This window comes from Periplaneta americana, chromosome 9 (genome assembly GCF_040183065.1).
Source record: "Periplaneta americana isolate PAMFEO1 chromosome 9, P.americana_PAMFEO1_priV1, whole genome shotgun sequence".
Classification (NCBI taxonomy): domain Eukaryota; kingdom Metazoa; phylum Arthropoda; class Insecta; order Blattodea; family Blattidae; genus Periplaneta; species Periplaneta americana.
In genome coordinates this window covers 108784357-108856445 of record NC_091125.1, presented here as the reverse complement: position 1 = coordinate 108856445, position 72089 = coordinate 108784357, and positions in this window count along the sequence as shown.

The following is a 72089-nucleotide window of genomic DNA, read 5'->3' as shown; positions in this document are numbered from 1 at the left end:
ACACAAAGCAGGTTTTAAATCTGATTACTTAGGATATACCTTAAGGCAATGAACCTTCGGGTTCCTTAAAAGCCATTTGTAAGTAAGTAAGTAAGGATATACCTTAAGCTGTACGTTATACCAGGATATAAAATAAAAATAGCCACATTCCAATGCATCAAGAACTTCACGTAATAAGCAAGAAAAGATACCCAAATCAAATTGCACAAAATTATGGCAATCCCAACGTTATTATATGGATCAGAGGCCTAGGCTATGAAGAAATTTCATATACAGAAAATACAGTATTCAGAAATGAAATTTCTAATGACATTACTAAGAGTAGTCTAACGCTACAGAGAGCGAAACAAGAAATTAAACGAAGATATAACAAAAAATACGCAATTAACGAACTAAACCCAAAAATAGAGCAATATGCAACATAGTGGACACTGTATGTACTACAGGTGAACAACATTTTACCAAAGACGAATTCTATACTACACGCCAGCTGGCAGGAGACATTTGGGAAGAACGTTGAAAAATGGGCAGACGGTAAATTACTGATACAAATTTGGAATCAGGAATATAATATACAGTATAAACTAGAGACGAACAAAACTAACTGCCGCTCTAGCTCGGTGTGTTCGTTTCATTTGTCTTTCGAGTCTCGTCTCGTCATTCTCGAAATAGCATTTGGTCGGCGTGGAAAGATTTCGTAACTTTGAATAACATACATAATTAAAATAAATAACATTATAAATGTTTAAATGAGGCAAAAAGACAAAACAGAACAATATCTTAGTTGTAAAAGTGCTCTGGTTCTATTAGATATATGATTATATAGAATATATATATATATATATATATATATATATATATATATATATAGAGAGAGAGAGAGAGAGAGAGAGAGAGAGAGAGAAACAATTCTCAAATAAATTTGCATTTCTAAGAAACGTAAAACATAACGTTAATATCTTTTTACTTGAGATTGCACACTTGACCTCAAATATATGAAAAGAAAATTCCTAGTCTTTTAATAAGGGCCTAGCAATTAAATAAAGACTGGGAAACGGATTATCATACACTTAAAGATATAGATGATATTTCTAAGAGGCTACTCTATTGTTTATACATATATAACAGTTGTCAAAGTAGATAAAAGTTCAGTCAGGTATAAAAACTGGTGATTTAAGGCTGCTTAACGTTCGGGACTTCGGGAGTGATCAATCTCGACGTCTCGAAACACTCACAAGCAGTCTTTACGTCAATGACGCGACGTATACAACATTGTCGTGCGGATTTTCGGCTTTGCAGGCGCTGTTAGTCTTGCTTTCTCGAGGACCGATATCCTGAGAATTCAGATATAATGCGGTTGAAGGTATGTAGCCTATGTCTACGAAGCAAAAGTGACCGATTCATAGGATCCCTGTAATTATTGTGTGAAACGTTTATGATTTCGATTGGCTGTTAATATGATATTTAAATTTTTAAGTAATTATTCCTTATTTATAAGAATTCTTAATATAACTGAGAGTGAAATAATTTGAATGAAATTTTGTGTTGTATTTCAATGATTATTTTTCTTTTATTTCTTTATTAAATATACACATATATATTTATATATCTGTACAAGTACATTTACAATGGAATTACTGTGTTTGTGTGCGAATTGGTTTTTGGATAGCCGTTAGTATATGTCTATGAAAAGAAAAATAAATATTAAGTATATTTATCCTTCTATCATATTAGTGCAAGAGTTTGATCCAATGCTAAACAAATAACTTCAAATGTTAAAATTTCCATAACATTTTATCCAATTGACACTCGAGCATAAACATTTCACGTTAAAATCGTTGTTATTTATCAGAGAATATATTTTTGTGGATTATATTTATTCTTAACTGTTTAAGAGATTATAAAATGATGGTAATAATAATTTATTTACATGTTAACCAAACAAATATATACGAAATGAAAGGTTAGCAGGTAGAATACTATTATCACACTAACTTTGAGTTACATTTCAGCAATTAGGTATTACTTATAGACCTACTCAGACAGGTGGGGCGCCAAGAGCAATTTCTCGATTTTGCTGATTCAAGTAGCTACTGTAGACCTACTTTGTGAAAATTTTGAAATCAATTAATGCTGGACCGCAATACTTTCTCCTTTTGTACTTCGAATAATGACAAAAAAATTATATAAAAGAGGGACTACCACCAACAATAAATTTAACTTTGAAACAATCAAGTACTGAAGCTGTGATTTATCTAAATCAAATTCCCTTTCTGATGCATTCAATATTAAACACACACGCACAGTTCATTTTGAAGTGTCATAAATTATCTGGGGCATTGTTTCCTCTTGTAGGCTATACAGGCGGCAGGAAATTATTTTGATAATATTTCACTTGGCAGAAAATGCCCGAAGACGCCGTGGCACGAAGCTGGCAGCAGACAGCTCAATGTAATTACTACCGCGCCAGTAACCTGTAATTCCTGTTGGTTTGACGCGGTAATGGTTTTCCAATTGCCATCCCCAACAATAATCTAGAAATCAATAATTTTCGCATCGCGCTGTTCCATTCAACAATGAAGATATTTTTTCTTCCTTTATTATCTTCTCCAGCCACCTATCGTCAAAAATTCGTACTATAAAAGCGATAAGCGTACTGACAACCAGCAATTTTCCCGTCAGCCCAATAATAGTAGTGTGTATGTGTGTGTGTGGGGCGATATAAACACGCGACTGCCAGGTCCGGCTCAGACAGAACAGGTTCTACGTCAGAAAACGAAATGAAGATCCAGCCAGTACTTAACAAATTTAAAAGCGTTCATTAATTATTTTCCTAAAGAATATAAGCATAGAAAATGACACACACACTGTCGAGCACGAGAATTAAAACAAAAAAGTCCGAGAGAAATGGGAATAAATTAGACAGCGCCCCAAGTAAACGCTAATGAAGGCTTGATACGCATCATTCCATGGCCCCCGTGCAGTACTGAACCTTATCTCTCGCCACGGCCCCCTCTATTATATTCCCGTCTCTGCTCGCTGCTCCTTATCTCTCTGCCCGCCAGAGAGCGCTGGCGTCGCTCCCTCGACGACTCATTATCACTACGACTTGCTGCTCCGCATCCCTATCTCGCCATCTCCGTTCTCCGAGTTTGCTCGCTATCTGGTCATCGCATGACGTCATTCAAGGCCCCGTACGGGGTTCGAGTCCACGCCGGTGCTACAACATTGTCGAGCGGCCTGTACCCTGACCCGCAGCAGTGCTTGGTACGGTGTTATCGCGCCTCCAGCATCTCCTCTCTCACATTTGGCAACACTGGAGGGATCTGACTGGTATCGCGGCCTGCCAAATGGAGCTCTCCGCTCCGCTGCTGAGAGCCTTATCGAATAAGGCCAATCTATTCCCCCTCCCCTCCCGCCTAACAATCCCTTTTTACTGCATTAATAAGTCCTTCCTCCTCCTATACCTTCGTTATCGCGATGGCCTTAAACAGAAAACTCATAAAATCGCTACAAAAGCTCCAACACATTCTGCCGTCGTTACCTGGATCATCGTCGTCATCGTCATCATCACCATCCCGGATCTCGTTACTTCCCGATCCCTGCCCGCTCGCCATATGGACAGTGGGGTCCACTGCCAAGCGCCAGTCTATGAAGTGATTAGCGTGTGTACTCACCTGGAACAAGAACAAACAAAAGCAACCCGTCAATAAAACAGAAACAGCGACGTCCAATCAACACACTCAACTGGAGCGAAGTAACAGAGCTATAGGAAACAAATATCGCAGGCGTCCATGACCTTCTGCGATCAGAGCACGCTTTAGCTGTCGACACACGGCGGGCCACGACAACTCCAGTCTTGGCATGGGATAGCATCTTCTACTTACCACGCTGTATATTGTTCTTCGGAACACAGCACAGTAACAGACGATGGACTTACTTCTATCGGGTCCGAGCGGCCCCTGGTGATCCCGATATTCACAGCGGAATTGTGGTAGAGTGCGCCAGTCCCCTCCTAACACTTAAACCTAAGGACAACACAAACACCAAGGCCGTATATACCAAAGAACAATTCCTAACCAAGCAAAATCCTTTGGAAGAGTCGGGTATCGAACCCGAAACAACCTGGTTAGGAGTCAGCGCTGCTAACCACTAGACCAAGAGGCTGACCACATTAATGCTGTAGTTAGGCCCAAGTTAAAATACACATTCAGAACAGCTATACCTAATACTGTAAATGTTTTCTTTCTTTCATTCCTATTGACTTACAATCCAATGCAGTGTAGGGGAGGGTATGTAGGCCTAGCTATCTATGGACCAGCACTTGATAGATATACATTGCGGGCCTTCCTGGTCGTGTGGTCAGCACGGCGCAAGGCTACCGCTGAGACAACACACACGACAGTATGGCAAGGGACAAACATCCATTCCCGTTAGGTATAAATATCTTCCATTGTCCACACCGGGAATCAAACCAGAGACTGCTTCTTGGGTGGGAAGCAAACACGTTATCCACATTGATAACCACGACGGTGGACTATGCTTAACAGCTATGTTCAAAGAGAAAAAATTATAACAGCTGTATAGAGAGAAAATTAGCTCGTAAAAGATTCTACATAGAGTGAAGAACAGACGGACAGGAAAATTATATGTTGCAAATCACTTTATGAAGGGTACTCAAAAATGTCTTTCAAAATATGCAGCGTATAATATTTACTTGCCTACGGTATAACACGTTCAACGAGAAAGTGAAAGAAAAAATTATAACTTGCAAATCAATAGCTAAACGAACACAATTGATTCAAATTCGATGTTTTTCTTAGTGCCCTAAACAGACTGCGACCTAACCCGTGGAAGCAGAACTGGATGTAGTAGTAGTAGTAGTAGTGGTAGCAGTAGCAGTAGTAGTAATAGAGTAGTAGTAGTAGTAGTAGTAGTAGTAGTAGTAGTAGTAGTAGTTAGTGTCATGAGAGAGGCAACGAAGACATTACAGACTTCGTCTTATTTCATATGAAAAACTAATCGCAAGGTCTAAACAAAAATCCTTAAGCGGTTAGAACATGAAGGGATGAGAGTGGAGGACAGTGAATATTTTTATAACAAGGTGAAATAAACACGACACGCCTTCTTCTGCAGAGAGAACATCGGAGAATATCGAACTTCGCCATATTCGACAAATTTGAACCGAACATAATGCCTGTAATTCTCGGCGCTAGTAGTAGTAGTAGTAGTAGTAGTAATAGCAGGCCTAATAATTGTTCCCATTTATAGCCCGTATACACCAGAAAAGTAGACCCTAATACTGCCGTAGCCACGACAGTTATAGGGCCGTGTTCATAGACATTTTTAGCGCGAGCTTTAGGTGGATTATCAGCGTTTTTCGTATTCATAAACCAATGTTAGCGATAGGATATGATTTGAATTCTGTACAAGTAACCAGTGGATAGCCGGGGCTAGCTTAGTACGCTCGTAGCGCGTGCTGCGAAATGTCTATGAATACCACCCAAAGGCTCTTACTTTATTTCCGAAAAAAAATAATAAAGAATAAACATCTCGGAAGTCCTTTGATGAAAGTCTCAATGAAGCCTAGACCCTTGCAGACGATCCTTTACTTTCCCCAAGATCGATACCATATCCTCCAAATCCGAAGCCAGTTGCTCTACCAATCGATAAAGATTGCCTCCTTGACGATAATAGACGCTACATAATTTCGATTACAAATATTCGACCTAAATTGCAAAGTGATCCGTCCACTTTCTCAGATCTCAGGACACTTCACTATACAAAAAGGTTTCAGTAGTGAGAAATTTACTACAAAGAACACACAAACAAATGAAACTAACCTTAAATGTACTGGATAAAATACACGAGTACAGTAGAGGAGGCAAGACCTGTCCTGTGTCCGTATCATGTGCCGCAGTGATATCACCAATGGGTATGAACGGAGAAGATATCTGTAGTGCTCGGGAAAAATGACACAAGTCAGTCTCCACAAACCTTTTTTGATAATTTATTGACAACTTACGGAACATCTGTTCGCTTGGAAAAAAATACATAGGTATTCCTCCCATTACAATAATTCATACAGAAAAAAATCAAATCGACATAAACCAGTGTAAGTTGTCAATAAATTATCAAAAAAAGGGTTGTGAAAACTGACATGTCACTTTTCCCAAGCACTGCAGATATGTTTCAGGGTAGATTCATATAATATTAACTATCACGAAACACACTCTCTTTCTGATGGCTCATTCTTCCCCCTCTCGCACAGCTCACATGCCAGGTCTCGCCTCTTCAGCTATAGGGGAAACTCTGATAATTCCGCAGTAGTGCACATATGATTTTACTGCGGCTTTACAGTAGCGCGAACGTAAGTTTTGAGAGGCTGTCAACAGGAGCCATGTCCTCTACAGTGCAACAGAAAAAAATCAAGCATATTGACCGACACCTCTGTCAGCAATACAGTGAAACATCGAAAATTGGCTGTGAAGATAGTGAGCTACACAGCTGTGAAGAAAGTGAGCATTGTTACATATAAATTGTTCCTTTTATATTACTTTCATAATGTATTTCATAATTATTTACGACTGCGGAATTAGCCAAGTCCTATTGCGGATTTATCTGCACTGTTGCGAAATTACCCGAGTTGTTCTTTTTCAATGTATGTACAACTAAATATATTTGCATTTTAATAGGTCTCTTTATCTCATTTGGTAATGAAAGATTTCGTCGAGGTCTACATACCTTGATAATATTTTTCAATAAACACTTTGATAAAAGTATGATAGACTTACTTCTTAATATTGCGGAATTACCCGAGTCTCCACTATCCCTGAAAATAGGTAAATGCTACACCTACTGATGGATCAGATCAGTATGCACATCACGGCGACAGGACGATTTTGTCCTACTTACGGATGATAGTGAATGACAGCCTTACTTAAGCGCCCCCTCGTCTGATAACTATTAAGTTACGTACATGTGCGGCTTTTCCCTTCATAATTCTGTAATGTTCTTCCATATGCAATGGCGAAAATAGGAATGAGACAAGTGACCATCAGGCTTAGAGCTCACACATACACTTTCAGCCATTTCCCTTGCAAGGATGCGTTTTCGCGTACCTTCTAAGTTTTCCGCCTTCCATTTCTCCCAATTATTAATTCATGGAAGGAGAAACGGGAATATCCCGAGAAAACAACTACAAATTCTACTGGACTTACCGGTGTTTCGACACGCGTTTCCTGCATGACTGTCCTACTATCTACTATTCTACAAACGGTGCAAAGGAAGCTCATGTTTTTGTAATGACTGTTAATTCACGATTAAATTTCGCATCAAGCTTGAAAACCTGGTTGTTTCCACGTGGAACGATGCTCGATTAGAATTGTGTACCCTCCCCTTCCACATGGTACACATATCTGTTCATTATTCACTCATTATCACCGATATCATACATGCTAAATGCTCGGTGCTTGATGAAGAGTCCTTTAATAAGCCATCAATCTGTCAGGCAAAGTGAGTCGTAACTCCGGTTATGTGCATATGCTGAAAATTGCGGGTTGCATTTCCGATACTCACAAAAACATCTGCAACACTTACGTGTCAACAAAACAGGGGAGAATTGACCACGTGTCAGAATTGCGATTTTGAAATATTCCATAATCGGATCAGATTCATTCCTGTTAAAAATATTAATAATTACCTTCATCTTCTTCCGGGGATTGAATGTGTTTGAATGTTCTGATCCTTTCTATCTTCAGACGATTTATTCTCAAGACTTAAGATTTAGAACACACATTAGACATTAAAGTAGCGGAACAATTAAATTAAGCAAGACCACCTTTTAAGAAAACATAGCACAAATACCAAACGAGATACTCATTAATATGGTAAAAATAATACGTATAGGGTAAACGTTGGTAATTTCGTGATGATTTCATGAAAATTAATTTGAAATGCAAATGTATAAATATATACTTATTCAGATTTTTTCATCTAAAAGACGATAATTTGCTGTACTAATCTGGAGATATAAAAGATTGGACACGTTCTTGAACAAGTGCCAGAAACCACTTTTACAACTTAAGCTAAAAAGTTGGTTATTTTGTGATAACCTTGTTAATTTCGTGATATTACATTGATAATTTCGTGAGAGATAGAAGAATTGTGGAAAAATTCATTAAAGTCAAATGAAATTCTCATTTATTGTTACAAGACTTCAAACATAGTATTCCGTCTAATATTCATAGCAAGAAAACATAGAAATACATATCAACACATAATGAGAATGAAATCAAAGTAAAAATTGTCGTGCAATAGCAGAACATCCTGCTTCTCCCTATGTCGTCGAACACGACTCAGTCGAGCTTGAAATTTCTTGAGAGTTGCAACATACGCGTCAGAATTAATGGTGGTTCCGTGTGGCATGATGTCCACAAGCAAGAGTCCTTCTGAATCGAAAAACATAGTAGCCATAACTTTTCCTGCCGAAGGTGCACTTTTGAATTTCTATTTATTTGGTGAATTTGCATGATGCCACTCCATAGTCTGCCTCTGTCTCCGGTCCAAAATGGTGGAGCCATGTTTCATCTTCTGTCACAATTCTTGCAAGTAAGTCATCTACCAATTATCATTGACACTTAGCATGACAACAAATCAAATAGAAGCTACACTGAACATATTGAGTCTCCCTTTTCTTTTTTGTTATCACATGTTATCTTCAGATTTCTAAAATCCGTATTGTAACACAATTTTTAAAATAGTATAAAATTTAACGCTTAATGCTCAACAAAATTTCGCCTCAAACAGCTAAGATTTCTATAAGTAAAGCTAATCCTATAGGGCGACTACTGCAGTAATGGCTGTATCTAAAATTCCAAAAATATTTCCTAAAATTTCATGAAGATACGATAATTCTTTGTACCATATAACATATGGTTACCTTTAGTAATAAGCCTGTAATGTAATTACAAACATCCGCAAAATTTGTACGCCTGAGAAGTCGACGCTAACTTGCTCTCTCCAAACATAAAAGCTCACTGAAGCAGCTACAATAGTCACACAAAGCGTTGCTGTATGTTTCTGGAAACTGGACAACATATGCAACCCCTTGGCGGAAATTTGAATCTCTTAACACCATTGGTTAGTTCACGAAAAAGCAAAGAAAAAGTATCACGAAATAACCACTGCCACGAAATTAGCAATGTTTACCCTACTGATAATCACATAATAATATCGAAAGAGACTTATTTCGATACCTACATATTTGAAGTGTATATCGTAACTTGAATGAGATGACGCATCCAAAAAAGAATACAAGGTGATGAAGGAATAAAATAGAAAGATAACAAAGAGAAGGAAGGGCGAGAGTAGAAAGAAAAAACATAAAAAAGATATGGATAAAAGGAAAATATGACAAAAAATTTTAAGAGAAGACAGAAAAAGTGATAGGAAATCCATATGATCCCTGTAAATGCGTGAAACGTTTATGCTGTGGGTTGTATTTATTTTTTATATAAAATGGCTCCTATTTTGAAAGACTGTGAATATGTTGTTGTTTAGTCAACTGTCCGAAGTCAGGTCTGGACCTCACAAGTGACACCAAAAAGGCATTAGGCAACTAGGCCAGAAGATAATGGGATAGGGTGCCAGTTCCTTTCCCCCTCCATTGGATACATCGCTGATTATCTAATATTACATCGAATATGAGCCGTTCAGAGCGAAAATGGTGTAAGTTAAAATTTGGTAATGAGGTTTAAAGTAAAAATTCTAAAAAGTACAGCGCAAAGTAGCAATTAATATGGCCTTCTTGCTATCCACTGACTACTAATAGTTTAAATAAATTTAATATTAATTGCTACTTTGCGCTGTATTTTACAGAACGTTTACTTTAACCCTCATTACCCATTTTTGACTTACACCCTTCTGCTCTGAACGGCTCATATAATTGAGAGTGAAATAAATCTATAGAATCTGTTGAATTAATAATTATTATTTTAGTTTGTAAGGCAGAAAACCGTTAATTATTTTTTAAAAACGCTTGCAACTACCGAGGTTATATCAGCGTCCCCGGTGTGCCGGAATTTTGTTCCACAGGAGTTCTTTTATACGTCAGTAAATCTACTGACATTAACCTCTCTCATTTAAGAACATATAAATTCCATTGATCTGGGGAGACATCGAACCCGCAATATCGGGCACAGAAGATCAGCACTTTAACGACTGTGCCACTCAGGCCGACTGAATGAATTAATTTACTTATCGAGATTGGGTGATTTCGCAGATTTTTGTGAATATCCATAATCCGTAATGCCGAAGCACGGCATTAATATTTAATTCTGAGGCATTGCAATATTGAAAAAATTGAAACATTTAAATCCTAACATCCATGTACTGTGGGTTCCTGTCACCATTGCATGGTGCGTCCTCAGGTTGTGGATAGAGGGATGGCCTCAGATATGGAGGGTAGCTGCCAATATATTGAACAAGCAGTCGCGGACAGCCGATGAGGGGTGGTCCTCCAGCTTGGGGGTTGGGCGACAATCCATTAAGAGCCAAATCCGAACAGCGTATTGAACTCACGTCCACATGCCTCAGAAGAGTGAACGTTCATCAAACCATTACAGGGATACAGCAGTTATACCTGGTTTTCGAAACCGGATTTCGTCATCTATCGTAGCTTCCCAAATTTACCACGATGTTGGGTGGGCGCCGGTCCCATACACTGGTTGAAATTTAATGAGAAAATTCCTTCCCCACGAGGACTTGAACCAGCGTTCATTCCGTAACGTGAGTCGGCAATCAATCCTGGACGTCTAATATTAACGGTATTTCTTCGTAATATAATTAATATATCCCAAGATCATAGATAAGCCAGTCCACACCTGTGGAGTAACGGTCAGCGTCTCTGGCCGTGAAACCAGGTGGCCCGGGTTCGAATCCCGGTCGGGGCAAGTTACCTGGTTGAGGTTTTTTCCGGGGTTTTCCCTCAGCCCAATACGAGCAAATGCTGGGTAACTTTAGGTGCTGGACCCCGGACTCATTTCACCGCCATTATCACCTTCATTTCAGTCAGACGCTAAATAACCTAGATGTTGATACAGCGTCGTAAAATAACCCAATAAAATAAAAAATAGATAAGCCAAACGAAAGATAAAGAACATACACCTAGCCTCTGTATGAGGAAGATACAGCGCTATTTCCCAGGAATCGAACTAAATTCCACTAGATTTGCAGCAAAAAACACTATCACTTGAATCACAGAGCATGACTTTATTCAGAAGTCGAATGGCGTTTATTGACACTTTAGAATATAATAGGCAAAATATTTGCCACTTTCATGTAAGACTGAACTCTGAACTTAACGCATCAGCATCGTTCATCTGTTTGATATCTCAAGCTTCATTTGGAGACCTAGCAGGCAAGCAAGCATAGTACGTGAAGCTGATGATCTACAATTTTATACAACTTTTTAACTTTTGCGAGGAGCAATAAAGAAGAACATGACCGCCACGGAAGTGCTGATTGGATCGCTGACGATAAAAACGTAAAGTTATACCTGAGCACGAGGTATTTGGTGCAGATAAGGCTAATGTTCCGTTGAAATGCTCTCATGACTAAGCTTTTCAATTCGACTGCGGTTCAAATTTGTTCGCATGAACACATAACTTGCATTTGAAGCTGGAAGTTTTCATAATGCTTGAAAGTTCAATTTCCATTCTAGGCACTCTTACCAAAAACGACAAAATACGCAAAATAAATAAGAGGTAGAATTACTGAATTACGTTATGATCATTGCGCTCGTATCAATTTGTTTATGGAGCCAGTTAGGCTGAACAGGTATCTTTACAAATTAGCTACAGACTCTTAAAACATTCCACATCTACCGATTACAAAATCCATTGCTTGCTATCTTTTTCATAGATATTCGACTACACCTCTTTCGTTGATATTCTTACTGATTCCTCCCTCGAGATTTACCTAGTTTCTTTCTCCCTTTTGATTTACTCATGAAAACGTTGCTTTTAACTTACCTAGCCCTGTGGAGGGTAGGGCCAAAGATGTTTTGTCCTACGATCACAATTTTCATTCTTTATATCTACTGAACTTCATCAAAGGGAAGAGCAAGATGGAATAAGATAACTCTTGAGTGTGTTTTTACAGCATGGAGAAATAACGGATACGGAATCAGACAGGACCCTAACATTTAACAAGCCGAAAGACCAATACCGTATGTTAGCAAGTGATGAAAATTTTCCGAAAATTTTTAAGTCGAACAAATTTTCCCCTTATTATACTATAATCAGTAACATGAACTGCTGCCACGAGGTCAAAAGGAAGCTTTTAATAGAAAAAGGGGCATATTATGCGGACCTCTGGAAAAAGAACTAAGGAAGAGACTAGTGAAGTGCTTTGTGTGGAGTGTGGAGTGGAGCAGGAACATGGACTTTACGACGAAGTGAAAGAAGCGAACAAAAGCATTTTAAATGTGGATATGGAAAAGGATGGAGCGTGTGAAATGGACAGAACAAGAAATGGGGCTGTGCTAGTAAAAGTGAGTAACGAAAGAATAATGTTGAAACTAATCAGGAAGAGAAAAAGGAATTGGTTGAGTCACTGGTTGAAAAGAAATTGCCTACTAAAGAATGCAGTGGAAGGAATGGCGAACGGGAGAAGAATTCAGGGCAGAAGAAGATATCAGATGATAGACGACATTAAGGTGTATGGATCATATACGGAGACTAAGAGGAAGGCATAAAACGATAAAGATTGGAGAAAGCTGGGTTTGCAGTGAAAGACCTACCATTTGGCAGAACACTGTATGTATGTACGTATGTATGTATGTATGTATGTATGTATGTATGTATGTATGTATGTATGTGTAGATTTTCGGAAGGCAAAGAGCACTAAATGGTACTGCGGGCAGTCTAACATTGCAGGCGTTTAAAAGCTGTATTCGTTCGAAAAACATACTAGCTCTAAATACTATTGTGGTCCGTATATTTTTGATCTTGCAAGAATTACGAACCAACTACAGACATTCAAAGAGTAGCAAGATTCCTTTTTCATGAAGTCAACATTACACAAGACCACAGCCTAAGATTTCAGAGAACAAACACAAGAAGAGGGTAACGTAATACAGTAAAATTTCTCTTAACGGACTTTTGAAATTCCCCTGTACAATTACATGCGCTATTATGGAAAATATCTTCTCAATAGCGGGCATTCACTATAAGAGACATAGGCAGCTATATAAATATATATATATATATATATATATATATATATATATATATATATATGCCTATTGCTTTCTTAAAAATGATATATTTATTTACAATTGCATTACCAAAGAAAGGTAGCTTGTATTTACATAGATTATTTGTCGAGTCGAGTTATACGTAGACCTACCGTAAACAAAAGACAAATAGAGCGGCGACACCAATATTATATCGGATTAGGGGTGGAAAGTTGCTGTGAAAATGGTGGCCGGCGGAGAGACGGAATCGCATGTCTGGCATGTAAGTTTTTTGGTATGTAGGACTACATACTAACAGGAAGCAAATTTTCGTAAGATCAAATGTCAGTGAAGGTATAGGTTTGATTAGTTCAGGCTTTTAATATACCTTGCATATAAGCATTTTGGTCCGTTATTGAGGACTTCACTGTGCTGCTAATGCTACTACTACTACTACTACTACTACTACTACTACTACTACTACTACTACCACTACCACTCCTACTACTACTACTTTCAAGCACTGTTTTATTTGGCTCTTTTCGTTCCGCCAATTGTGAGGATTAGAACTAGATATTCACAAATATATTCACTGAACCACTGTTATAATTCGTACTGCAGTAAGTACTTCTATAAGGAGACAGTGGTTTGCTAGTTTTAAGAATTTTAATTATCTGAGTTAAAAAAAAAAATACATAATATTGCCGAACTTCGAACCGAATCTACAAAATATAGGCGCCCATTACAAGAAAATCATAATTTAATCCGTTATATTATACACTGAAATTTGTAATATCTGTGTAACACATACGGTATATTGGCTTCGTATTTATATTTTTATGAACAGTAATCTCACTAGAGGTTTTGATTTATCTAGTGAAAATTAAAACTCGAGTGGGATTTAATTGACTATTACATGATTAGAAGACAATATATAAATATTAGAAGAAATAAATACTCTCATACAATGAAATATTAATTGACTTACTAAAATTCTATTTCACTAATGTTAGCTTCAGCAAAAATGTTTGAACGGAGACTCCATTTTCAGTTGACTGTCTATGCGGTAAAGAAATGACGATCGCAAAGCATGTTTTATAGTACCGTAAAGAATTTGCAGTTTGAAATGTTAGCAAACAAAGAAACAAATGATAGGGAGGTGATAAAAACAAAGTAGCATATACGAAGATTAGGAGAAATAAAGTACTCTAATACAATAAAATAGATATTAATTGACTTAATAAAATTCTATTTCACTAATGTTCCCTTCACCAAAATATTTGAACGAACCCGCCATTTTCAGTCGGCTATCTATGCGGGAAACAAACGACGATCGCAAAGCATGTTTTATAGTACCTTAAAGAATTTGCACTTTTAAATGTTGGCAAACAAAGAAATAAATGCTAGGGAAGTAATGAAAACAAATGTTAGGGAAGTGATAAAATTGTGCGATAAGCAGCCATGATTGGTTGAAAGACGTCCTTTCGTACAGTTTTATTGGTCAAAAGTAGTATGACGTAGTAAAAGTGTAATAGTCTATATAATTTCGTTTCAATACAAGTAATATTTCGTAAGTAAAACAGCAAAAATTAAATAAAATAAACGCACAAAAATGTTGCATTCACGACCTTTTCAGATGAATCAGACGCAGTCAGTCAGTCCAACTAAGAATAAGAAGTCTTGACGGTCATGGAAGACCACCTATCAACCAGAGTGGGCCATGACGGCGTCGCGTCGTCGATATCAGAGGCCACGTCAGTAAGTTGCTTTGTTCCCCTAGCCAAACAAAAAGCTAAGGAAGAAGAAAAAAACACAACAGTTTCCTTTTCTTGTAGTACGTAGCGCTGTTATCTGCGTACTGTACATGTAGCGTTATCTGGCCGGCATCTAGCGAGCGCAGGATACACGCCGGCCGGCAGCCCGAGATATCGCGACATACAGTCCCACGCAAAAACCACGCCTCGGCGACGACTAACCGTGTGGTAAATTCCAGACCTCGGGTTAGTCAGGTCAGGAACTTCCAGTATAAGCTCAAAGGTGTATCAATATGATCGCATTGATTTGTCAAATCATCTATTCTGTTAAGGTGAATTCTGTAATAGCAATAGTAGCAGTAGAAATAGTGGTCGTAGAAGTAGTAATAGAGATATAAGAAGAAATAATTTAAATAGTAGTGGTAGTAGTAACAGTAACAGTAGTAGAAACATAAGTATTTGCAACAGTAGTAATGGTAATGATAGTTGTAATAATAATAGTAGTGTAAAAGTAGTAGTAGTATTAGTAGTAGTAGTAACATTAACATACATAGTAGGTGAAATAATACAAGTAGTAATAGAGTAGTGGTGATAGTAGTAGTAACAGTAGCAGCAGTAATAGCAGAAATAATAGTAGAAACGTAGTAGTAGTGGTAGTTGTAGTAACAGTAGAAATAGTAGAAGTAGCAATAATAAAGATAGGCTAAGTAGAAATAGGAGAAAAGTAATAACAGTGGTAGTAGTAACAATAGCATTTGTAGCAATAGTAGTAGTAGTGGTGGTAATACACTATCTACCAAAAAGTAATTGGGCACTGTTTTTGCCGCTTTAGAAACTCGTGGTACCACCTCTTGTTGCTATAACAGGAGCCACCCCGTCAGGCATGCTCTCCACTAGTTTGGGTAGGATATCCACTGGAATGCATCGCCATTCCTCTTGCAACATGGCACTCAGTTGGACAATGGAAGTTGGCCCCATGTTTCGGCAGCTACTATGCAGTGGTATGCAGACAATAATGTTCACCGGTTGGATTGGCCTGCACAGAGTCCTGATCTCAAACCCATTGAGCACCTTTGGGACGAACTGGACCGGCGATTGAGGTCTCGGGAGATGCGGCCAACTTCCATTGTCCAACTGAGTGCCATGTTGCAAGAGGTTTGGCGACGCATTCCAGTGGATATCCTACACAAACTAGTGGAGAGCATGCCTGACAGGGTGGCTGCTGTTATAGCAACAAGAGGTTCTAAAAGGGCAAAAACAGTGCCCAATTACTTTTTGGTAGATAGTGTAGTAGTGATATTGTAGTTTGTATTTAAAAATCAAGATACCATACATAATATCTGTTATCAGGCAGTACATCTCACTTGACGATATGTGTCAGAGGAAAAACAATTATTGTATTCATATGAAGTCTGATTAGTGTAATATGTAGCTAATCGGCGATGTATGCAATGGAGGGGGAAAAGAACTGGCCATATTACCCCATTATCTCCTGGCCTAGTTGCCTCATAAGTGGTGCCATATTGATGTCACTTGCGAGGTTGAGATCTGTCTTCGGTCAGTTGACTGAAGAACAACCAGAGTATATATATCTGAGAATTTTTGTGTCAATTAACTGGTGTTATTTACATAAATTGATGTTATATTGATAGCAAATGTATTGAAGAATAATAAAATGACACTTCAGGACAAAATATATGGAACATGTTACCTTAGTTATCGGAACTTTCAAATAAAATATAATAAAGCATACATTTGTGTTTGTTTTATTTAGTACCAAGAGGTATTCATACCGTGAATATAGTTAATCTTGGGCTTTCGTTATAAACAAAATAAAAGTTAGTTGCCACAGAAGAGTATATGTCGTTAGATAAAGAGTTACTCCATGTTTGGTGATAAAAACTTTAACCTATGTCTATTCTATATTGTGAAATTTTAAGAAAATTACATCAGCTGAGAAATACAATTTTATGAAATTTAGTATCAGTCGGTAATAAAATACCTATTTCTGAAAAAGTTATTCGGGAAGGAAATTTTCCTCTGGTGTCGCACTAAGGACATTGATCCCTCCACCACTTCGAAGGATAAATCTTCAATTTTTATATTTCCATTTCGTACAATATTCTGGTCACGGGCCATATCATATACTTCGTCTTTTCGGGATTTACTTCCAAACCTATCGCTTTACTTGCTTCAATTAAAATTTCGTGTTTTCCTTAATCGTTTGTGGATTTTCTCCTAGCATATTCACGTCATTCGCATAGACAAGAAGCTGATGTAACCCGTTCAATTCCAAACCCTCTCCGTTATCCTGAACTTTCCTAATGGCATATTCTAGAGCGAAGTTAAAAAGTAAAGGTGATAGTGCATGTCTTTGCTTTAGCCCGCAGTGAATTGGGAAAGCATCCGACAGAAACTGGCCTATACGGACTCTATTACTAACATTAACTGATTCACTAACCTATCATTAAAGAAAAATAGGTGATGTCTAAATAAGGAGGGGAGAAGAAGGAGAAGAATTTCATCAAAACTTTGCTATGCAATAACCGACGGATATGAAGTAAAAAATTTATACCAATATTTTACTATTAACTGACATAACTTCACTACATACAAACTTCTCCACGAGATATTCTATTTTATGAAGGAAATCTCATTCGGGCAACGTGTTGTGTTAAACCACCCAAACACTTACAGAACAAAGTTAATAATCATCTGCAATATGGTCGCTATGAGTAATGAAGAAGGAAAATAGTAATCTGTAACTGTACGTAAATTTTTAATTATTTATTTCGAAGTACTCCATACGTATGTACATCATTTTCTGAGCTATACCATAAAATGTATTTAATGCCGTCACCAAACAGACGATTTACACAAGTGAAGTTAATTTCCTTACCTGTAAGTTGTGATACCTTTCCATAAAATTAAATAAAATGTTTTCATATTCTCAGAATAAACTTTGTGGGTCGTAAAGTTTTTCCCACAACTTCCAACTTAATTCTTGTTCAAATTACGCTCTGACCAAACTGCATCTAGTAATATATTATAAAGCACGCACTCTGAATAATACAAATGTGTCAGAAAAGGGAATAACGTAACCCTCGAGCGAATTACTATGATTTAATGTGTTCGTAGATAGAGGCAGTGCATGTAGGAACTGTGTACTTTGTAGTTCATCTTTTCTCCGTAGCAAAACTTTGAAATCTACAGTCAAAGCTTTCAGGTAACAACTTTCTCCGATAATCGATAATAGTTCTTTCCAAGGACACTTTCTCGATAATCGACGAAGTTACGTTTGAATGAATTTCTTACTAACAACAATTTCAAAATGTGTTGATTACTATGGTGGATGACAATTTCTTTGGTTAAACAATTTTCTTCCACAATCAATTATAGTTTTATCCACCTAACAACTTTATCCGATAATCGATTACAGTAAGTTGCTTTAGATTGTTATCTTCTTTCACTTTGAAAGTCTGGTTTTCCACAATAACAGAGAGTTTTCTTTCGCTGTTGATTATCGATGTTTTGGATTGACAAATCTACTCAACAGTTGCTACAAGTCTGGCCACCGTAATGGATGATTGTTCCTGTCGGTAATTGAAGACCTCCCTCGAATAAGGGTGTAACCAACAAATCTATATATGGTAGATATTTCAGAAGAAAAGAAAAGAAATTCAGAAGCACATTTCGTTAGCCCATATTTTCTAGCAGAATCATTTCACTAATCAAGGATATAAATTTATTCAGCTGTTTACTGTTATAAATGAATGCTTCAAAATTATTTTTTCTACCAAAGTCACATATTTCATTAATTTGATATTCTGAGGGAGGTCTTCAATTATTGTTACTTATCCATAACAATTTCCTAACAATTTCCTTCGATAATCGATGATAATTGTTTTTTGTTGACAAACGTCTTTGATTATCGGTGATCGTTGTTTTGTCTGACAATTTATTTTTTCTTAATAGCAGTGGTATTTTCTCCCTACTAAAGCTTTCATTCGATAATTTATGGTAGGTTTAGAGTAACAACTTCTTAGGCAATAAATATTAGATTTTTGGACCCAAAAAGTTTTACAGTAGCAACCACAGGATTCATTGATCATGTTAATTGACTACAAATGCTTCCAAATTACAAAATGAAGTGTAACGATTAGTCTATCATTAATATTCGAGTTCGACCAATCGCTTTTCTCGTGAAAGCAACTTGGTGTTTTATTGACTACAAATACGTTACCGGATAAATTTTTTCATTCATATAGCCTACTGAGAACAGCAACAGAAAATCACAATTCAATTATTTGTCTGCAATAGTCGATATACTTTTATATACAAACACAGGCCTACGCTACAACCTTCATCAGGAATCCAGCATTTACAAAGACTTTTACCTCAAAGAGTGAAGGTTTTGTTCCTTTCGACCAACCACAATAATAAAATTTTGTACATAAATTCACTTCCGTGGGAAGTTTATACATAAACAAAAGAAGCCCATAATTACTTTCTAAAATCGCAACAGGAACCATTTCTTAGTTTTAATTCAGTAGAGCGTCGAAAATTCGAACCCGAATCCTCAATTTTTTTCGGCCCTCTCGACTCTGGTCGGCCGTCGGCTACCAAATTTTGAACGATGACGAAATTCTGACTGCTGTAACGGATAGTAAAGCACCTGTAGATGAAGATGACGACGTAGCTGAAAACCAGGATGAAGGAAGGCCTAGGCTTACTCACGCTGAAGCTTTCAATGCTCTAGAGACGAGTATAAATTGGCTGGATAAAATGCTTGAATTTACGGTAACACAGGTTATCTGTCTACGACAAGTTAGAGACTTGGTTGCAAAGAAACGAAGCTCAGTAAAAATAATAAAAAAAAAAGATCAAAGACCTTTTAAAAATCTATCTAGTGTTGTTTCTAGTACAGTCTGTAGGTCTACTGAAATCTTTAAAATTAATATAGGCTACCGTAGTATGTAGTTAAAATTATTTTTGTGTCGTCTTTGCTCTATGTTCGAAAATTCGAACGAATCGATACTCCGAAGAGGGCTGAACATCAATTAGTTCGGATTATCGACGCTCTACTGTTTCTTAATAATAATAATAATAATAATAATAATAATAATACCTGCAGTATGAGTAAATAAAGTATTCTATTCACATTAATACTACTACTACTACTACTACTTATAATAATAATAATAATAATAATAATAATAATAATAATAATAATAATAATAATAATAATAATAAAGACGTCATTGTCCTCAGTGGTCTAGTGTTTACCTTGTTTATCATTAAATCAAAGGTTCACTAGTTTATAACCGACCGAGAATGATGGATTTTTAAAAGCAGTACAAATTTATTCTTAATACAGTATGATATGGTTTACTTTACAAAGGAACTAAAGCTGGCAGACCTATGTCGTAGATTTACAGCATGTAAAGTAACACTGTCCCTGAATGAAATGGCTGCAGCTAAATTTACCGCCAGACCTCGTCCACGTAAAATTCAACTCTGGAAGTAGGATGATGGAACTGTATGAATGCTCTAACTACACGTGCTAGTCTTCCATTCAGGTGGCCCTTGTTCGATTCCCAGCTAGGTCGTAATGGAATTTGTGGTGGACAGAGCAGATGTTGCAGACGTTTTTTCTTTGGGTACTCCCGTTTCTATCATTCCACCAACATTCTCCATTTTCCCCTCATTTCATCTATCATCTGCAATAGTTAAAAGTAGGCTGGAGTGAAGCCTTGGAGGTAGTACAGGTACCTGATGAAGATACTGGAAGGGAGTGGGGCTCCGGACCCTGGAGCTTATCTCGTCTGAGAATGGAGTTTAGCTCCGTCAGGGCAGTGGAAGGATGGTCCACGTATAAGCATCGGACTCACAAATACCACCAGGCCACCTGTCGGATTCGGATAATCGCTTACATAGGGCGCACAATGGGCCAAAACAAACCTATGGTCCGTCCCAGGTATCTGTGGAGGGCTAGGGCCAATGACTGCTTGCAGGAGGGGATAATTTCTATCTGAACTCTACTCTACCTTCTACTACGAGCATCTTACCCTTTAGCGGCCTCGAGCTGATGCTGACCGCAATACACTCCGGCACAGATAGACTCCGCCCCCATATGCACGAAGTTACTCCACAGAATTCTGGGACGGACCATAAGTGCAAGGATCCATCCCGGGCCTGATCCTCGAAAAAACAAACCCAACTTCCATCATCCATCCATCCACTATCAATAATCGAAATATTCGAACTACAATAATGTTCTTTTCTTTCTCATTCTGTTTCATCTTCTTTTTTCCTACCGATTTACAAAACAATGCGGTGTTGGGAAGGGCACATAGCTGACAGACACACATTGCGAACCTCTCTGGTCATGTGGTCAGTACGACGCAGTGCCACCGCTGAGACAACACAGGATAACACGTAACAAGGATCAGACATCCAATCCCATGCAAGAAAGGTACTGGTAAATCATTTCTATTGCCAGGAATCGATCTACGGACAGCTTGGTTGGGAAACGAAAGCATTATTCACATAACCACCACGGAGGGCTCTAGCTGTAATAATCGATAGGCTAAACTTAATTATAATTTAAAAAGTCACTGAAATAGAATAATAATTACTCTTTTATATATTGCAATAATATTCAGGCTAGCTGATGAGGCTAGATAATGTTAACCCTTAATTTGGCAAAACTTCATTTCTCACACTAGTTTATTAAACCTTGTCGGACCGTAAAGAAAACAGCTATCGCAATGTCCATATTTTTATGTGTTGTACAATATTATAGTATTGTGAAATTTTAATTTTCCTACTAATTTTTTTCTATTGTTCTATTAAAATTATAGCATAGCCTACTAGTGGCTTGTGCAGCAAATGCTGCGAACTAAGTTCATTAGACGTTCAAATAAACATTTTTCAGATTTATTTTCAATGAAGAATACCAGACATTCGGAAAGTTATTTGCTTCCATAACAATGAAAGATACTCTCTCTCGAGCCAATACTGAAGAGAACCACGCATATAAATATCTACACCACACCGCCATTAAATATATGAAAAAGACCCAACCCCACATTATTAATAATTATAAAAATATTTGATTTTTAATAATATTATTATCTTACGTAAGTTTTATAGCTTTCATTAACATAAGTTATACTATATATACTATATAGCCGCCACTCAGTAAAATATAGAAATCAAAATCTAATTTAAGTTATTCTCTACATCTACTTATATAACCCCAAAACGTTTCACTTTCATATCATCAATATAGCATTAATGTGTATAATTAATGAAAAATAGTCACATCATGGCATTAACTACAATAATATTTCATTTCTAATGGTAATAATGTCATCAAACCACCTCAAGTTTTGTAGTTTTTAATATCCAATACACACCTGTACCCAGAAAATTACACACCACAGAATCGAACCTGTAAATTATTTTTAGTAAGTTAAGTTTTTAATAACCAATTTAATTTGAGCTCTAAATATGTCCGCATTCTTGCAGGTCATGGCCTTCGTGTAATATTGTTTACTGTAGTATGTGTTTTGTTTTATTCTGAAATGCAATACGGCCGACTTGATGCTCGCTTCGCTGCTCCTTTACAAAAAAGCGAAGGGAATATCAAGTCGGCCGTGAATGCCATTAGCCAGTTCTCAAAACTGACGACAGATGGATTTTGGAAAATAGGAAAATGTTTAAAAATTGACATTTCACTGAAAACTACTATTTTTCCGAAAAACTTTGAGTTCCAAGCTTCAAAATGAGGGGTCATCGTTTTCCCGTAATTTCCATTACGAGTTCAAATTATATATATAGATAGCCTATTAACCTTTGTATTCTATAGGATAGGCTACATTGTCAATTTAAGGGTTAATAAAACCATATATATTAAATTAATTTTCATCATTTTACTAGCTATCTCAAATATTAAATTAATTATAATTCATTGAATTAAATTAGCTCATAAATTAAGTTACTACTTTACCTTATAGATTTATCTAAATTTAAATAAATGTGTAGTGAAGAATATTGCTGGAGAACCTTTTAAGTGTAGTGTAAATATTTGTAATTTAAATTTATGTATTGTATTGATTAAGGCTGGTTGAGTGGAAGAGAAGGCCTTATGGCCTTAACTCTGCCAGCGAAAATAAAACATTATTATTATTATTATTATTATTATTATTATTATTATTATCCTGGGAAGACATGTCGGATTGGTTGACTAGTGAATTTAGAAATGCAATCAGTTTTTTCTGTGTTTAATAGGCAAAAGTACAGTACACACAAGTTACGTATATTTATTCCAGCAAGAGAAACAATTACACTGTATTAGCCATCCATATCTAGAACTGTAATAGGCAGTTCCTGTCCATTAGATTGGCAAGAGTAATCCGTAATTTATTCACCTATCAGTAGATTATCTGTTTATTCTGGCGAGGAATGGGAATCGTTACATCGTTTAATTGCCTATAACGATCTACCAGGTAATTATTCACATATATTCATATCTAGGAACACTTATTTTAATTAGTGACAGTAACTAATGACACTGTATTTGCATATGTAAGGATCAGGGACAGAAATCCGTATTTGCATTAGTTTTATTTACCGTCATTTATCTACAATTTCTTTTCAAATAATCAGGCCAAGAACAGGACCTCGAATACCGTTATAGATTAGTTGCGGTAATCGATAACATACATTTGCGTATATCCTGGTGAAGGTCTCGATCGAATTGGCCGTCTTTCCTATAGATAACTGGGTGTTTATCTTCCTTTCTTAGGAAATCGTTGTAAGATAATCTGAATTGCCGCATGCGACGGTCTTACGCCATTTTGATCACATGACAAGGGAATTCCACTAATTATATCTAACATCTCTTGAAACCAACAGGGCATTTATGAAATCGCTTGAATTGCGTGAAATATCTTTATTCTTGTTATGTAACTTTTAGGTTAGGTGAGGCTGGATTGAAGCAATAAATAAGTACCACAGGCAAGATGAGTACACTCTATCTAAGAATTAGATACCGGTAACAAATCGAGACTGATCGTGTATAATGACGCAATGAAATAAGGGGATATGGAAGGGGAAATAATTAAAATGCACGCGACAGCCTGTTCTCGCATGGAAATTTAGAGCTCTAAGAAGAATCCATGTGATCTCCAAGCCTGTTTGCAGCTTGTCTCACTCCGTTGTTCGCTCCGCTAAATGAAATGAAGAGAATTTTGCTTTGCTGTTTATTTAATTCATCTGCTATATAATAACAATAGTAAACAAATGAAACTGAAGTTGTGAAAATAAAATAATCTGTATGACTTTTGAATAACTCTACATTTTCCATAAGTTCTTGTGAAGTAAGAGCTAATTTCATACAACTTTTTTTTAAGAGAGCATTTTTTCATGTAAGTTACCTCATTATCACATTTTTTTAAATCCAACTCTGGTTTTTATGAAATTATTTATTCTTTCCTGTCTTCCTTATTTTAAGATAATAGGCCTAAAACCTAAAGATATTTAATCTTCTTTTTATAAGTATATTCTCAATAATATCAATAGTAATTAGAGATAGATTTTCACAATCACGATAAATGCGAAATGTGCTCAAATGCTGTCAAACTAAGCAATTTTATGGTGTGTGGATAAGCTTCAGGGCTTCTACCGCGTTGTCTTGGTGTTATTGGCTGACGTTTCGACCGCTGTGTTGTGGCCATCTTCAGAGCAGTTGTTAGATAAGGAAATAGTCTGCCAGTACTTATATATATATATTATACTTATATATATATATATATATATATATATATATATATATATATATATATATATAACAATCTATCTAAAGACTCCGCACATAAAGATACTTAGATTTTTTCAAATAGTTTGGTCACCTCTCCATGTTAGCTTTTACGGTATGAATAGCACAGGAATGTGACATACTAACACCACAGTCTAGTAAATACAGTCACGAAGCTCAATACGTAGGGGATATGCATCTCATGGCAGTTGAACTTTAGTTGCTAGCCACTAGGATCGCGGCTATCACGCAGTGTATTTCGTGGCTGTATGTTTCTTTGTTGTTACTTGTACTGTTATCTCGAGTTTTCAACTAATCTGTCTGGTGTTGGTGTTAGAATATTATCTGCCTATGCGATGTCTTTAGGTTCAGTGTTCATTCACAAAGAAGTTGTATGTAGTAGCTGCTGATTGTGATTGAGTAATAAGATGGGTCGGGATAAAATCACATCATATCTTTTGCCACATATCCACCGTAATTTTTATGTTCCCTTATTTAATAAATTATTTTCAAGAATTTCAACTGGAAAAATCTAATAGGCTACATTGATGTCTACCATCAAACATCCCATAAAAATGATTTACCCAAAAACGCTACAAAATGCTAAATTATAACATTAAAAGTAATATAAAATGATAAATCTAATTCTAAAGTGCTAGATTTATTTTAAGTTCCTAAAATCGACCGTCTCTAATAATGACAATTTTAAAATATTTTATAATTTTTAATTAATATTAATGAACAGAATTGTGCCAATGGACGCTTATGGATAGCGCTAAGATATTTATGTCGTATTATTAAAATATGCAGTGCTATACATAAATACAAATCATAGCTGTATGGTCTAAGGCGTCGTGAAATGTGATGTGGAATGAGAACTGATTACCGATTCAAGTCTTCAGAGGAGAACAAATTTTCTCATGGAATTCTGACCGGTACCCACCCAGCGTCGTGATGAATTTGGGAAGCTACAGCTATAACGGCTAGGAGGGGAGGATCATCATGCTCATCACACGTTAACCCCATACAAGTTGGACATTCGGTCGGCAGTCGCACCATGAAATTAAAAAAATATATATGCAGAAATTGTTACATAAATTAATGAAAAAATTAACAGAACACCGGTACTTAATATAATTATCTATAAATTTCATTCAGAGAGAATTACTTCATTCAGTTTAATTATATAATTCGTTCATCCAATTGTGCGTTTTGACCACTTATTTTTCTTTATTTAATTTTTTTACTTTTACATTTAAAATAAAGAAGCTAAGGAAATGGCTGTCTCTTGTTACTACTAAACGATATTAATTTAACAAGAGAAAACGAAAGAACCAAACTGTTATGAAACAACTAAGAATTAAAATCTATTAAATATACGCGTTGTAAAGGAACAAATTTTATTATGTAGATTTATCTCTTTTCTATCAAGAATATGTGGAAATTTTACATAATTTAACAGTAGCAATACTGATGCTAATAATTAGTCTACCTATAAATTACTTTCAGAGAGAATTACTTAATTTAGTTTAATTATTTAATCGTTCGTCTATCCAATTGTGTGTTTTGACGAAATTCATTTTCCTTTATTTCCTTTCTTCCTTCCTTTAAAATAATGACGCTAAGGAAATGAATGTCTCTTTCCAACGCTAAAAGGTGTTAATTTCACAAGAGAAAATGTAAGAAACAAACTGTTATGAAACAATTTATAATTAAAACCTACTAAATACACGTACTAAAATAAGAATCAATTTTACTACGACGGTTTCTCTTCTTATTCGCTCTTCGCTGCAATTTCAATCTTTCGTATAATGTGGGATTTCAACCTTTCGTATAATATGGGGCGAGCTATTTTCAACGTGTGATAAAACTTTATGGAGTGAATGATGTAACTTAAGTAGGTACTGTATTTGAACAACCTAATGGCTTATTTATACTCTTATATTTTATTTATTTACACAATTGAATTTATATTTTAAAACCCAGATCCTTCAGGTGACCTCCTCAATTTGCAATGCACTGCTGAAGTCGCTTCTGGAAACTTGTCATGACACGAACATGTATAAGTTAACTCCTGACCGATGTGTTCAGTTTCATGTCGAATCTTGTTCTTCAGCACTTGACTATCAGTGTCTAAGGTGCTGCTGTTAACAAAACCTGACAAAAATTGGCCTCGTCCGTATTAAAAGCTTGTTTACAAAATCTGCATATGCCTGTGTCATAGCAAGTAAAGTTGGTAGCTGGGTCAACTCTTGAAGACATACCTGGAGTTTATAAGGATGGAATAATGTCATAATGATTTTTAATTGGTCATTTAACGACACTGTATCAACTACTGGATCATTTAGCGTCGATGGAATTGGTTTTATTTTTTTTTATTTTATTGGGTTATTTTACGACGCTGTATCAACATCTAGGTTATTTAGCGTCTGAATGATATGAACGTGATAATGCCGGTGAAATGAGTCCGGGGTCCAGCACCGAAAGTTACCCAGCATTTGCTCGTATTGGGTTGAGGGAAAATCCCGGAAAAAACCTCAACCAGGTAACTTGCCCCGACCGGGATTCGAACCCGGACCACCTGGTTTCGCAGCCAGACGCGCTGACCGTTACTCCACAGGTGTGGAATCGATGGAATTGGTGATAACGAGATGATATATGACGAGATGAGGTCGAGGATTCACAATAGCTTACCTGACATTCGCCTTATGATTGGTGAAAACCTCGGAAAACCCCAATCAGGTAATCTGCCCAAACGGGAATCGCACACACGCCCAAGCACAATTCCGGATCAGCAGGCAAATGAGCTATCGCTTGAGCTACGGCGGTGGCTGTCAAAATTCTTTAAAGACTTCTTACCGAAAGCTGTAACGTTAAAGAGTGTCGCCTTGCTGAAAGACTAGGGCTACGCTGTACTATAATCTTTACCCTTTCGCTATTTTCCGCAGTTCTTACTGTCTATTCTGAGGATGAGGTTTTTTGAGCTGTTGCACCTTTTTGTCAATGACGTACGCACTCATTTATTGTTTTGCGTGAAGATGCTGGTCCCCGGCAATCCTAATCACCGAATTCTCTTCGAAAAGCACGTTTGAACTTGTATAATCGATTGTTTTTGTAAAAAGTTTCACATAGGAACAGCGTTGCGGAATTGATCAACGTCACATTGCAAAGTAAATTCAAAATTGAAGACCTTCCCAGAAAAAGGATGTAACATCAAAGTATTGAAATAAGTTATGTGACTTAGGTTTAAAAAGTAATTTTAAAGGGTTCATTTATAACAATAAATTACTGCATTTAATAACAGAATAAACTTGTATCCTTGATTACTCAAATTGTTCTCCTAATAAATATAGACCTACTCTTGAAATTATTTTCCTTTCTCCTGAAACATGAATTATAGTTTTGTTGGTTATATCCTTATTCCGGGAGGTCTTCAATTATGAACCAAGTGTATGTACCTTATTTTCTTTTTTGCTGTGGTTTGAATTAATTACTAAGTTAATACTGAAGTAAAAATGGTTCGCTGAAAATGCCTCAGGTTATATCAGACAATCACATGACGGAACTCTCTTGATGTAGTACAAAGCCAGCAGAACAATGTCCATCTAATCCGACACAGCACAGAACACAACATTGACAACAATCATTCATGTCATAGATAGGATTCGAACTCAATACCACGACTTCCAGGTAAAAGTTCGCCGAAAATGCCCCAGCTTATATCAGACAATCAATCACATGACGGGACTCTTTTGATGTAATACAAAGTCAGCAGAACAACGTCTGTTCATCTAATCTGACACAGCACAGAACACAACATTGACAGCAACCATTCACACCATAGGTAGGATTCGAACCCAATACCACGACTTCCAAGTAACAAATTCGCCGAAAATGACCCAGCTGATATCAGACAATCAATTACATGACGGGACTCTTTTGATGTAGTACAAAGTCAGCAGAACAACGTCTGTTCATCTAATCTGACACAGCACAGAACACAACATTGACAGCAACCATTCACACCATAGGTAGGATTCGAACCCAATACCACGACTTCCAAGTAACAAATTCGCCGAAAATGACCCAGCTGATATCAGACAATCAATCACATGACGGGACTCTTTTGATGTAGTACAAAGTCAGCAGAACAACGTCTGTTCATCTAATCTGACACAGCACAGAACACAACATTGACAGCAACCATTCACACCATAGGTAGGATTCGAACCCAATACCACGACTTCCAAGTAACAAATTCGCCGAAAATGACCCAGCTGATATCAGACAATCAATCACATGACGGGACTCTTTTGATGTAGTACAAAGTCAGCATAACGACATCTGTCCATCTAATCTGACACAGCACAGAACACAACATTGACAGCAACCATTCACGCCATAGATAGGATTCGAACTCAATACCACGACTTCCAAGTAACAAGTTCGCCGAAAATGACCCAGCTGATATCAGACAATCAACCACATGACGGGACTCTTTTGATGTAGTACGAAGTCAGCAGAACGACGTCTATCCATCTAATGACACAGCACAGAACACAACATTGACAGCAATCATTCACGCCATAGATGGGATTCGAACCCAATACCACGACTTCCACGTAACACTAAATCCCAACTTTATCCGCTGCGTACATCCGTACATCGTGGCGGGTCCTTAAGCTTCTATTCGGAAAACTAAACTTCTTCAATCATGATAACGACAATAGCAACAACGAGGCAGATATAACAACAAAGGCGATGAAGGCCATCGTGATGAAGCGAAACTGTGAAAAGAAAAAGCTGTAGATCTAGACTACGATATCTTCTGCTGCATTGATTGGGTGAGCAATTTTCACATCGAGTACGAAATCTGTTCTGAAGACTGAGGAGGGGATATCACTATGGAGAGTTAGCGGGGAAACAACTATCTTCTAGTGACAGAGTAGCACGGCCTAACAGACCAATCAATGGTCTCAACTCTTTCGATGAATTATATTATGGTACTGTATTAGTGTAACAAAGTGAAAATTGACAGGAGATTTAAAGACATATCGATGATTGCTTGAATTAGAATGAAAGGAGAAATGGCAAGACAAACAGTACGCAAATGCGCATTTTTGCAAGGAAATTTTAGACTGAAAGAAAGTGTATATGTGATCTCCAAGCCTGTTGGCCACTTGTCTCACCCCGATTTTCACATTTCCATTTGAAGGAACTTTAGAGAATTCTTAATGGGAAAAGCCGAAAGAGGACGTAACCTAATAGCACAGTCTAGTATATACAGTCACGAAGATTGAGTTTATGAGGGTACTAAAAACAATAGACTGTGCAGGAACTATTTCGCATTGTCTGTAATGATGCGATAGTAGCGATCCTAGTGGTTAGCAACTATCTATGGATGCATATTTACTACGTATTGAGCTTCGTGACTTACTATAAATCGGCTCGAACGGTTTCATTTGATCACATATAGAAAAGAGACACACAAATAAATGCCTGTACAGATGGTTCATATGCATAACAAGAATGGATACTAATAGAAATAAGTAACATTTTAAATTATAGATAAAAAAAACAACGGACTCATCTGAATGAACAGAGAGAGCATTTTCATCTTCGAAACTACATATAAGTTCAACCATTTGAGCAAATAGATACCTAGGTTCAGTTCCAGGACATGGTGGAATACCCTAAAGTCTAATTCTGCATGAAAGCCTAAAAGACTCAAAATTTGGTATGTTTCATCAAATATCGCACTTCCTTTTACGAACCTTCCTGTCCCTTATCAAAGCTTCGTATTGGAAACCTACCAATTACTATAAATAAATAATAATCATATATGATACCATGACGCATTGTTACCTGAAATTTCTACCTTTATTAATGAAATTCGTGTTTGAGAAATGCGGTGTTGTGCACGATATATTGAGGTATTACTGTTTCCCCTACTAATACTAAATCAATTCTCTACCACTATCTGCAAAATAACATGATAAATATTCTTATAAAATAAACTTTACATAATTCAAACACCGCATATGTACCCCAACAACAAGTATTGCAGGCCACTTCTGAATCTATAGGCCACAAAGATGTAACGTAATTGAGAGTGGGGGGGGGGGAACAAAACAAAAACAAAAATGACTTCTTCTTCTTCTTCTTCTTGATGTAGGCCTAAAGACCTGTTAATTCCCGGGAGTCGCTCCATCTTCTTTTAGGACGACCGGGACTTCCCTTGCCGACTGGTATGCTGTCTCTTACTATTCGAGTCATACGATCTTCAGGCATCCTTGATACGTGTGCTGCCCATTGCGATCTTCGTGTTTCTACCCATTCACCTATTTCTTGTATTTGACATTGGTTCCGTATGTCCGCATTTTTTATTTTATCCAGTCTTGTTTTTCCCACAATTTTCCTTAATGTTTTCATTTCTACAGTAGGGTAAACTAGGCTCTGTTGGACAGTCGGGCATGTTGGACACTCTGTACTTTAACGTGTTGCCACGCCACTTGTGGGCACCACATTCTGCTAAAAGTCAATGACGGAAGTAGCCCCACTCGTGCCTACTTCTGTCATTGACTTCTAGCTGAATGTGGTGCCCACAAGTGGCGTGGTAACACGTTAAAGTACGGAGTGTCCAACATGCCCGACTGTCCAACAGACCCTAGTTTACCCTATTTATCAATTGTTTTGATCTAGTGGTTTCGGCTCTTGTTTCAGCATCATATGTTAAAATTGGCCGTACTACTGTTTTATATATACGGGTTTTCGTCTCTAATTGTAGATATTTATTGTTCCAGATGGTATCGTTCAGGGATCCTGAGATTCGTGATGCATTCACTATCTGCTGATTAACTTCAGCTATTAGGTCTTTATGGCTTGTTATCATAACACCAAGATAGTGGAAGTGATTCACTTGTTCTACTACCTTATCATATAATTGCAATTTACATCTGATTGGTTCTTTAGAAACAGTTAATACTTTAGTTTTCTTTGTAGATATTTTCAAGTTGCATTTGTCGCATGTCTCAGCAAATTTATAGAGAAGTCGTTGAAGCGAATCCTCTGAACCAGCTACTAACACTGTATCATCAGCATAACATAATACATTTACGTTCTTATTTCCTATTTTAAAACCACGAAATCCTTTCAATTCTAAAATTATATCATTCATTAAAATATTAAAAAGGAGTGGGCTGAGAGAGTCTCCTTGACGGATTCCCTTATTTGTTGGTAGTATTTTACTGAGCTTAAAATCCAATTTTACTTTACATAAAGATACGAAATAAGTTTATAAACTTTAATAAAATAAGTTTTATGAATAGAAAATGGAGACGGAAGAGAACTTCCAGTGTGTGTGTAAAATTAAAATCAGCCAAACAATAAAGACTACAAGTTTGATTGTCAAACTTCGAAACTGACTGTTAACATATCGTGACCTGACTCTGTCCACCGCACAGAATACTGGAATGTTTATTCTTTTAAATATGTCAATATCACCTATCCAGAACAAATGCCATTACGTAATATTCTTATCACACACAGACTTACGTTCATGCAATTCATTTATCCAACGCTTTCGAGTCGCAATAAAGATTACATAAGTCAATCTGCACAAATCTTATCTCGCTTATAATAATTTCTAAAGCCGATGCAGACCGCAGTGCACGGTTGCAATTGTCACACTCGACCCTGAACGATGGAGGTCTGACATTTTCTAATCTCTTGAACAAAAATGAGTTGGTGCTACAAAACAGAATATATTAATTAAATCGATCAGATACCAGCGTAACTCGGACGTTAACGACTGGACTCACGATCTGAGGTTGAGGTCGGGCACGAGTTCGAATTCCGTTTGTTCCGATTACCTAGTTGGTTTATTTCTGAAGTTTTCTCAAAATGTACAGGTATTATGGGCGGGACATGGAGAATCCCTATGCATTGTATCATAAGTAGGCTTTTCGTACACCTGAGATGAAATGAGTTGCGTGCCGTTGTGCTGTCCAGTTAAGCCGGCGCCAACAGTATACACTGAGTTGGTCTTGCCTCTGTCATCAAGTTTTTCTCCAGTTATAACACCATTATGCCTCTTTATCTCTTTAATGAGTCAGTTTCTCTCACTTTTTCCAACAATCCAGAATTTTGAACGTGATTATGAGTAACATATATTTCTATTGAATAATTTGCATAATACAGTATATGCCACTGTTTGTTAACAGAAAACCACAATCCAAGTCACAAAGAGTTTGTGTGCACTCAATGTTGAGCCTTTGAAGCCTGTCAGCCTACTTGAGGTAGGGTAAAGTTTGGTAATATTGTGATACTAATAATATTATGATAGTTCTTTTCGAGAATTTTTTACAATTTTACTGAGCGAAGAAGATCGGTTTTTTGCGTCAACGTATTAAGGGAATATTCGTGGACAAGTTTCTGCACAAAACCGGTCCTTCTCTCGCTTAGTAAAATCGTAAAAAATTCTCAAAAAGTACTATCATAATATTATTATCACAGTTTTACCGACCTTTACTCTATATGGATATAAAAAGATAAATTGAGCCAGTGTCTGCTATAGTTCCTGGATAGCTTTACTCGAGGACAATTTTTCACTTGAAATTATTCAAATCAGCTTCACAGGGAGCTATACCTGAAAGCCAAATTTGCGTATATTTCTATTTTTAACCATACAGTATGTTCCCCGACTGGAATTTCATGGAACCATCCCATCTATATGTTACATTATTAACGTGTGACAACTTTGACATCAGTGTTCACCCACGATTGACGTTTGGCTTCTAGCCTAGAGACCGCTTACAGTTTGAATGTCTATTTAAGCATTCATTACTTGTTCCAAAAGTAACTACAAAGTTATTCGTCGATAATATAGCAGAAAAGCGTAAATATGTATTTTTATTTATGACACGAAAATGTGTAATCTGAGTCAAATACAGGCCTTAAAAATAACAAAATATGCAGGGCCTAATTAATTTTTTACATATGAACCGCTACGAATGAATTAGATTTATAACATTATTCAGAAGTCATGAAAGACTTAAATCCCGTAATTTTGTTAAAATATAAGTTTAAAGGAAAAAACACAGTTTTGGTCATAAAAAAATAAGAATGTAGTTTATTTTCATAGAAACTTGTTTAAATTGTTTCACTGTTCTATAGCAAACGAAATAACTAAACAGCAATTAAAGTTATTGCTTAGTTATTTATTTATTTACTTATTTATTTATTACCTAGTTATTTAAATCCATACCAGAAAAATGGTTTAGTTTCTACAAATACGAATTGGCCTTATTCAGTTTTACTATGAATGTAACACAGATGATTCCAGCGCACTGAGAATATTCAGAATTCGGAATGAATTGAAGTATGGACTCTGAAATTTGTCGTCACTGTGGATTTTTTCCTTGGGTTATTTTACGACGCTGTACCAACTTCTAGGGTTATTTAGCGTCTGAATGATATGAAGGTGATAATGCCGGTGAAATGAGTCCGGGGTCCAGCACCGAAAGTTACCCAGCATTTGCTCGTATTGGGTTGAGGGAAAACCCCGGAAAAAAACCTCAACCAGGTAACTTGCCCCGACCGGGATTCGAACCCGGGCCACCTGGTTTCGCGGCCAGACGCGCTGACCGTTACTCCACAGGTGTGGACGTCACTGTGGAAAATTATAAAAAAATAATGAGACAGTTTCCATGACATAAATAAAAAAAACCGTTGTGATAGACCAAAGTCCGTCAAAAAATATGTGAATGCTGCAATGGGTGTAAAATACAGTAGCGTGCAAATTAATCCGAACAACGTAATTACTTATGCAAAAACACTCAAATGGGATAAAAAAAAGGATCTAAGATATACCTCAGTAATCTATGTGGCCTCCCTTGTTCCTAATAACAGCTCTGAGATGATTTGGCATGGATTCCACTAATTTCCCACAAATATTCTTCATTTCTTCATCGCGAAACCATACTAATCCATTTTTTGCATTCTTCTTTTGCAAATTGACCACAAGTTCTCAATGGGGTGGATGTCGGGTGAGTTGCCTGGCCAGGGGAGTACCTGAATATTCTTCTTGTTGAAGAATTCTGTAGTTTTTCGAGACGTATGGCATGGTGCCAGGACCTCTGCCATCCGAAAATGATTTTTGCAGCTGGGGTACGATTCTGGTTTCCAATAAGTGAATATATTTGTCAGAATTCATCATTCCCTTGATAGATATTAATGCTCCAGGTCCTTCATGTGTAAAACAACCCCAAAACATTACTTTAGGGGGGTATTTGGGTGCTTGTTGGAGATGAGCTGCTGTTACTTTTTCGGATCCTTTCCGTACGTAAGAAACAGGGTGGCCGTGGACCTCGAAATGAGACTCATCGGAAAAAAGTACATTCTTCCAGTCATTCACTGTCCAGTTGTTGATGTAATTTTGCCCATATTAAACGTTTTTTGCACATAACAGGGGTTAGCAGTTGCTTCTTAATAGGCTTACGAGCCCTTCGTCCAGCTTCCAAAAGCCTACGCCGCACTGTTGTGATGTGAATATTCGCCCCAGTGGTAGCCATTAACTCGCGGGTTAAGTCGACAGCAGTTAGTCTAGGATTTAATTTACTTTTCCAGACAATTAAACGTTCATCTGCAGGTGAAGTCTTCCTTTTCCGGCCACAGTTTCCTTTTTTCTGGGGTGTGATGGATCCAGTCTCCCTGTATCGTTTTATGATCGAATTAACAGTACCCAAACCGATGTGACATTCTGCAGCAATTTTCCTCTGTGTCATAGAAGAATGCTCTGCTAATGTTATAATTTTAGACCGTTTTCGTGGAGTTGTATCCATTTGTGAAGACGACAGAATGTACACAGGATTGTAATATTAAGTCTTCAACACAACTGAAATGCTTATAAGTACAAAACGACAGGCAAAATGTCACATATTATAAAAAAAATAATGACAGACCTTCAACAATGGAATTACACTTACTACAGATGTCAATTAAAGCGGTATGAGCAGCTGAGAGGCCAACAATGACAGAAAATGTAAAAATATGTCATGTTCGGATTAATTTGCACGCTACTGTAAGTTGAGAAAGTTATACAAAATTCAGAATATGAAACATTCTATCATTCCCTAGAAGAAAGGCTACTAATGACAGAGAAGAAAAATGGCAACCACATCTGAATAGTTTAAAAATGGTTTATACCTGAATAAATCACATTCCTTTATGAACAAAACTGTATTATTATTATTATTATTATTATTATTATTATTATTATTATTATCATTATTCTATAAACTTACTTTTTAACAAAGTGACAGGACTTTAAATCTTTCGTGACTTTTGAATAACTTTATAATTCGGAAGCCAACTTTCAGTGCATAAACGGAAATTTGAGAAACGCAGTGAGAAAATTATAAATGCCAATAATACTCATATTTATTTTATTAAATAACATCAAGAAAAAGATACGATATGTGAATGTGATTTTGTTACTGCTACTGCTACTCCAACTCCTATTAATACTATTACGTTGATAAACAATAGACGCCAATTTTGCCACGGCGTCTGTCAAATGTTTCTGAAACAAATGAACTAACTCGTGCGCAGAATAGTCAAGCTTTCTATTGTTACTCCTCTTTGTCGAGGAGCCAGGCAGACGTGGATGTATATAATGTAAACGAGCAATATATTAAACAACAAAGCCAATATTTCATTAAATCAATTAAATGACACAATAAAATTGTCAGCAATTCGTTTATTTAATGACATAAAACTGCGGCCAGTGGCAGGCGGGAAGTCAAGAGGTGGAATCTGCCCTTCCCACCCCACCTGGCAATGATTTACGTATAAAATATTGCGGTGTTGTGATACAGATCGCTTTCAACGTAAAATGAACATTTCACATTTGAGAATGATTTTGTAAATGCCCTCTGCGAGGGAGATTGCTGCTGAGATACTTATCGGTGCGTTAATTTGTTTACGATAACGAGTGTTGGGTATAATCGTGAAACAAAAATGCGAAACGTTTATAAAAATTTCACTTACAATAAAAATCTCATCTTGAGTGCAACTGAAGGGTTTAGAACCATAGTGGGCTAAGCGCCATTTACAAAAACCGTAGAAAACAAGGGTTAAAATGAAGTTATTACCATAATTCAATGGAAACATATAGCAAGTAAGGTAGGTGTCCCTGATATGGCCATGCTAAAGTTTGAGAATTTTTCTAGCCGCCATTTTGAAAAAAAAATGTAAACCACTTTTTTCTTACTCGTTCTCAGTCTACTGGACTTTCTTAAAACAATTTCCTTTCCCAATAAAAGTAGCTTTAATTGTCCAAAAAGTCCCAAATTCCAAAAGTCTACCTAGTGGCCATATCAGGAACATGTGCACATGATATGGCCACCCTTGTTCCATGTTCTACAAATCGTGATTGTTTTCAGTTTGACAGCGCAGTTGTGCTAAAATTAAATAATTTTGGTGTAAAATGAATAAACATGACACTTAATCTTTTTTATAATTCAAAAGTTAGTCAAAACAGGTTTTTCCATAAAAAATTACGTTTTTGCGTAATCCCAGCTATAAGGCATGTAAATCTGTCAGGTGAAAAAATAAAAGTGAAATGAACTTGATATGGCCATGGTGCATTTGATATGGCCATATCAGGAACAGGTAAGCTTTCACGAAAATCGTTTGATTATGAACAACTCGTAAAAGATACGCCATCAACGACAACACCAATCAACAGAACATTAAAAACTGAATGGAGTACTATGGTTTTCATGAAACAAGTCTTTGAAAAACATGCATAAAACAAAGGAGACTTACCGGAGAAAAATAAGAAGAGGTCACATGAAAATCGCAAAACAGGCAACTGACGCCATATTGCTCAACCTGACTGGATGGAAAACGATCAAGTGACATACCAGGTTGCCCTTTCACTGGATACTGCTGCAATTTAGCGGATTTTTTGGTTAACTAACTCACAATAGGGGGGGGGGTGGCCATATCAGGAACATGGTCATAACAGGAGCACCCACCTTAATATAAAGTAAACACATTAAATCTAAATGATATGTCAATGTTTATTAAACTATGGTATTCACTTAACTTTAACCCTTGCTTTCTCCGTTTTTAATAAATGGCGCTTGGCCCACTATGGCTCCGAACCCTTCAATTGTTATTCTTGAGAAGCATAGAGAATAAATACAGGCATTCTTTTTAGATTTACTTTCGGAAAATGTAATTAATTTGTGATTGAGTTCTTCTAGTAATTTAAATACTCATGAACCGGTTTTTATACAATTTGGTACATATTTAATAGCCCACTATTACATGAAATCTCAATTTATCATTTATCCGAGTAGGCCCAAATCCTTAATTCTGGAACTTGGCACCAAATTAAATTAACAACTCAGCACAAACTCCTGTATCATATTACTGCCAACAACATTAACGATGATTAAAGACTCTTGTCCGTTAATCAATTCGTACCAGATGTATATCAAATAAGGAAGGCGGTTATTATTCGTCAGTAGCAGACAGTTACCAATAAATTGAAGGAGACAGTTCTTATTCACTGACAGCAGTTGAATTCCAAAGAAGATATATCATAAGCATAATTACTACCTTGGAAGATTTCATTTTAGTCATTCAGTTCTATCCAGATTCGGATGAAGTTGATGGCAGTAATTACAAAGTCCATGACCAGCTTCCTCAATCTCAAATAACTCTTCACACCACTCTTCATATACTCTATAAAATAATCATCTCACCATTTTTCGGGAGAGGCCTGCCACCTATCAGTAAAATACAGAGCGTTCGCCTACGGGTGAGGCCAGGAAAGCGGCATGTACTGATACGCCGCTTGGTGCGCGCAGTTGTTGAGACACGCTCGACAATCAAGGACATCAAGGTCGACAAGTTATCAGTTATGAGCCAGATGTTGCAGTATTTAACACGTACAGTGCAATTTCTTGACACAGTTGCTTAAATATTCAGTGTGTGTGTAAAATTTGTTAACAATGCAAAACGCAAAATTCACGCTTGAACAGAGAGTTTTTATGTATGATGCATATGTGAAAACAGAGTCACGTAGAGAGGTGCGTAGGCAATTTGAAGTGAAATATCCGGGTGCTCGAATTCAGGGTAGAGAAACTGTTAGATGTCTTGTTAACAAATTAAGGACAACAGGGTCGATAAATGCTACAATTCCTAAGCGAAAACAAAGAGTATTGACGGAAGAAAAAATTGATGAAACCAGTGTATCATTTACACGCTCTCCTAATAAATCTCTAAGACGTGTTTCACAGGAAGTTAGTGTTTCAAAAACATCAGTCTTTACTGCTGCTAAACTTTTAAAATTAAAACCCTACAGAGTACAGTATAGAAAGCGGAAGCTTACGGACAGACGATTACTGCAAGCGACACCGCAGGCAGGCCGCTTTCCTGGCCCCACCCATAGGGGAACGCTTATCTTCCCATTAAACGTGTTCTCGTGGGAAGTGCCGTGAAAAATTATTATTATTATTATTATTATTATTATTATTATTATTATTATTATTATTATTATTATATTAAAGTGTGTCATGTCCTACGGAATGAACGTTAGTTCGAGTTCTCATGAAGGAAGACATTTTTGTCAGAGTATTGAAGCTGTTGCCAACCCAGCAACATGGTGAATTTGGGAAGCTAGAGTGAATAACGAAATCCAGCTATATCGGCTCGAGGGATCATCGTGCTAACCACATGCTACCTCTATACTTGTTGGATGATCGTTCACCTCTGATGAGATCTGTGAATATGGAGCCAGCAGTCAGCCTTGGCTCGCGTCAGTGACTTATTATTATTATTATTATTATTATTATTATTATTATTATTATTATTATTATTATTATTATTATTATTATTCACCTGCAAACACGCCAATGAGATTATCGTTGATAATTTTAAGACAAAATACCGATATTAATCTGAAGAGAGTAACAGCATTACAAGAAATCTGAAGGGGAGTCTTCTCGCGCAACGAACCCAGAACCTCCATAGTAAGCCAGCACGCGATCCAAGAGTTAGTTTGATAGGCCACTACACTTTTATTTGCAAGTACGTACTTGTTAGAAGTTTACTGCGGAGAATAATTAAAAGATAATAATCACGCAAGGACATGAACTTTTAAACAACTCCCTCAGCGCTTTGAACATTCCTAAACGAGTACACTTAATGTTACTCAAATTCTTTCTGCTTTTCTGCAAGCGACGATATACAAAGATATTCAGCGATTACGATAAGATATAACTGCAGTTGGTGCCGCCATCTGTCAACTAACCGGCGTGCGTGCAACCGAACAGCACATGTGGTGGTATCGGTACGCCTGCAACAAATCTGGGGTTAGCATCTCATTAATACGTAATGACATTGTTAGCTATGCCAGAGCGTGACATTGTATGGATATTACCACGGCGAGATAACGCCACAGTTCGGGGAAACAGCGAGCCACAATTTTAACCAACACAGCATTGCCCGCATGCCTGCGGGTCCCATGATTCTGGCTTCCAGCGTGGTTTTCCTCCGTCAAGTCAGATTTGCAGACGATTCCTTAATTGATTATTCTTTTAAAAGCAAAGGAAGAGCTGAGTCGTCGAGATGGGGATGAAAATAACAGTCAGATCGCAGAAAGTGAGTGGTAAAGGGATTTATAGGACTGAGAGATCTGTCTTATAACCAGGCTTCGAGACTTCGGACCCAATAGAGCAGTTCAGTGGGAAATCCGCATAACGGCGTATTGAGTATAGTGGTAAAGCGTACAGTGGGTGGGTATACTGTAGAATGAATGCCAACAAATACGCAAAGCAAAACGCTCTGGATTTGAAGGTTCTGGCGAATAATTTGGTTTTCATACAAATCCATTTTCGAACTGTGTCTGAAAATATTACACAGAGCAAGAGATGCCGGAAGCCCTCAAACTAGTTGAGGAAATGACACAGAGAATTAATGAGACACCAAGTACACCGGGTACTGAACGTGTAAAACAGAAGTGGAAATCAATTTTATGTAAAAATAACGGATATGGAACACAGTGTAATATAAACAGCAAATTAGTGGACATAGAGTCACCAGAGAATGAAGGACTGTCTCTTAGAGACTGCAATGATGATAGGTTTTTTCGTTTTGCTCCTATCACGTCATGCGACGTAGAGCACAGCTTGTCACAGTACAAAATGTGTTTGGCAGATGAGCGAAAAAGACTTACGTATGAGTCATTGAGAATGTATCTTGTAGTACATTGCAATTCGATACTGTAAGTGCATTTCCTAAAGACGACCAATAGGATAAATGAAGAAATTAAAATTGCTACATGTTTATTTTTTTTAGTAGGTTATTTTACGACGCTTTATCAACATCTAGGTTATTTAGCGTCTGAATGAGGTGAAGGTGATAATGCCGGTGAAATGAGTTCGGGGTCCAACACCGAAAGTTACCCAGCATTTGCTCATATTGGGTTGAGGGAAAACCCCGAAAAAACCTCAACCAGGTAACTTGCCCCGACCGGGAATCGAACCCGGGCCACCTGGTTTCGCGGCTAGACGTGCTAACCGTTACTCCACAGGTGTGGACACTACATGTTTATTTCCACTATTAACACTGTGTATAATTAAACACAAAGCTTATGAAAGACAGTAGAATAAATGCTTATTCTTTTGATGTTGTCATTGTGCAATGTATATTTACTTTCAGAATGTACATGTGTGTTTCCCCATACTACCGTACTCTACTCTAAATAGCAACGTTGTTATCTCAACACATCTCTACCTTTCACTACCTGCAGCGAGTCAACAACCTATAGTACATGCACAGTAAACTTATCGGGTCCAAAGTCTCGAAGCCTGCTTATAACCCATCTGTCCGCCACTAGTGTCACAGAATTCGTAAACTCCGATCCTTATGTTGAGAAGACGTCGGCAGCTGCTACTGGGCTAATATGCGGTCAGAGGCGCTACGTTCGATTCAAGTTTGTCAAGTATGGTGAAGTTCGATATTCGCCAATGTTCGCTCTACAGAAGGAGGCCTGTCATGTTTGTTCGGCCTTGTTATGAAAATATTAGCTGTCCTCCACTCCCACGCCTTCATGTTTTAACAGCTTAAGGATTTTAGCACATATCTTGCTATTATTTTTTCATATGGAATAAGATGAATTTTGTAATATCTTGGTTGCCTCTCTCACGTTTGAACGTTGCAGGATACTAGTAGCGGTACTACTGTTCTCCAACCAGGAGATTAACCATGAAAGGAATGTGCTTACTATTGCGTCATCTATTGGAGCGAAGTAGATAGATAATATTACCGTTATAACGTCAGTTTAAAAAACATGCACTCTCCTGCATATGTTATTTCCTGTATGGAGGGATTAAAAGATCAGGAAATTAACCGTGATATAATTTTGTAACTAGGGTAGTATAAATATGTGTGTATCAGTGTTATCGTTTGTGCTTTGAGAGTTAGCCAATGGAGATGCATGTACCCACGTGTGTGACCTTATGACATCTTATGACATCAACATTCATTCACAGCATTATCCCGCTGTGTCTCATTCCCCTGAGACTTTCTCCTGGTTGGAGTACAGTATAATTACAGTATCAGCAGCACTAGTAGTCGTAGTAGTAATAAGTATTAGGAGGATTCTAAAGTTCGTTCTTTGAATTTACTGTTGAATAGTTATAGGACTCTGAATTGCCAATCACGTAACTTTTATGAGATAATACCCACAATGTTAAGTGGATGTTATTGCACTTTCATTCCATTTGCCTTAAATGCCAGTGGTTTACAACTGTTAAAATCTTGTGATAAATTAAGGGGTTAGGTACAGACTACAGCAGTAAAATTTTTGGAAATATTCAATATTTTTTCCTCCATTACTGTATCCTGTACAAAAATGAAAATTGGTATGTGTAAAACACTGTCCTTCTCTAATATGAAAAAATATATACAGGATGTTTCCGGGCTAGTGTTACGAACTTTCAGGGATGATGGGGAAGGGTACATGTATCAATTTGAGATAAGCAACCCTGGTCCGGAAATGACCGAGTCGAAAGTTACAAGCAAAAATAGTTGTGTGGAAATGAAATAATTTTATTCCTCTGTACACCTTATTTATGTGTATTTATCTGTACATCTTACACATACTGTATTCATCTGACGTTGTTTACGTTGTCTACTTACAGTATTCCATTCAGTGCGCTGTCTGAGGGGTGGGGACAGGAAATTACATTAAAGCAATGCAGATAGCGTAATGTGTAACGGACATGGTCGGTCCTGTTATGCACGTCTGTGTACAAGTTGCAGTATCCAGTCGACCAGTCCTAGTGAAATGGAGTACATGAGAGCGGAATATGCAGACCTGATTTTCGAATACGGATGAGCCAATGGGAACAGTAGACAAACTCACAGATTGTATCGGGAACAAGTACCCACGTAGGAAACATCCGGCCCATACCATCTTTCCACGACTGTTCCAAAGGTTAAGGGAAGGAGGGCACGTGGTGCGAAATTACAATTCCATTTCCACACAACTATTTTTGCTTATAACTTTCGACTCAGTCATTTCCGGGCCAGGGTTCCTTATCTCAAATTGATACATGTCCCCTTCACCATAATCCCTGAAAGTTTGTAACACCAGCCCGGAAACACCCTGTATTTTTACGATTAAAATTATTTATACATTTTTCAAAATTCAAAATTGTGACAGTTCACTGTGCAGTGATGAAGCATTCATTAACTTTTTAACCTTTTCATGTTCTCTCTCTTTTATTTTATTGCTCAAATTCATATTTACAATATCATGCTCTTTCAACTACATTCCTTAATCAGTTTGTTTTTATTTTGTGTTAGGAAAAAATACTGATATTTGACCATTTTTAAATGAATTTATTTTTTATTCAGACAATCTATTAAAGATAGAGAGTGATTTTGCATCATATTGTAGATAGGACATGCATAAATACACACAAAAAATTTCATCACAGCATGTTGGATAGTTTTTGAGTTACGAGGGAAACGCTTCATCAATGCACAGTGAACTGCCACCATTTTGAATTTTGAAAAAATATATATATAAATATATTTTTTTTAATCGTAAAAATATTTTTTTTTCTTATAGCAAGACAGTGTTTTACACATTATTGTACGAGATACAGTAATGGAGGAAAAAATTTTGGATATTTCCAAAATTTTACTGCTGTAAATGCAATAATTCAATAATAGGTACAATTAATTATGATTGCAATGTTCTATATTGAGGATATTTACTCAAGTGAAGTACTTAGGAATTGTTATTCAACAGCATTTAAGATGGGATAAACATGCTTCTTCTTTTTTGTAAAAGACTTCGTAAAACAATAATGTTATTCTTCCCTATTATATCCACACAAATATTCTGCGATTAGTTTATGTAAACTTGGTATAACAAGATGGTGAGGAATATCAAAATTAATAATTTCTCCACAGATATTACTTCAAAAGCGGACAATTAAATTTGATTAAAAAAGACAATTAGTTATGCAGCAAATTTGATAAATAAATCAATTAGATTTCCATATTTTCCAAATTGAACAAGTATATAAATAAATATTATTAAAATATTATCACAAAAATCGTAAACAATAAAAGAAGAACCACAAGTTAATTATACCAGAAGAAATTTGACCTGTGCTTTAGCTGAACCTAAAAATGTTACACAACCACAGGATTAAATCACAGCCAGAGTTACCGGTCAAGTTTATACAACTTCATGTTGATCACAAATTCAGCCTTAGGTAATTTTAATTGTGATCGTTACAAAAAGTGTTTCCTTTTTCGTACTGGGAAAGGGGGGGACGAAAGACAGAAAAAGAGTAGATAGGAGGTGTGAAAGTGTGTTGATAATGGGCAATGTTTGCATAAGAAAGAATGATGTTGCATAATTGATAGACGTTATATCCTATGTTGGAAAAACAACTGCTGAAGATGTAATTATATGGTTGTAAAGCAATATATTACTAAATAATTTTTCATTTTTATATTAATAATTGACTACATAAGTGCACTCACGTGTATTATATAGTCTTCTCTTCATTCGTGTCGTACGTTGATTCTGGAAACACAGAAGTTTCTTGAACAGGGTTCGAACTCAGACTTTAATATAAGTGTACCTGATGAATCGCAAATCCGACAACACTGAAAACCTCCACATTCTGCGTGTCGCACGTTCTTCTGATCAAGTCAACAATGTATACCAGTGACTCACTACAAAGCGACGGTTCAAACTGAATGACGTCAAACTTCCGTCACACTTCACCTTCCAATTCACCATGTTTCACCGCGACTGACAGTCTTTACGTCGTGTACGAAACACAAATACTGTTCAAACTTGTCGTCTGTTACGCCCAGTGCGTCGTTGTCGAGCATGTGAAACAATTATTGCTTAAGTTCGAAAAACCGATAGGCGCAGTCGGGTTTCGTGTCGTACAAGTAACCTCATGGTGTCCTCCCACTACTTCACGCAAAACGGTCGACTTCTTCCTGTTCGAAGGTCGTGTGTTACAATAAGTGATTAAAGTGTAGCAAATAGTCAAGAAGAGGCAGGCTAAGTACTCTACATTTTGAAGAAAGTAATCCACTGTGAGGCGATTAAATTTTTCCAGCTGTCCAACGAAATCGACCCCTAAATAGAGTCGTGCACAACCGGTTACGAAAAATACGAGGGAGAGTCAAAAAGTAACCTTAATAATTGTTTTATTAATTGACTACGTACAGTAGTGGCAAAAAAAACCTGACCGACCCTTGTAGCTGATTTAAGAGCCTTGTTCACTCCAGAGCACGATAGACAGGTAACTAAGACTTTCGTGGTTCGAATTCTGCCTAAGAAGGAAACTATTTTTGTTCCTTATTCAAATTTATTCCCAATACTTTTCGATTGCTGGTAAAATTCATGTTCTGGGAATAATAGTTTAATTAAGTAGTAAAATATCGCTGCAATCGAAAAGTATTGGGAATAAATTTGAATAAGGAACAAAAAAAGTTTCTTTCCCAGGCAGAATTCGAACCACGAAAGTCTTAGTTACCAGTCTATCGTGCTCTAGGGTGAACAAGGCTCTGAAATCATCTACAAGGGTCGATCCGGTTTTTTTCCCACTACTGTATAATATGACTACAAACACTTCATCACGTTTCAAAATAATAATAATAATAATATCTATTTATTTATTCTGGAGAAGTTGAGGCCATCAGGCCTTCTGTTCCACTTAGCCAGAAACAAAAGAAGCTGATACAATTTTACAGACTAATATTTAAAGAACACTAATAACATTTATATAGTTATACAAGCACAAGTCGATTAAAATAATGCGAACATTAAATAATAATTACAAAATAATATAAGGCTAGAAGTTACACTCAATGAATATGCAAGCGGTAAGTGACCAATATTACAACATAGTCCCCAGTACGTTCAATGCAAGTGTTCCTGTTACACTATGTTGAAAATTATAGTCTTATTGTACATATTCAATTAAAAAATAATATTATTAAGGTTACTTTTTGACTCTCCCTCGTAGAAACGATATATTGCTACTGAACGCCTGGCGCTATATACAGTATGCGAAGCTCTTTCGTCTCGCGGAGTGGTCCAATCTTCAGTTCAACGAATGTCCGAGTCTCACTCGGTTGACGGCTCTGGATCATGAAAGGCAGATAATATTGAGCCATCCAGGAGTTCCAAGAATCGTTGCAAGGACGCGATTATCATCGTGTACCTTTCAATTGATATTTCCTCCTCTCCCCATTGATTGGTTGATTTCATTCATGCATTCATTCATTCATTCATTCATTCATTCATTCAGAAATCCAATAGCACGCATCATGAAGCTACAATCATTATAGCTTGAGAGTGCTTTTATTTTTGTTAATAACTTTTTATCTCCTTAAAAATGATTTATTAGTGAAATAATAAAGTACATCCACTTAGAATAATTAAAAGACATAGATTAACAACTACTCTTTCAGAGGTAGCCCATGCATGTTGAGTTTAAAGTATGAACGTTGTAATAGTGTGTACTTATTTGCTCTTCTATTTTGTAATTGTAATTTATTTTATTCTTGTATTGATTTACATGTCAGATTTCATCTATGCATTACGTTTATTTCCTTTGTTGTTACCGGTGTCCATTAGTTGATTTATATATTAGTTATGAAGATAAATGTACCAAAGTGTTCAATCAATTATTATTATTGTCCTATTTCAAGCTAACACTTTTTTAATCCGGAAAAGTAAATATCCTTCAATTGTTACTCCATTTGTGTAGTTACAAAATGTAATCAGAATTCCTGTATGGTGAAGTACGCTTGGTGTTCTGTCTAGCCAGCAAGATATTAGGCGCAACAGCTTGAAAGTCGGATATTCGGTTGAATGCTCAACCTCGCCGGTTGTTATGCGACCGGTCGAATATAAACAGGTTCTAAGCGCTGTTCTGTAGCTCTCTGTCCACAATTATGGAGTAACGGTTAGTATGTCTGACTATGACAGAAGCGGGTCCGGATTCAAATCCTGGTTGGGGCTTACCAATTGCAGAATTTCTGGGTAATCTTCAGCGATGATCATTGGATTCATTTCGTCATAATTTAATCACATCTAATTATCATTACACAATGATGCCAACTTGGCGACTTTGTCGTTATAGCGTTGAGAACAAGAATTTAATTATGGAGTCTAGCGACAAATACAGTGACTTTCTTGGTACAAATCTCAAAACATTTTAATTAATATTGTTGATTAAATAGCATGAAATAAACATGTTTTCAATATTTCATACAATTAAGTTTTTTTTGCAGTCTTTTCCTTTTTCTAAGATTCCTTCCTCTCCTTGATTAATCGTGGTGTGTAATTATAACAATAGAAGGAAAGCAAGACCCATGAATCGACGAAGTAGCAGGACAGCGATTGTCGACTTCGTCTAACAGACGTCTGAACCTGACGATATATTTTGATACCCCTGTGCAGCAGGGCACTTAATGTCATTAATATTACGTTCCTTTAGCGATATCTAGCGACTTTGAGGTTCAATTTGGCGACAAAGAGTTATTAGGATTTGATTTGGCATCCCTGCTACCATAGCTCAAGTTAAGTCCACGATGCAGCATGCTGTACACTTACGTACAAGAGGGGCAACCGTTCGACAACAAATACTGTTAACAGGAGTCGTAAAGCACAATAAGCCTACTAGACGGCAGTGCTAGCCTTCAGACCTCCTCCTCTGGAAAAAAAAAAAAAAAAAAAAAAACATTGGGAAGTGAGATGAGGGTAAGATTCATAGGTTTATTTAATTGAAAAGGCATTTTCCTATTTAACGATTTTCAACTACTCTTTGTTCGTCATAATCGGTAGTACTGCGGTTTTCATGATGTCCATTGTATCGTAAGTTCGTGGGTTCAAACCCGGCCAAGGGAGATTGACTTTGAAGTCCAGTCAAATCCTTAGCATGGCTTCCCCCTAGAAGGAAATGAAGTTGTAAATACTGTGTCGTTGATTTAAGAACTCTGCCCCTGACGCTGAATAACCTCTGCAATTTGAAGCATCATTAAATAAGAATATTACTCTCTTTAATATAAAAGGAGATGGTTACACAGAGATCATGATGTAATGGGGGAGAGAATGCTTACATTTTTATTTCTTTGTATTTCTTACCTCCTCTACATTTTCTCTATCTTTCCAAAATGTTTTATTTCGACTAGTTCCTATCATTGCACGGTTTCATGAACATGTAGGCCTATTTCATTATCTCCTTACGTTTTAAGTCTCTTGATTTGGTATTTACAGTTAAATTTCTACCTATCTTACATATTTTGAATATTCAACGTTTGAATTTTATTAGACTTAGTTTATGCTATTCACACACTGAAACTATACAAATTATCTTATTATAATACTGGCTACAGATTTTCTGATACTATAAATATATGTGCCAAGAACGAACGAATGAAGGGATGGATATAAGATAGAATAATACCTAAAGTTACACTAGCGCATGTTCTTGTAACGGTCATGGGGCAGTGGGAAGAAACTATGTAACTTACAAACCAGCTGTTCACATGTCTCGCACCGATGTAACTTAAAAGAATGAAAGGAAATAGCCAAAGAAGGCCGTCAAATATTACTTAACATAAGGTGAAGAGTGAAAACTATTTAAAAAGTACTAACGTTTAAATATTTTAGGGTAGAGATGACTAGTGATGAGATTTGAGAGGGGAGTTTGGCAGCAGGCTAACAAAGTATCCCGTCTCTCTGGATACTTAAATGGCATCATGTGAGAACAAATACTTGAGAAAAAAACCAAAATTAAGAATTCATGAAGCTGTTATTAGACCTATTCTCATCTATACTGCAAACTGTACAAACCAGACAATTACTATAGACAACAGATGAACATTTTGAGAAAAATTATTGGGAAAATAAGACTCGATTAAGTAAGGAATTCAGATGTCAGAGAGCAATGTAAAATTCAAGGGATAAGAGAATGAGTATTCAGGAGAAGAAGAGAATGGAATGAACATGTCAGCAGGATGTCATCTGGTCGGAGTGTACGTCCTGTATGAGATGGGAGATCTGGAGGAAGGAGATCGCCAGGAAGGTAAAAAAAAAAAGATGGCGCAAATCTTAATTTTAAAACACAAGCTGTAAGTCTATAATAAAAGAGAAAAAGGTGGAGAGAAGGACATTACTGAAGGCAAGATTTGGCAATGAGGGGGTGCAGGTTTTGACCACATGTGCCTTAAATCTAGTTATATGTAAATATTTCACCCAGATACAATTACCGTAAGTTTATAAATGTTTTGAAAACACCTTTCATTATTCGTCCTCCTAGAAATGTTTAAGGTGTTAAGTACAGCTTACAGCAGTAAAATGTTTGGAAATATTCAACATTTTTTCCTCCATTATTGTATCTTGTACAATAATGAAAATTGGTATGTGTAAAATACTATCCTTCTGCTATATGAAAAAAAAAATATATATATATATTTCTGCGATTTAAAAAAATCGTACATATATATATATATTTTTTTTTTCAAAATTCAAAATGTTGCCAGTTCACTGTGCAGTAATGAAGCGTTTCCCTCATAACTCATAAACTTGTTAACTTTTTCACGTTCTCTCTCTTTTATTTTATTGCTGAAACTCATGTTTACAATATCATACTCTTTCAACTACATTCCTTATTAAATAATATTTTTTTTTATTTTGTGTTATAGGAAAATACTGATATTTGACCATTTCTAAAAATGAATTTATTTTTTATCACACAATCTACCAAAGGTAGAGGAGTGATCTTACATCATATTGTAGATATGACATGCATAAATACATACAAAAAATTTGAATCACAGAATGTTGGATAGTTTTTGAGTTATGTGGGAAACACTTCATCACTGCACAGTGAACTGAATTTTGAAAAAAAAAAAATGTAATTTTTTTAATTGTAAAAATATTTTTTTTTTCATATAGCAGAAGAACAGTGTTCTACACATACTAATTTTCATTATTGTACAAGATACAGTACCTAATGGAGGAAAAAAATGTTGAATATTTCCAAAATTTTACTGCCGTAAGCTGTACCAAACCCCTTAAACAGACCTGCAGAACTGTAGCTCCTCAGAGCGACTTCTTTCCTCCCCTTTCTTACCCCACCCACCTTTTCTACCTGAGCGGTCATGGCATTCTAGTTACGCTCGGCTGCATCAACATTCATTCTCGCGGCTTAAGTCGATCATCCCCAATAGAAGTGGAGTGAGGCTGACGTCATATTTCCCCTACTTGGGAGTTCCGCAGGCCTGCCCTTAAAGAAGAAATAACCTAACAAGTATTGGAAAACGGTACAATGGGAAGGGCAAGAGAACCGAAACACTCAGAGTAAAATTACCCTCACTTCTTTCTACCCACAAACCTCACAGGATCTGCCGGAAAGACCTGATAACGGACACTTGTAGACTTCCTACACCTGGAGTGGTTTGTGTATCTATTGCACGTGAGGTTAAAGACCACTGGCGGAAGTGACTTCAAATACCTACGTACGTACATAAATTATTAATTTAAACCCGACCTTAGACTTGTTCCCAAAGTATATCGCATTATGAGAACATTATAACATTTATCACAATTTTATAAACAAACAGAACAAGGTGAGGGTCAGATTTCTTTCATGAGGTCATTCTGTGTCACATAACTCTCAATTCGTGTTGTTTTAAGCATTCGCAGAAGCTGTCTGCAAAGTTGCTCAACAAAGTATGGAAAACGTGTCCAAACAGTTGTTAACTTCTGGTTTCTTCAGTGCAAGTCAAGTTGTCTCTGTGTTGCCGAGCAACGCATCGGAGTGGACAGGTTCGGAGAACAGACGTGACTGGAGCCTGCCAGGAAACGATTCTTCCTCCATCACTGACCCTGCATTCAGCTGTCCGCTGTCAAACGGACAGACAGTGCGGTCGTATTCTTCAGCACACGCGCTCCGAGACAGAAGCCACTGCACTCTAGGTCTCTTTTTTATGAAATTACACACTTCTTCACCTATGTGTTAGATTGTAAAAATGGCCTGTTTTGAACGACTACCGCAAGTTCTTCTAAAAGTAGTCATTAACAGAAATTACCTACAGTTAAGGTGAAGAAATTTAGATATGTGCGATCTGGCTGATTCTTAATTTATGGCATGATGAAATGATTTTTAAGTAAGTCTACATGCATTAACACTTAACGTTTTCATTAAGTTAAAACAACACGTGTACTACACAATTTCGAACACATATAGGGGAGAGTCGGGTAATATCGGACAGCGGGTAATATCGGACAGTGAGTTTTTCATCTACCACACAATGATAGTACCTAATTGACATGGTTACGTTTCTGTGATATCGCATAGAGAAACGTAACCACGTCATTCAGGTACTACCATATGGTGGTAGATGAAAGAAACGCACTGTCCGATATTACCCGACTCTCCCCTACTTATATAAATGGAATGCTTTGTTATAGTCTGTTACACATTTCTACATCTATTTTAGACCACTATTTTTATTCCCAGCCAAGTAAGAAGTTCCCTGGATGTGTACATTCCGCATGAAATTATGCTCTTTGAAATAGCACCATCAATTTCTTAGATCATGTTACCTAAGCTACACATGTCAAGGAAAAAATCTACAAATTTGTGTATTTGTAAGTAAAGTACACTCAGTATTCTCTGCGGAAGTTCAGAGCAGACGTTTAAGGCGCGCTGGAATTAATCAGCAAGTTACCGTGACAGTAGAATTACCGAACTATTGCTGAGCCAATGAAATTCCTTAGAAAGAATTTTGACGGGTTCTGTAAATTGAAACATTTAGGTGATTCACACATACCTGGGTAGATGGAGAAAATGCAGTATTCATACAAGTTGAATGTAAATCAATTTGAAATATCTGTTCGGTCGTTGACCGCTCAAATGAAATAATACATCATACATGAGATTCATGAGAAATTAAATCAGTTCTACAAAAAAAAAAAAAAACACTTAACTTAGGTGATGGCTTAAACAACATGGTGAGCGAAAGAGAATTAACGAATACATTATTAATTAATTATAAGAGGAAAAGAAAGAAAAGATTGATAGAAATAAGAAATAAACCAAAATTGGATATATAAATAAATAAAATGAATTATGGTTTATTTAACGATGCTTACAACTGCAGAGGTTATATCAGCGTCGCCGGTTGCCGGAATTTTGTCCCGCAGGAGTTCTTTTCATGCAAGTAAATCTACTGATGTGAGCCTGTCGCATTTAAACCCACTTAAATGCCACCGATCTGGGCCGGGATCGAACCCGCAACCTCGAGCATAGGTCAGCGCTATACCAACTATTCTACCGAGGCCGACAATATATATGTATATATACATACACACACACGAGTATAAGGAGGAAATATAGGTATTTATACAAAGAAAGAGAGTGTTGCATAGAAGGAAGAAAAGCTAAACGATAAAAGATTATTATTATTTTATTCAGTTTTGTGTGTAAAATTGTAGTGTATTTTGTAAATTTTTAGTGTTTTTTGTAATGCAGTTTTACTCCTGGTTGAATGTTAGAGAAGGCCGTATGGCCTTAACTCTGTCAGGTTAAATAAACCATTATTATTATTATTATTATTATTATTATTATTATTATTATTATTATTATTATAAACGAAAAAAATTATAGAAGAGAGAGAAATAAATAAATGAAAATAAATAAGGAAAATTAAAGAAGGAACCAAATAAATTGGAAATTGAGAAAGAGAATGTGGAAAAAAAAAATAAGAAAGTAGGAAAAAGTAAGAGAGTGAAAACAGAGAGATAAAAAAAGACAACGAAGGAGAGAAAAAACTGAATTAAGAAAAGAAACAAAATCTAAACAAAAGAAAGAAAAGCTGAACGAATAGGCTACAAGAAACAAAAATGAAGTTAAATTAGAGAGATGAAAGGTGATTTTACCGCCAGCAATGTATTAATGCCAATTTTCCATTACGACTGTTATAAATCTTGGTCAAGATTAAAAATACAACATACAATTTTGGTCTCCATCACGGAGATCTGTATGAAATATGGAATATCTTCATTAATTCTAATTATTAATGTCCGTTAACTGCATTGTCCATAAACAGCTTCGACTTATAAGAAAGCCGATTCCAACAGAAGAATTCCTTGAAACAGAAGGCGGCGAAGAAGTGTGTGACTAGAGGAAGCGGCCTTGGCACTGTTCCTACAGGTGGAAGAGTCAGTGGAAACAGTTGGTGGCGAGGTTCCAACCGGAAGCCTTCCGAATACCAGTCCGACGCTTCGGCGCTTTATCAAAAGACTTGCTAATAGTAAAAATGGCTCACTGTTTAAGGCGAGCATTGTCTAATTGTTCCCAATATTCGTACTCTACAAAACATGCGGTCCTGGTAATATGCATTATATACAACGAAATTACAATTATGTCATAGACTTAAGCCCATGTCACACAGTTAGCTCAGTCCTTTGAGATCAGAACTCCACACATTTAATCACAAAACGTAATACAGTTGAACCTCTATTATCCGTGGTAATGGAAGGGGTGGGCTGAACGGTTAATCGAAAAATCGGATAATCCGTACCATAAAAGATTTTCGTAAATTTACTGAATAATATTTTTACATTTTCGTAATTCTCTTCGTGGTGTTGCGTTTAACATGCTAGATAGTGGATCAGAAGTTCACTAATTTAAATCTGGTTATCAACGACGGGTTTTTAAGCGGCAAGGAAACTCCTTGTAATGGCTGTCTGCGGAAAGATATTAGTGGAGGTCTCGTGTTGTAGATTTACGTACTTTATACACTCCAATCTCGTATTATGATGGGAGATGAACCATGGTTTCATTTTCCCCAAACCATTCAATTATTTACACTTTTTTCCCATTCTTAGCACAATGAGATTTCTTTTGACATCCGTACAAAACATTCAATAAAATGTTCCTATAGAACAGGACTGGGCACATTACGTGATTCTGAGAAATGAGCGCTGTTTACTTTAAAGAGCATTTCTCCCGAGCGGTGTGACGTTTGCATACTGTACGTCACTTGTTGTCATTACAGTGGTTGACTCTGCAGTAGGATGGCGAACTTTGAAGATGCACCCGCCTGAGAAGCTTTATGTCAGACGAAAACCCAAATTATATTTTGAATATGGCTAATTAATTTGTTCCAAACATTAAACGACTTCTGCAAATGAAACGATCTCATAAGTCTCGGAAAACAACCACATAGTTATTTTGGTTATTAAGTTTGAAAAAGTTTTGTTTCAATAGCAAATATTTATTGATTTCAGATTGATAGAAGTACGATTTTGTTACAATAGTTTATTCATACAAAAAAAGGTGTACGAGAATGTTTATTATTAATTTTGTTATTGTGTTTATTTTATTTATTTAACTAGCTAGCTAATGAGTACAAATTAAATTTATAAAAGAAAACCGTAAGAGCCAGGCTCAAGTACAGTGTGGTCTTAGCCAATAATATAACGTTAAATTTACAAGGACAGTAAATTTCTGATTTAAATCCTTTATTATATATGTTTATATTATTAATACCAGTATGTAATTGTTAAAGCATTGTGCATATAGCCTAATGATTTGTGTGTGTGTGTGTGTGTGTGTGTGTGTGTGTGTGTGTGTGTGTGTACGCGTGTGTATATGTGTGTAGAGCGAAGTTTACTTTCTTTAAATTAATAAGAGTGTTAAAAAGTCTGTACTGCACAATGGACTGATATAATATCCTTATAAACTATTATGTACTGACAGACTGAATGAATAGAACAACCGCGGCTCTTGTTATATTAATGCAGGAAAGGTAGCTATAATGTGAGTCCTCCACTGCGTGAGAGTTCTGCCTAGGCTTGGAATTGAAGTGCCTTTCGGAGCGAGAGCAGCTCTGGCCGGCTACACGAAGCCGTTCTCGTGCCCGGCGCTGATAAAGAAGTTATACAGTACGACAATTCGAACACTAGACCATAATGTGTAAAGGAAAAGGCTTGTAATAACACTTTCTAGAAAAAAATAACGTGCTAAATATGTAGCATTTAATATATTTCTGCAGAAAAAAAACGAAAGACAGACGGTTAATCCACCAATCGGTTAATAGAGTGACGGATAATCGAGGTTATACTGTATTACGATAACATTACAAGAAATATCGACAATGCTATTTTTAGCTTCCTCACAACACTCCTTTCACACTTTTTAAAATAAGAACTAAATAAAACTATTCCTCATCCTTCCGTACATGTCCCAGACCGCAAGACTGGACGCTGAAACTGACCACAACTAAGTTACGCCAGCTGAAGCCAAGATTGCAGCATTAAGCTAATCGAACAAGACAATAAATGGGTCTATTCGAGCTCCACATACTTCCTGCTGGCAGACGCAAATAATAAAAGTAACTTGCTCGTTCCTCTATCGATTCCGCGTGGTCTGGTTTTATGGTGCGGTGAAGAAATTGGCGGCAGTGCAGGTACCAGCATGGATTCGTAAGGAGGCGGACCCAACCCATTTCCCGTCACCGAGTGACACAACTCCTGCACCAAAGAGTTACAGCCACAGCAGTAAAAACATTATGATGGGCGCAGTGCACTCGAAATGGAAAACGTCTTATACTACATCCTTCTAAGAATGCCTGCATGCCGCTTGCTGAATCAAATCACGTTTTTTCTGAATTTTCCAATATATGGGGAAGCAATATGAAGCTTAAAGTAACAACAATATTAATGTTACATGAACAGTTGTATTTTTCTGCGCTCCCTCACGCTATTTACAACGGCGATTATGGTATTGGCGGTAATGTCGATTTATGAATCATCACCCATGATATAATGGTTGTAACGTTAGCGGTGGTGGCGGCGGTTGCGCTTGTAGGGATGTTGGTGGAGAGTGTGACAAATAGTCAACAATTTCAAGGAAAAATTGTTCCGCCGGGGCCGGATATCGATCCCGGAATCCTTCGCTTAGCGCACGAATGCTCTGCCGACTGAGCTACCCCAGGAACTATACACGACCCGTCACAATGTTTCCTTTATATCCACATAACTCAAATGGGCTGACAAGACACCGGGACCCAACTTTGAGTGCACACAAATTCTGTGTGACTTAAATTGTGGCTTCCTGTTAACGTATCTCCAGTAACGAATATATTATGCAAATCTGGCTTTCAGGTACTAGCTCCCTGTAAAGCCGCTTGAATAATTTCAAGGAAAAATTGTTCCGGGGCCGGTTATCGATTCGGGGATCCTTCGCTTAGCGCACGAATGCTCTGCCGACTGAGCTACTCCAGGAACTATACTGAGCTTAGTCGGCGGAGCATTCGTGCGATAAGCGAAGGGTCCCGGGATCGATACCCGGCCCCGGAACAATTTTTCCTTGAAATTATTCATACCTCCTTTACAGGGAGCTAGTACCTGAAAACCAGATTTTCAAAATAGTCAACAAGCTTGCAGCTCACATAGATTATTCCTGACAGCCCCAAATTCCCTTGCGAGAACGCTTACCGTCTAATTGTTTCTAATCCCATTCTCTTTTCTATAATAATAATAATAATAATAATAATAATAATAATAATAATAATAATAATAATAATAATAATAATAATAATTTGTCCCGTAGGAGTTCCTTTACATGCCAGTAAATCTACTGACATGAGCCTGTTGCATTTAAACACACTTAAATGCCATTGACCTCTGCCGGGATCGAACCCGCAACCTCGAGCACAGAAGATCAGCTCTATATCGACTACGCTACCCAGGCCGACTGAAAGTTGGAATTTTAGGATTGAAAGATTGTAAGAATGAGAAGGGTTGTCTCGGAAGTGCTTCTCTATTGTGTGTCCAATGCTAGGAAGGAGTTATCCGTCTTGGAATGTAAACAGTTCGGGATGTTAATAAAAACAGTAAACAGTTACGAAAAAGATGCAAAATTAAAAAAAAAAACCTAAGAATAGGCACTAACGACGAAATGGGCACTTTTAGGCACTATAAAACCCCTTTATTTATACCTATATTTCCATGAAAAATGTAAATATTAAATCTCAAGCCTCTATGTATCAAGGAAAAAAACAAGTTTCTGCCTAAATTCCTCTCTCTAGTGATAACCTGTCTCGAAACACTAGTGGCTAGAACAAAATGTCTGATAAGGAAGAAGACTATCAGAAACCTACAACGCTGGTATTCTGAGATTTTCTGTTTATAAGGTGGTCGTGGAAAGGTTTTCTCCGAGTACTTCGGTTTCTATTGAGAGTAATACTTCAAATTTCCTCAGAAATGTCGATATCACCTTACTGTCTCTCTTGAAGGACATGTTAAATAACGAGAAAATCTTAGAGAGGAGCCTTCTTATGCGAAGTCAACATTTACGTGCGCGACAGATCTGTTCGGTACAGCACTAAAAATGTTCTCAAACTAGCGTATAGGCGCACTTTATGTTGAATAAATAGATTGATCTCTAGAAAAGATCTCTTTCTGAATGAAAACTCTCACGTTTATTGTTATTTATGGCCGTCTCCTTTTGGCCCTTGTTCTGTTAAGTAAGCAATCCTTTCTTTCTAGGCTCATTTGCATACATTTATCACACAAGATTTTTTTCCACGTTATAACTGCGTAGCGTAGATTTTAAACAAATGCGACAAGTAGGTCATACTAGGGTTGAAAAACTTTTCAGTCGACAACCAAAACATTTAAGTTCTTGATATGGCAGACCTGTTATGTTTCTTGGACCGCCTATAATATTAAGTCATTTCGATTAGATTAAGATATGCGAGAACTTTTTGCTCTAAATCAAAATTAAATCAATTGCTATGAAAATATAATTTATCGAGTTTTCTTCTATTCATATTTTGAATTTTGTCAGTCAAAAACTAAGACTCCTGTAATAGAGGCCCATCGTTGTAGCTGAGGGGTTAGCGAGTCTAACTCCGAACCTAGTGGTCCTGGGTTCGATTCCCGGTTGCCTAGGTGAGGTTTTCTTCGGGTTTTCTCCTCACTCCTATGGATGAATATCAGGTAACTTTATCAGGCGTTTCGCCACTTCCTTTCCTCCCCCATCATCTTTACTTCATCATCCCGTTCCTGGTTTTTCAGATCATTCTACCGGCGGCCTCCGTAGAATGTAGTTCAGCGATGTTGGATGGCTTCTGCAACGGCACCCGAGGCGGACCTACTCGGGGGAGGCCTTGGGGGAATTTGCCGAAGCAGGAATGGCATATGGATTCTGTCGGCTGTAGGGACCGGTCGTTAAGGGAGTCATGTGGTTGCGGTGCGCGTAGGAGATCTGTGGCACGCAACTCATTCCATATCGAGGGTTAGCATAATAGACCTCAATAGGTCGCAGTGCTGGGCCATCCGTAGCCCCCTCAGTTAAATTCCATTCCATTCCCGTAACAGAGTTTGAGCATACCCCGGCCGGGCCTTTAACTAAAATAAGAAACTGATTCATATCTTAAACGAATGGATTAATTTCTCGGAGATTGTAGAAATTACTTACTTCTTTCTTTCATGGATTTGTTCCGGTTTTCTTTAATCTTTGTTTTGGACGTTCGGGAACTCTTCGACCTCTCGGCTTAAATTACAATATCAATTTTGGGATTCTGCAATGGTCCAATCTAATAAGACGATCTTTCTAGTTATCTCTGTATTGCTGTATTTGCCATTAAATTTATTGCAAATATATTTACGTGATTTATTTGTTTCCTAATCTTATCCAATTTTGTGTAGTCCTAACCTAATTACTAATTAAAGGTCTGGGAAATTTAATTTAATTTCATTTTATTTCTGATGCTTGAATACAACTATTGTCTTTTTGTATCATAATCCAAGATTCGCTGCTGTCCATTCACCTGACCTTACACCACTCGAAACTTATAGGGTATGTTAAAGCAGTTCATCTTTATGGAAAATCTACCCACAACAATTATTTTGAAATTACGGGATAAGACAGTAATTTTCTTTCACCAACTGCAGCAGCCTCTATTTGCAAACATGTCTGAGAATCTATGTGAACGTTATGAATGTTGAGGTCTATACAAAATAATGGAAAGCATTTTGAACATGTGTTTTCAAAACGACATCAGTGAACATGGAATTTTATTTTACAAATATACTAAGTTTAGACCTATTATCTTTGATTAAGGATCAGGCTGATATGTACAGAACACAAGGCAATGCATCTCACTTGACGATTTGTGTTAGAGGAAGAGTAATTATTGTTTTTATACATCTAATGTTTGACTAGTGTAATATATTACTAGTCAGCGATGTATGCAATGAAGGGGAGAAAGGAACTGGCCACCCTACCTCATTTCTCCTGGCTTAGTTGTCTCATAAGTGGCGTCATATTGGTATCACTTGTGGGGTTCAGACCTGTCTTCGGACAGCTAAATAAACAACAACAACTTTAAATTAAAAGTGTCAATGAATATCTTTACACAAGCCAATGTCAAGTCCAAATCACTCTGATGACTACAACAACGTGTCTGACTCATGTTTATGTGGAAAATAACATGGAAAACCGAGTGGTACAAACTTCAAGGACATAACGGCAAGGTCGCTTATTTATACAAGATCATAATACTCAAGAAATAGACCTACAATCGACTGCCATATGAATCTCCCTATCTTTTGGTAGTTCGGATACTCTTCAGTCGCTATCGACAGGTCAACAAAGTGTGCAAAATTATTGTCGGAATGATATTTTCTTTGGGTCGTCTTCGATGTCGATTCGTTACTGCGCTTATCATTCGATTTGAGGTTGCGGGTTCGAATTAGGCCGAAACAAATGAATCCTTTAAGAAAGGTAAACTCTCAAATGACTACTTCGGAAAAGAATTACAGATAGGAAGTTAGCGTAGATTTACGGGTTTACGGCACTTCCATGAAGGCCTGGACAACATTTATCTACAATTTCTCACCCACGCCTAAATTCAACTCTGTTAGTTTTCATCCTTCCATCCTGACCTATAATTCTCTTCCCCCCACCAATGACGGATACCAAGCTTTCACCTCTAAGAGGGAAGTGCTGAATTTGTAAATTCCTTACATCTAAAGCGCTGCCATTAGTGCACCACTGCAGATGGTCTACGACTATAGCGCGTCCGTATCATGATTGATTCATGGAGTAATGCTTGAATACCGTCAGGGGAAACGAGAATGTCCAGCTAAAACCTACCATATCGTGTTTGTTTGTTTAGTCAACTGTCCGAAGACACGTCTGAACCTCACGAGTGATACCAAGAAGGCACCACTTATGAGGCAACTAGGTCAGGAGATACTGGGGTAGGGTGGTCAGTTCCTTTTCCCCTCCATTGTATACATAGCCGACTAGCTACATATTACACTAATCAGACTTCAGATGAATACAAACAAATATTCTTGTCCGCCACAAATTTTACTTAGAGCCATCGAGATACGAACCCGGATTAGGTTACCAGCGTCGAAATCAGATGCTCTATTATTATAACACTAGTGATAATGAATTTTGACCAACAGGTGTCAGCATATCAGGAATGGAAGTTCTTCACGCTCTCAGACCAGCAGCGTAGAGGAACGTATTCAATGATCGCATGTGATATCTAGGCTACTACTGTACCTGTCACTTCAGAAGGCGGTGCGTTTTATAACGCTTCTGCGCATGTGATCACGTGGTATCTTTAGAATTATTAAGCTTTAGTCACTTTTTTCGTTCCTGGGTACACCACTGCTAAAATTATGATTGTTATATTGTGAGTGATATCTGAAGACTACCGTAATTTTATTGCGTTAAACGCATTCTGACACCATACATGAAGTAACTGTTACATTCCATTTAATTGAATATAGCAAGCATTAGGTCTTCATTACGAGGCCAAATATATGGTTTTCCCAGTTTATTGTACATTAGAGATGGAAAAGACAGTAAACTACACATACCCTACATTGCTATAGTTCAGGAACGCAATGCTGAAGCCTCTGGAATGAGAGTCTGGAGTTTTACTTTCTCGTTTCTATGTCACCTGAAGTAAAACTGCTCATTTTATATGAACCGGAATATTACGAAACCCCATATGTTTAGAAAACTAAACATTTCAGGAGATACAAAAAACATCTCAGGTCCTAGATTTGTGCTCAAATTATTTTTTTCTTAACACTTCAGCTAAAATGAATGTTGATGGGAATAAGTGGGGTTTATCTTCATAATATCATGAGTCTACATGTTTAGGATACGAAATCATATATAACTCAATTTCGTAAAAAAATGGACATGTGGGGTTTCTCAATATTGTGATTCATATGTCCATCCCTTTGCTGTGCGCCAACCGTCTTCAAATATGAAGTGGACTTCTGCAGCAAATTGCCTATCTACAAGGTAGACCTATTATCTACAACGCTAAGGAAATCGGGCAACTTGGCTACCGTTCAAAACTTTCTTTCACTTCTTGAGGAAAGAAGCACTATCCTTTCTGTGGTATACAGTATCTCATTAGGCTGCAGACAAATAAGTTCTAAAATCATACTGAAACCACTCTCCGCTACATCAGTCGAAAATAATGGAGTCATGTTCTTTTTCCTCTGTTGAGAAATTCCTTCTAGTTTAAAGGCTAATTGAAGGTCTCAAATTACAATGTGTATCAGAAATCAGATCTTGACAGAACTGCATTACGTTCGAGGTCTAATGTTTACAATTCAGACGGTTCTAGTACCTTCCAGTCAAGACATACGTTTGCATACAACACTGTCTCGTATCAAAACAGAAATTTACGAGTTAGGTAGAAGACACTGAGGAAAATCATGTAATTCCTCGGTTAAGGTATTTAATTGCAGACAGCCCACGACTGTGGGACCAATGCCGCACGTGCTGATGGATGTGCAAGGCCCCCTGTGACGTGACACATCTAATCTGTACACACATTTACTGCGTCTGACTGACTGGCTGGCTGGCTTATGCAAATGACCCAGCCCTGATTTTATACTGGTTACAAGTAGCAGGGACTGATAACACCGCCAGTAGGTAGAGAGAAAAAATATACAAATTACATTATAGACGCCAACTGGCAGTGCTGCACGGCCGATAAGAGCGCTGGCCCGCTCGGTCTTATCTTCTAGCTGGGGGTTCGCCAAGCACGGCGCTCGTTTTCGATTTTTGTGTTTGCGCGCAAAAATATATATAAATTTGTGTGTGTCTAATCTGCGCCATGTTGTTATATAACCAGCAGCACTCGGCGTGATACAGCAGACCCGACAAATCAAAGACAATAACAGCATTTGTTCTCATTGTAAGGAGAGGGATCGGGCTGCGGGAATCGTTGCTATTTTGTTCTCCATTGTTTAACGACGAAACAATTACGAGTTGAGATTTCATTTTGATGTCAACGAGTATAATGTCTCTTATTTGAAAGGTACGGGGATAGAACCCCGAATTAGGCAACAATGACAATTTTTATTATCTTTCTATCCAGTTGTCTCTCGCTAAATTATTCAATACTGTTTATGAAAGTGCTACAAGACCAATTTATATCCGGTAAATTTGTTAAAATTCCTATTTGTAAACATTATCTGAATTCAAGATTTATACATCTTAATATGATCGATTCAGGAGGCAATTATTATGGTAAGAGTGAGTTTTGACATGAAAGAAATTGAGAAGGGAAGCACGGTTCCTAAGTTAACGTTCAATAATGTCTTGAGATTAAAATTTAAATAGAATTATATATGTATATGTATATATACACGCTACTGTATATATATATATATATATATATATATATATATATATATATACAGTAGTGTGCAAATTAATCCGAACATGACATATTTTTACATTTTCTGTCATTGTTGGCCTCACAGCTGCTCATACCGCTTTAATTGACATCTGTAGTACGTGTAATTCCATTGTTGAAGGTCTGTCATTATTTTTTTTATAATATGTGACATTTTGCCTGTCGTTTTGTACTTATAAGCATTTCAGTTGTGTTGAAGACTTAATACTGCAATCCTGTGTACATTCTGTCGTCTTCACAAATGGATACAACTCCACGAAAACGGTCTAAAATTATAACATTAGCAGAGCATTCTTCTATGACACAGAGGCAAATTGCTGCAGAATGTCACATCGGTTTGGCTACTGTTAATTCGATCATAAAACGATACAGGGAGACTGGATCCATCACACCCCAGAAGAAAGGAAACTGTGGCCGGAAAAGGAAGATTTCACCTGCAGATGATCGTTTAATTGTCAGGAAAAGTAAATTAAATCCTAGACTAACTGCTGTCGACTTAACCCGCGAGTTAATGGCTACCACTGGGGCGAATATTCACATCACAACAGTGCGGCGTAGGCTTTTGGAAGCTGGACGAAGGGCTCGTAAGCCTATTAAGAAGCAACTGCTAATCCCTGTTATGTGCAAAAAACGCTTAATGTGGGCAAAATTACATCAACAATGGACAGTGAATGACTGGAAGAATGTACTTTTTTCCGATGAGTCTCATTTCGAGGTCCACGGCCACCCTGTTTCTTACGTACGGAAAGGATCCGAAAAAGTAACAGCAGCTCATCTCCAACAAGCACCCAAATACTCCTCTAAAGTAATGTTTTGGGGTTGTTTTACACATGAAGGGCCTGGAGCATTAATACCTATCAAGGGAATGATGATTTCTGACAAATATATTCACTTATTGGAAACCAGAATCGTACCCCAGCTGCAAAAATCATTTCCGGATGGCAGAGGTGTGTTCCAACAAGACCTGGCACCATGCCATACGTCTCGAAAAACTACAGAATTCTTCAACAAGAAGAATATTCAGGTACTCCCCTGGCCAGGCAACTCACCCGACATCAACCCCATTGAGAACTTGTGGTCAATTTGTAAAAGAAGAATGCAAAAAATGGATTGTTCTACAAAGGAGAAGATGATTTCTGCCCTCATTGGTGTATGGTTTCGCGATGAAGAAATGAAGAATATTTGTGGGAAATTAGTGGAATCCATACCAAATCGTCTCAGAGCTGTTATTAGGAACAAGGGAGGCCACATAGATTACTGAGGTATGTCTTAGATCCTTTTTTTATCCCGTTTGAGTGTTTTTGCATAAGTAATTACGTTGTTCGGATTAATTTGCACGCATTTATATATATATATATATATATATATATATATATATATATATATAAATGCTACATGACATTAGTATAGCTTCACAGTTTTATTCATGAACTTCACTGATTTTGTGTTATATTAAGAATAGCTACAGATTTACATCTATGTTTTGGAATAGTCAAGGATGGATCGACACTTTCTGCCCTCTTTATTTTAGATATTCTCGCATATATTTTTGCATCGTTTCTTTGCTGAAAGTCTTATCGCTTGCTTAAATAAGCCTATGACATCACATTCAGCAGCGTTTCAAGATTATTTTTTATTGCCAATTCATAGGCCGAAATTCGAAAAATATTATAAGGATCTAAAATCTGACTACAGATTGATTATTTCGCAGTTTACTTGCATTATGTATACTGGCGTCGTGTCGTTCATTACAGGCACTATGTTCTCTTCAAGTTTGTCGAGTATGGAGAACTTCGATATTCGCCGATGTTCGCCGTGCAGAAGGCGGCCCGTCGTGTTTGTTTCACTCTGCTATAAAAACGTTCGCTGTCCTCCTCTCCCACCCCTTCATGTTTTAACCGCATAAAGATTTTTGCACATCTTGCGATCATATGAAATAAGACGAAGTTTGTAATGTCTTGGTTGCCTCTCGTGTTCGAACTTTGCAGTATACTAATGTATAATGTAGATCCATCTTTCATAGAACTTGTAAACGGCAGGCTCCTAAGGTGTTGAAAGTGTAAAAAGTTGTTACATGTATTTGTTAAAAGGGTAATAAAGAATGCAAAAATTATAATACAATGAAATAAACTACATATAGGGGATCAACTTACAAAACTCCGTTGGTATGCACATGCGTCAATATTAAAGAGTGACACAATATAGGCTACTATTCACCTCCTCCTTCCTAAAATTGTCAACCAATAACGGGAGAAGGCGTTACTTACGTAGACTTTGAATTACGTAGAATATTTTCGCATTTTTTATATTTAATAGTAATTCAAAAAGTAGTAGTCAGATTCTAATAAGGAAAGCCTTCTTAATTGTGGTTTGTTTTATACTACTGTAGTGTAGGGAAAATATGTTTTTGAAGTAGAAAATTAATCAACGATAACTTTTTTCCTTGAAAAGATAAGTTGCAGTGTATGAAATCATTTAAATACATTATACTTTATGTTGAAAAAACCCCATGTTAATAGAATGAGTCTACATGATATTATCACTTGTTAAATGTTTATGTCCGACTGCTCGCGGTCCGTCACGTAACGCGCGTACATAAACATTATATATCTTCAACAGTGCTTTAAAAATAAGCATTTATTGTTTTGATTGGTTTCATTTACGTAAGGGCCAGACTAAAATGTTTAATCAGTTGTCTCCAGTCTTTTCAATTGGATTTTTGATTGGTTTCATTAACGTAAGGGCCAGACTAAAATGTTTAATCAGTTGTCTCCAGTCTTTTCAATTGGATTTTTGATTGGTTTCATTTACGTAAGGGCCAGACTAAAATGTTTAATCAGTTGTCTCCAGTCTTTTCAATTGGATTTTTGATTGGTTTCATTTACGTAAGGGCCAGACTAAAATGTTTAATCAGTTGTCTTCAGTCTTTTCAATTGGATTTTTGATTGGTTTCATTTACGTAAGGGCCAGACTAAAATGTTTAATCAGTTGTCTCCAGTCTTTTCAATTGAATTTTTTATTGGTTTCATTTACGTAAGGGCCAGACTAAAATGTTTAATCAGTTGTCTCCAGTCTTTTCAATTGGATTTTTGATTGGTTTCATTTACGTAAGGGCCAGACTAAAATGTTTAATCAGTTATCTCCAGTCTTTTCAATTGGATTTTTGACTGGTTTCATTTACGTAAGGGCCAGACTAAAATGTTTAATCAGTTGTCTCCAGTCTTTTCAATTGGATTTTTGATTGGTTTCATTTACGTAAGGGCCAGACTAAAATGTTTAATCAGTTGTCTCCAGTCTTTTCAATTGGATTTTTGGTTGGTTTCATTTACGTAAGGGCCAGACTAAAATGTTTAATCAGTTGTCTCCAGTCTTTTCAATTGGATTTTTTATTGGTTTCATTTACGTAAGGGCCAGACTAAAATGTTTAATCAGTTGTCTCCAGTCTTTTCAATTGGATTTTTGATTGGTTTCATTTACGTAAGGGCCAGACTGAAATGATTAATCAGTCGTCTCCAGTCTTTTCAATTGGATTTTTGACTGGTTTCATTTACTTAAGGGCCAGACTAAAATGCTTAATCAGTTATCTCCAGTTTTTTTCAATTGGATTTTTGTAACAAAAATCCCACTTAACGTAAAGGAACGATTCTGTCGCCACCTTTTTGCAGAATATAGAAAAGACGAGTGGAATAAATGTATTGATTACGTTAAAAATAACTAAGATCAATATTTTTGTAGTGATAAGGTATTAGGCAATGAAACTGACAATAATTTCGTTAGAAGTTTAAGTAATAGCAGTAGGCAACAGATGACTTGTCAATCAGTGCGACAATGGTTCAGATTAATGAAGGAAGACTCCGCCTCCAGCGCAGCGGTAAGATTTAGTAACCTCCTAGATCGGAGTTTTGGCAGTTGTTAACCTATAGATGGACAGCTCTTCATTGACACTTTCATTTACATATGGGGTTGTCTTGGCTATCTCTTACTGAGTCTTGGCAATTACTGTTCAAAATTGTCACAGTTAAACTTGTCATACGCTTTCATATTAATATACTCCTACTGCTAGGTGCTACTACACTACAGATATAGACAGCGTTGTTTACGTGTGCGATTTGTTCATGAAAGCTTGGAAACGAGTTATTTACCAGTGAGTCACATGGGTGATATTTATCTGTGTATGGAGAACATTAAATTGCACTGCACAACACAGCCATTACCAAATGAAGGGTTTAGAGCCATAGTGGGCCAAGCGCCATTTATTAAAAAAGGAGAAAGCAAGGATTAAAGTTAAGTGAATACTATAATTTGATGAAGATTGACATATAATTTAATTTTAATGTGCACACTTTATATTATTTGCTATATGTTTAATTGAATTATGGTAAGCACTTAATTTTAACCTTGTTTTCTTCGTTTTTAATGTACGGCGTTTGGCCCACTATGGCCCTGACCCCTTCAAATGTTATACATAGTTTTTAGTACTTCATTACACTACGTACATTTTTTTTGCGGGAGGGGTGGCTGAGGCCAATCACACTTAGATTTCACAATAGATTGAGGACATAACATACAAAATTAAGCTCCATAGAACATAAAAGTTTCACTCCGACTTCAACACGAACAATCGTAGCACTATCGTCTCACCTGGATTTCATCACGGGCTGTACAAGGATCAGGAAATAAGAAAGTATCTCAGTTCCTGTTTCTTAGATCGAAGCAGGCAAACGTGGATGACATACCATTGCTCGCAGACTGGACTATATGCTCAAGGGCAGACGTCAAAATCGATGCCTCAAGCTGCTGCTACTGCTACTACTAGTACTACTAATGTAATAATATTCTAGTTATAATGGAGTCAAGAATTCTTAATTTCGAACGTATTAACTCCATACGAGATAATTCAGCGTAGGTGGATTACAGTATTATGGCGGAATGAAATGGATTACCTGGCATTCAGCCTACAATCGGTAAAAGTCTGGGAGGAAAAACTACATAATTAGCCCAAACGGGAGTGGAACCCATGCCTGAGCGCAGCTACGGATCAAGAGACAACATGATACTGGAAAGCAAAATGTAATACTAATTGAAGGGTTCAGAACCATAGTGGGCCAAGCACCATATATTAAAGACGTAGAAAATAGGGTTAAAATTAAGTTACTACCATAAGTCAATGGGAACACATAGCAAGTAATATAAAGTATGCACATTAAAACTAAATGCTATGTCAATCTTCATTGAACTATGGTATTCACTTAGCTTTAACCCTTACTTTCTCCGTTTTTAATAAATGGCGCTTGGCCCACTATGGCTCTGAACCCTTCAATTAACCTTATCTGCCCTGGAGTTCAACTCTCGTTTGAATGCAAATGCATGGTGAGGATACGCAAACTTGGACCTAATTATTATTGAAATATAAAATCTTTTCGGAAGAACAAAAAAGCTATAGCAAATAGAATCTTTACTTAAAACGTGCCCAAGCTTCTCTGAAGCATATCCACGCTGATTTTTCTATACCGATGAGTATTCAACTAACCTCGGAAACGTTTCCAACTGTTCTTTATTATCAATCGATCTATAGTTCCATATCCGTTATATAAGAAGACACTCGTTCAACTCTGGACTTTGTAACTGATATTAATGAGATCGGAGTGAATAAGATTACATTTTGTTGTGCCACGGATAACTAAAGTTGTTCTTGGTAGTCTAGTGGTTATCATGTTTGCCATTCGATCCGAGGTTCACGGTTTCGAAAATCTGGTCAATGGCCATAAAAATTATTACACGACTTTCATTCGAAAAAATAACAGTCATATAGTAAGTTAAAGAACCCTGTAACTTTATAACTAAAGGAGAAAATGAATACCTGCCATTTCTCGTGTAGTCAAAAACTTGAAGCTAACACATAATGGATCCATACAAGTGACCAAAGGGCATATGGGTTTTCATATTTAATCCCTAAAATCCATCCAACCATCCATTCATCGCATGCATGAATTAACTACTAGATTCGTAGAGCTCTATTTAACGATAACTTTAAACTGTAAAAAATATTCGCGCCCATTGGAGACTACGATGGTTAACTCAAATCTCTTCTCGGTCATGGATATTTGTCCATTATCAACATGGCGTCCTGTGTCATAGTAGGTAAGCACCAGATCCAGCCTGATCCCATTTACGGATCCCGCCATTCGTATGTACTGCTTCAAAATGTGAAAGATGGAACTCTAAGAAAGTTAAAATGATTGAAACAGAAGTCAAAGGCGATTGAAGAAATGGCACATGAATTTTTAAACGGTCATTTAACAACATATATCAAATGTATCCAAATACATACTATCTGATAAATATTTTGTAAATAAATCTTCGATACAAATAGGCAATTATAACTTTGAAATAGTAAAAAATCTTACAGTATATTTCGGTTCCATAATTCAGATGGATAATGATGCCACACTAGTCAAGAAGTGCAAGAATTCAGGCAACAAATGTTATTTCGACTTTCTGCAACATAAGGAAATCAATGTATTATCAAGATCTGTGGAAGTCTTCTTATATAAGACACATGCAGTCTTTTTTGTATATGAAGAGTTTGCGGGAGAAACGATGAATGTCACAGTTTTCTTAAGGTTGATGTCATTATCTAATTCAATGGATTACTGCAAAATTTAATGTTGTTCTTATGAAAAATGGTAAAATGGAGAATTATCACCACGAATACAGTAATTCTTTCCTTTATTTTCTATAGAAACAGCACTACATTTTGCAGTTATAGACTCAATTAGATCATTAATAGAAGTGTGACATCATTGTTTTTCCCGCAAGCTCTTTATGGTAGCGAAACTTGGATTATCTCAAAGTAAAGTGAACAACATATGCAATATTTTGAAAGGAATACATTTAGGATATATGAATGGAGCGTGTGGAATGGATAGACAAAATAAGAAATTAAGCTGTGCTAGAAAGAGTTGGTGACGAAAGAATAATACTGAAACTGATCAGGAAGAGAAAAGGAAATATGCTGGGTCACTGGCTGAGAAAAAATGCCTACTGAAGGTTGTAGTGGAAAAATGGTGAACGGGAAAAAAAATTCGGGCCAGAGAAAATATACTAGATGATAGACAATATTAAGTTCTACGAATCATGCCCTAATTAAGAAGGAGGCGGAAAAGAGGAAAGATTGCAAAATTTTGGGTTTGCAGTGAAGGACCTGCTTTGGGACAGGAAAGTATTAATGAATTAATGAATGGTGCAATATGCGACAAAAATGTCTGGAGGAAATTTAAGTACTCGGAGGAAGGCTGTCCTATATTCGCTATATCCGTAATGAACCTTACGGAATTTTCCGGAGATCGAACCCCACTTTCTTTTGTTAGAAGCGTCAACTGCTGCAGGAGATAATCGCCTCAAATTGAGATTATTCTACAGCAAAAGAATTGCGAGAATATTTTTCGCCCACGTCCTTAAAACAGAAAATTCTAATACTTTAGTAGGTCTACATTCTACGAGGAAAGGAAGGATAGACTTCTCAGAACGTATTTTGCTTATGCTATATACTGATATGAATCTTACGAATAAAAATAATTTTAACCTATGAATTCTACGAAATTATCTTTTGAATAGATTCTGACATGTTCATGATGTACTTTCCCTCTTCTAAGGAATTCTTTTGCTTCTTCTTTGTACACAGATGCTGCGGATGTAGTCGATTCATGGAAGAGATTTCATTTAGAGATCTGATTTCGATAAGAATCTCCACATCAGAAATTTGACAACCGTGAATGTTCGCTTCCACTCCTCCTGCGAACATGTTTAGAATCTTACACTCACGGATTCAGCTACTTCATGTCCTTTATTCCTGGAAGTGGTCTTGCAATGGTTCACATTACATTAAGAATATTATATTATTTCGATGACAGCTAAAGTAATTATAATCTTATCAAAAAGCATGCAACTTTACATTTACTGTAGACTCTTGTGGCTCCAGTGTTTGCTTCTACTACTAAATATCGTGGGTTCATTCCAGGATCTGAGAGCTGATTTATTTATTTTGTCAGAGAAAATAAAATAGTACGGCTTGCAACGGATGAGAAGGCAGAGGCTCAGGCACTGGTTCACTGCATATAAAACGTTTCTTGCGTCATAATAAACATTAATAAAGACAAAATTCTAATCCAGAGCTCTTGGTAACACGTGCTGCCACGATACATTTGGAGACCTTCGGTAAGAAAGAGAGGCAATATTAAGATTAAAGAGTTTAACTGATTCATCGTCGTCGTCATCAAGTATGAATCGACAATCCATTTCTGATTATTCGCCTGCTCTTCCATTGTCGCAGTCAAGAGTCTCCACTTTCAAATTCCTCACACTTAAATCCTTTACATCACCATTCAGCCATTCATCCATCTCATTCATGGCTCAACTTCTTTCTTCGGCCTTCTACTTGAAAGTTATAATTTTCTTGATCATTTCTCTATCTTCCTTCCTCATCACATGTCCTGACCACTTTAATCTGGCCAACTTTATATATTTGAGCCGTTCAGAGCAGAAGTGGTGTAAGTCAAAATTGGATAATGAGGTATAAAGTAAAAATTCTGTAAAATATAGCGAAAAGTAGCAATTAATATGTCCTTCGTGCTATCCACTAACTACTAATAGTTTAAATAAATTCAATATTAATTGCTACTTTGCGCTGTATTTTACAGAATGTTTACTTTAACCCTCATTACCCATTTTTGACTTACACCACTTCTGTTTTGAACGGCTCATTTAATGGCATGTACATCCTTGAAAAGTGTATATAGTTCACAATTGTATCTTTTCCTTCGGACACCTTTGTTATATAATGGACTATATATCGTTATAAGTATTTTCCTTTCAAAGGTTTGTTGAACTAAGTGCACCTCTGCACATAATGTGTTAGACATTGTGCCACTCATACATCTAT